The sequence below is a fragment of the Scomber japonicus genome, chromosome 5, assembly GCF_027409825.1.
Source record: "Scomber japonicus isolate fScoJap1 chromosome 5, fScoJap1.pri, whole genome shotgun sequence".
Classification (NCBI taxonomy): Eukaryota; Metazoa; Chordata; class Actinopteri; order Scombriformes; family Scombridae; genus Scomber; species Scomber japonicus.
The window spans coordinates 15,545,589-15,606,536 of NC_070582.1; the positions used below are offsets into that span (position 1 = coordinate 15,545,589).

General features: G+C 39.7%; 3 protein-coding genes across 4 annotated transcripts; 1 reads left to right on the plus strand and 2 right to left on the minus strand.

Annotated features, from left to right (window-relative positions):
* Window positions 1-9,809: 9,809 nt before the first annotated feature.
* fbln1 (fibulin 1) lies at window positions 9,810-41,032 on the minus strand. Its single transcript, XM_053319058.1, has 17 exons — window positions 40,805-41,032; window positions 37,300-37,408; window positions 35,409-35,538; window positions 32,873-33,032; window positions 31,712-31,774; window positions 31,509-31,595; window positions 31,253-31,390; window positions 31,002-31,139; window positions 28,237-28,380; window positions 28,018-28,143; window positions 27,337-27,462; window positions 26,280-26,399; window positions 25,949-26,080; window positions 25,702-25,825; window positions 21,108-21,253; window positions 19,695-19,835; window positions 9,810-10,389 (listed from the first exon to the last, which is right to left on the minus strand). Exons 1-17 carry the CDS (start codon window positions 40,857-40,859, stop codon window positions 10,250-10,252), a joined length of 2,079 nt encoding a protein of 692 aa, XP_053175033.1. The 5' UTR covers window positions 40,860-41,032; the 3' UTR covers window positions 9,810-10,249.
* A 2,812-nt stretch (window positions 41,033-43,844) lies between these two features.
* Window positions 43,845-55,658, minus strand: LOC128358700 (transcription intermediary factor 1-alpha-like). Of its 2 annotated transcripts, XM_053319056.1 has the most exons (17): window positions 54,603-55,658; window positions 54,285-54,432; window positions 53,432-53,564; window positions 51,956-52,072; window positions 51,729-51,843; window positions 51,395-51,541; window positions 51,100-51,214; window positions 49,681-50,057; window positions 48,484-48,621; window positions 48,258-48,363; window positions 48,105-48,162; window positions 47,714-47,843; window positions 47,196-47,548; window positions 46,874-47,009; window positions 45,519-45,593; window positions 44,925-45,080; window positions 43,845-44,821 (listed from the first exon to the last, which is right to left on the minus strand). In XM_053319056.1, exons 1-17 carry the CDS (start codon window positions 55,200-55,202, stop codon window positions 44,564-44,566), a joined length of 3,162 nt encoding a protein of 1,053 aa, XP_053175031.1. In that variant the 5' UTR covers window positions 55,203-55,658; the 3' UTR covers window positions 43,845-44,563. The 2 variants fall into 2 exon arrangements, with proteins under 2 accessions (XP_053175031.1, XP_053175032.1); XM_053319057.1 differs by lacking the exon at window positions 43,845-44,821 and having other exon boundaries at window positions 44,997-45,080; window positions 45,519-45,558.
* A 603-nt stretch (window positions 55,659-56,261) lies between these two features.
* Window positions 56,262-60,618, plus strand: LOC128359071 (aldo-keto reductase family 1 member D1-like). Its single transcript, XM_053319489.1, has 9 exons — window positions 56,262-56,458; window positions 56,682-56,849; window positions 57,057-57,173; window positions 57,779-57,856; window positions 58,430-58,552; window positions 59,308-59,417; window positions 59,675-59,840; window positions 59,964-60,046; window positions 60,236-60,618. The coding sequence occupies exons 1-9, from the start codon at window positions 56,366-56,368 to the stop codon at window positions 60,276-60,278; spliced, it is 981 nt and encodes a 326-aa protein (XP_053175464.1). The 5' UTR covers window positions 56,262-56,365; the 3' UTR covers window positions 60,279-60,618.
* Window positions 60,619-60,948: the final 330 nt, after the last annotated feature.

Here is a 60,948-nt window from a genome sequence, read left to right on the forward strand (position 1 = left end):
CCCTCTGAAGTTACAAAGGCAGAAAACTCCCTATTGAAAAACAACATGTGACATACTAATTGTTATTGGCAATGGCAGTTAAGCCACACAGAAAAGCCCCTTTTTAAAATTTGGTTGCAAATTGGTGGAGTTAGAGCCATCAGCCGAATTTCTTAGTACAGGCGCTAATGGATCCAAAAGTGTATCTTGTAAATTACCCCACTAATAATGCCTGGATTGTTATCAAACTTCTACAGTAGTACAAATAGGGTCTTTACTCATAAATTGATGCATTGGAAAGTTTGTAAGTACACCAGGAGTTTATTAAAATAAGCACTTACCTGATGGCTTTTACTCTGCTGCTACTGCTAAAGCCGCAAACATCGTCGAAATCTCTCTCTCTCTAATTGTCATTGGCAATGGGAGTTAAGCCACACAGAAAAGCTGCATGCCAGTGTAGAAGATTCAAAGGCCTTCCACTCATTAATATCACAGATGACCTTGTCCCATTGCGGTTCATGGAAGTTTAAATCAAGACATTGAACAGGCAGAGATGCCATGAAGTTAGGAAAGCAGGCAAGCGCATTGTAACTGTCACCAAATTAAAAATGTGCCTTTTGACACCTTTATACTTTTTCCTTTAAAGCGATGGTTCGGTGTATTTTTGACCTAGCATCATATTCACCATTACATCTATCTAAACACCCCCTCAACCCTTTTTTAAAATTTGGTCGCAAATTGGTGGAGTTACAGTAGAGCCATCAGCCGAATTGCTTAGTACGGGCGCTAATGGATCCAAAAGTGTATCTTGTAAATTACCCCACTTATAATGCCTGGATTAGACTACTTTGTACTACAGTAGTACAAAATAGGGTCTTTACTCATAAATTGATGCATTGGAAAGCTTGTAAGTACACCAGGAGTTTATTAAAATAACACTTACCTGATGGCTTTTACTCTGCTGCTACTGCTAAAGCCAAAATCTCTTTTGATTACTAACTTGCTCAGCTTGCTACCCATCGAGTTGTGTGTGTCATCATCTTACACAAACATTGGAGTCTGAGTGCTTAATTAAGGCAGCACATCTATGCCGGTGATTTGTTTTCTCAGAAATAATTTGAAAAATTTCAAATTTATAATGTTTTATGTTCTCTGAGAAAATACTCAGAGAACTCTCAAATATTATTATTTTGTGCTATCGGTATGAAAACTTTTTCTCTCAAATATTTTATTTCTCTCATAAAATGCTTTTTTGTTACAGTGTGATAACTTTTTCTCTCACATTTTTCCCCTCTCAGATTATTTTCTTGCATGTAATAAAGACACAAATCTAATTCCATACTTACAAGATCAAGAAGTTCAAAACCATTTACAAATCAAACAACTACAGTCTTATTTATAGGGCCTAATGAAACTGGCATAAAGACAACGGTGCAGATGAACTATGAACAAGTAGCTAATAATTATCACTATGAAGATTAAAACAGAATGCTTTAAATTATCCTAATTATCATTATCACCATCTTCAAAACTTTTGCTTGCTGGATGCTTTGGAAGCAAAGTTAGTAATGATGTCATTATAGGACTGCTGCTGGACAATCTTATAACTGACACTGACACTGAGCTTCAGCTGCAAAAAGATCCTTTCTGGTAATGTCACTGGGAGAGTACAAGAAATTCCCAGGGCAATCCACAGACTTAGGTACATTTCCTTCAGATGCTTTTACTGAATGAAAAGAGAAGCTCTATTGTTGTGATGTCATCTGAAGGGATGTTTGGCAAGGTTTTGATTTCAAGAGCCACTTTACCTCTATCGATGCCCATTTATTCTACAAAGGGTATTGTACTGCAGAGCTCTTTGGGTGGACAATGCTGCATCATCCATTTTTTAAAGTTTTTTTAAGTAAGCTAACCGTAATCCTAACCCTAACCCTAACCCAATGATTCAATGGTGGTGTCCACAACTACAACTACTGACCTCCAGCAGTGCATGTCTTATGTTTGAGGGCCTAGTACAGTTTCAATACTATTTACACAACTATGCAGCTGTGTTTCACTCCAGGACTTAAAGTCCGAGTAAAGTAAGAATAAATATGTTTTCTGAGTTTGACATTCCACAGAAAAGTGTGTTGTTAACCACTCTGACAAATTTGAATGATTAAAAAAAATCACCAAATATATGAAATTAGGCTTCAAAGTTGTGTAAAACTCAGTCTCTTTCTCTGCTCCCAAAAGCTGTGGAAGTGCCTCCCGAGTTCGCTGAAACCCTGCCCTCTACCAAATGTCACCTGTCAATCAAAATCACCACCTCTACCCGAAACGTGGACGCTACGTCTGAGAGCTTACTGCTGCTAACTCAGCTGCTAGCTCGGCTACTAGCTCGGCGGCTAAGTCGGCTAACTGGTTAACTGTAGACTGTAGTATTAGTAGTGTATGCTGAATGTATTTATACCTCTACAGCAGCAGGGGTGGGGTTATGCCAATCACCGTTGCGTTATTCTCAGACCCGCCCACTAAATCCTGAAGACAGAAATCTTGAAACACAGTTTGTGAAGCCTAGCTCCACAATTCAAATCTAAATGGTTGACATGCTTTTTACACCTTCTTTAGAAATACATTTATGGCCTATTTAATGTGTTTAGAAGAACATGTTTGAATTCACTTTGCACTGCATTTAAATGTAATTTTCACATGGGCCTTCAAGATTTCCTATTTCTATGGTGCTGCAGAGAAGAGTGTGTACAGTTTCTGTACATTTCCAAAGTAGCTAATGGAATCTGTGAATCCCCATACTGCATCAGCCACCACCAGATTTAGTATGTGTGCTCCTCATGGAACATTGAGTCCTTGAGGATTTTTCTCCATCAGCCTTGTTTGAACACCTATATTCCTTCCTTTCATGTTGATCACATTGTCTTGCGACTGTCCTCTGCAGTCATCAAAGAGAATATTCAGCACCTTAAGTCTTTTCAGAGTCAGTTCCAAGAAACCTAGGCCTGTTGTTTAGGAAGCCACAACTCAGCCCAGACAATGTCTTTCATTTGTGGAATTTCATCCATTGTATCAGTCCTGTGAAAATGGAGATGATTGACATCAGATAATTGGCATCTGCTCTTGGTGGCTTGAGTCATGACTACAATCCAAAATTATTGCACAATACTTTGATTTCAGTCACCATTGCATTGAAACAATCATCTTATTTTGGATAATTTCCCAAGAAATGTAGCTGGAATCACTGTTTTGCACCCGGTCAATGTGCTGCTTTATTACTGGATTAAATTTGGCAAGCAGCTCCACTTCATTTAAAAGTTTTCATTGTTTTGCTAATATAACTTATTACTGGACCCTCTAAATGAAAGGTTTTTCTCAGCCAGAGACTAAAGACTAAGCAAGTTAGGACATCTCACCAGTACTTCCTCTAAGCTTCCAAGAACAATATGTCTGCCTTGTGTATGGTCTGGACTACTTTCATGGCTTTTCAAAAGTCATTGAATTGCGGGACACACTGATCATCAACACTTCAAACACACAGCAGTGAGGGCAGTCACAGGGAGGTGTTTCCCTTTGTCTCCCGTACAGGAAGTGCAGACGTTCTATATTCATCCAGTTAGAAAGTCCATCTGTCATTACTTTAATTATTTTCTTTTTTGGAAAATAATTTACAGCAAAAGCAGTATATAGCATGGTTCTTTCTTTAGCAGATAAGCCAATTTTGCTTTCATTTACTAAAGTTCTGTACATATACAGTAGTTGTGATGGAAGCTTTTAACATCTTTTCTTTTGGGGAATGTGAAATCTGGAATGATCTGAAAGGGTCCTCTTAAGGGTCCTTTACAGTGTGTAGGATTTAGTGGCATTATGTTACTGTGGGCTACTGTAGAGACATAGTGGTAACATGGCTCCATGGAAGAGGGCCTGCTCATTCTAAGTTAATGAAAACAAAATTATACTTAATTTCAGGTATCATACACTAATTAAAACAAAATCACTGTATGAAAATCTGTTTCACTAGATGCCACTAAATTTTACACACTGCACCTTTAATACTAAAATACTACTGGGTCTGCAAGGAAGATCTCAGACCTGATATTTCCAGGTGAGCACAGGAGGCATGTTTCTGCTGTTTGTTGATCTGCAGAGGAAGATGATGGGTCTTGTGTCCCTTCGCAGGCTGGCCCTCCAAAGTTTTCAGGAGTGGTCCTGCAGAGACAAAGACTGACTGAACATATTGATCATAAACATTACTGCCAAAATCACCACTGCTTAAGGAGTTAAAAAGCGAACTGTTTGGATAATAACACACATGCCAAATTTACCAGAACACCCCATCAGTTCATAAAAAGTCTCAAGTAATACAGGATTTTTTGCACAAACAAACAGCCAGATTTTTGAATGAGCCTTTGGCTATCATTCTCCCTCAAGGTGCATTGACCATAAAGCTAGGTTGCAGAGGTGGTCAGATGAGGTTCAATGATACCATGGTACCATTGTAAATGTGTGTTATGGTTAACTAGCAAGTTAGATGTGCTCATAGTATAAATGGTAAAACCACTTAGCTAACGTTATTGTAGTTTTGGTAACTGTAAACTTTCTATAAAAAGTGAAATTAATATGCCTTACCTCTTAGCTTTTCATTTTTTTTTATTCCTGAAAGATGAGTCCTTTTGGAAATCAAGGCAGTGCATAAAAACTGTGAGACTTGATAGAATTGACTGACTCGGCCATCGATGTCACAATGTCAGTATGTCAAAATCTGTTGTCAATTATATAAAAGTGTCTAAAGTTTATTCAAGGAGAAAAAAAATGCATCCGTGCAACAGGGCCCTTGGCGGGTGCCGGGGCCCTACACACATGCAAAATGTCTCTGCCTTTGAAAAATTGGATAATTAATTCCCTGAATCTCTACTCTCAAAATTTGAGAGCATATGCAGAGACAGTGGTTTCGGAACAATGACATACAGATGTGTACTGGAAGATCAAGCTTATTTTGCCATTACAGTACAAACCCATAAATAGCAATTCTATCAAATAGACTTTTTATTTCCCCATGCAGCTCAGGCAAAAACAATTATAGATGTAACATTTTCTCATAGCAGTTCATTTATTTGTCATTTAATTCTTCAGAATGTTGTGTTGGATGTTATCCGACTCATTTTTATCTGGGCTCTCTCTATTCATTCATTCATAATCTGTACATAAATGTGGAAATTTCAAGTCCAGAAATTATCTTTAGTTGTTGTATGTAGGTATCTCTCTGCTAATAGGAACTCAGCAGTTAAAGCTTGGCTCGTTACACATTCTGTTGAGTGATTCAGTGATGAATTACTGGGTGTGATTTTGACCACTAAGTGATGACGGTAAATGTCAAACTCAAAGGGCAAGCACAAAGTAAGTTCGTGATGATTACATACTTGACACTACATATAAAAACATGCCAAAACCCTCTGACAACTCCCTGTGTTTACAGAGCAAATCTCCTTTCTCCTAATTGGGTCCCTATCCGGTCAGTGCTCCAAGACCTAAAGACATCTGAGACAGCACAAGGTGTCCACTGAGGGGTGACAGTTGGGTGTGTGTACTCAGCCACAGACAAAACAACACTTTGGCAGACACAGCAAACTTCTAGTTCTTTGTCATCTACAATGAAAGCTCAAACATTTGAGGTCTGAAGGCCAGTTATGTCACTGAAGCTTTTCACAGACGAGCTGTGAGATCATGGTAATAGTCAGAGTGTATAGCTAAGTCCCCAAGGGCCGAGGCTGACCACTGGACTAACTTTTCAAAGTGCAGACAGCTACTTCATGACGTAGGTTTGATATGGACCCTAATCCCTGTAAATGGTAAAACTAGAAGAAAAAAAAAGTCTTATCATGGCAATGAATTTTACTTTCTGAAAATATTAGAGTTATAAAGAGAAAGAAAATGTGTCTTAAGACAAGTTTAAAGATTGTATTTTCCAATCAACTGTGTGCTATTTGTCTGAGCTTTATTTCCCATTTTTGGATATTTAAATCTCACAGCTAGTGTGTCATGGAATAAGTATAGTTTCCTCAATAAACAATGTGCTTTTTATCCTTATGAAGAACACATTTGTTTTAAATGCCACAACAGGCAATAAAAGTTGACCAAATATGTAACAAATAAATGCCACATTAAAATGACCCATTTCATGCCGTAAGAAAGGATGACTTTACAGTCTAAGGTCACAGACTATTTTAGGTGACCATCACACCATGGTTACATGTGGTTGGATTTGTTTCCCTTCCTTCCCCATGATATGCATCCACTTAAACGCTTTAGACGTCACAGTGTGTTTTGAGCTGCTGTAACAACAAAGAGACTACACACTGAATTTTCATGAGTACAGCTTAGTCCTATATTCCCAAATGTGATTGATCCACTGTATACTCTGGCAACAAGTTGAGTTCAGTAGTGCTTGTAAATGGTTACGTTTAAAATCTGTAAGTTATGGAAGGGCACACTTGTGTGCTTTGCACTTTTTGGAGCCCCTTTGTAATTGGTGGACTGTCTATCAACCTAAACCTCAAAAGACTTAATTGATTTAAAGGGAGGCTATAATATGAGTACCCCATATCACAAAGATTATAGATTTTTCATGAAATATAGTGTTGAGGAGCTGATCATTTATGATCCTATTTTGGGTAATCATCCCAGTAGACCTTTTCGTGACATTCACATCAGACTCCCACATTGTTTTTTTGTGCAATTCTACACTTTCTTAGGCTTAAGTCGGAAATTTATAGGAGTTCAATGTTGTATTATTTAGGTCCCAGTGGACTGTATGTAATTTGAAATGATGGGCATACATTTCAGTGAGTTCAGATTGTATTGCAAATTCTGCCCTGTTTCTTCTTTTTTTCTAAATGTTTTAAAAAAAAACATTGATCTTTGGTCGGCTGTTTCTGCCATAATGTAAGGTGGTGACAGTTGACCAGGGAAATACATTGTTAAATCTCTCTGGCTGTGCAGCCTTGTGTTGTATATGTCTGCCATCTATTGGACTTCTACGAAACACCACTTTGCAAACTCTTTTAAAAGCATAAGAGAGAGAAGAGAACACGTTTTTTTGACACAGGTGAAACATTTTTTGCTTATCAGTGGAGATACCCATTAGCAATGTGTATTTTGTTTATTCAGATGAGCCAGATTTGCAGGAAATGAGAATATATGCAAAACATCTTACCTTTTCACATTTAGAAAGATAAATGAGCCCATTATCTTTGTGAACATTAAAGGTACTGGGAATCTCGTGGAGAGGAGAGCAAAACCACAGCAAGTTGGTAGTACCCATCTAAAAGAAAGATTTTTGTGTTTATGGTAATGAGGAACAGTGGTTTGTAAAATAGAGGAAAAAAATAAATACCCCCAAATTTATTAAAAGAACTCACTTATATCCTATAACATGTGTTGCGGTAGAAGCTGGGGTAGGACGCCAGGAAAAAGAGGGAGTGGGTGAGTGCAAGAGTCAGCCGAGCACGTGCCTCCTGAGGTCCTCTGGTCTCTGTCTGGGATCAGCCTGCTTCACCAACCAATGGGCTAGTCTCCCATCAGCCCCATACCCTGTCTACTCTGGGCCAGACACCACCATTACCACTTGTATTGAGAGGCCTAACCACCATTGTGCCACAGTAGAGTACACAAACAAACAGTGCAGACACACACCGGTCTGCTCCCCTGCCATTACGTCGACTCATCAAGCCCACTTGGCTTAGTCATATCATAGGCTTCCAGTGCAAGCAGCTCCCTCTTGGCCTCGGATGGAGAGTCTGGCAGAAGATATTTGCTCATTTGTCCCCACACATGTATGTGGTTTGGTAATGCTGAAAGGGACTGCTGCCCCAGCCTTTCTTACTGTCCAGATTCAGAGCCAGCCAGGCCTTTCCTGTGTAATGTCCTCCCACACAGTCTGGCTATATGGCATTTTGATGCTCATATTCAGCAGCTTACGTTCTTACAATGTGTTTTCTGGGGCTTTTGGTATGCAGTATCGTCAAGCCAAATACACAGGCATGTTGCAATCTATACTCAGTAACAATGTGATGTGTTTTTTCAGCATTTCCAACTATTTTGGACATCATCGTTGTTTTGACACATTTCTTAAATGCACTTGATATGTGTTAAAGAGCAAAGACAATAAATACTGATTTTTCTTGTTAAACTTTTACATATGAAGTGGTCGTAATGCTGCTATGTCTTTAAAGCCCTTTTTAGAAATAATATTTGCTTTTCCTTCCTCAAAAAATGATCAATATAATTATGTACCAAATACCAAATGCTATTAAGAGAAAAGGTTTCCCACCCATTTTCCAAACCACGCCACTAGGGATTATAATTGCATGGTTATATATACTTAGCATAAAGTTATTAAATTATGTCAGTCACTTGTCAAGCACTGGAAAACATATACCATAACAAATATTGGCTGAAAGAGTGGTTTTAGGGTTCTGGTGCTAATGCGCACGCACACACACACACACACACACACACACACACACACACACACACACACACACACACACACACACACACACACACACACACACACACACACACACACACACACACACACACACACACACTGCATTTCTTCTCTCTTTTCATGTTGACCACAAGGCTGACCTGCTGGCCTCTATTTCCTCTGAAGAGGATATCCCTCTTCAGTAGAACCTTAAAATCTATCACAGCAGACGACATGAGATCCTGATGTATGCGTCTCCCCCTCTATTGTCTTTGAAGCGTCCGGAGACTAGCTGGGCTTGGCCACAGTGATGATTACAGTCTTGTAGTTAGGCCGTTACTGACATCTGTTCAGCTCCCTCTCTATCTGATGCCCCCCCCCCCCCCCCCCCACTCCCATGTTTGATGTAAAGAGGAGTTCTGGTTCACTGAAAAATGTAATTAGGAATGTGGTTGCTAGTACCCATGCCCACGGTCTTTAATGACTGGTGCCACCTTGCCCCCCCCCCTCCCCCCTTTAAGTCACTCTCCACAAAAGAGGATTTTCTGGAAATCCAACATCCTCCATCCCCCCAGAACGACAAAAATACCAATGCCTGAAACCCACAGTGAACCTGTTTACATGCATGCAGAGTATCTTGAATAGAAGCGTATGTACATCCCTACTGAGGGCATTCTGAGGACAAGCTGTCAATATATGTCTTTACTGCCCCTCAACAGATATCACTGGGTGCGAAAACAAACAATGTTGTAAATGGCACCATGGAAACTGACGTTCCACAGACCGCTGTGAACAAAAGTAAACTGCCTAAGATAGTATTATTTGCATGTCTCTGTTTGTTGGCAAATATTGACATGTTTGAATGATCATAACCATGTTTCCTGTCATCCTGTTCTGACTTTATTCAGAGTATTGCACAAGTCATAATGTTTTCAAGTGTTAACTCATTCCTAGGGTACACCAAATATAGTTATACCAAATTCTTAATGAGATGAAAATACATTTTACATGTTAACATTTAAAGGCCAGTTTTTATCTTGTAGGCTTAAATGTTAAACATAATAAGTCATGAAGAAGTAACCTGCCCATTTTTTTCCCTCCTTTTTGGTAGCTTCAATTAAATGTGAGAATTTGGACACAGAGGTCAGTTTGTTTGGTTTCTCCTTTGTTAAACTGTACAACAATAAACAACAACAACGATAATTGTGTTGTCAGGGGAACTTGTGGTGAACAGGACATCTGTGGTGAATAAATTGTGGTAGCTAATGTCAGCTACTTCACATTAGCGAGTGTTAGTCAAATTAAACATTTTGTTTTTTACAAAGACAAAATACAAATACTGTAACTAAAATAGTGTTTATTCCATAGAAAAAATACCTCATCCGAAGGAAAAGTGAATGTTACAAAAACAAGGCGTATAATGTCATGTGAAGAATATTGTTGCATTCAACCATATTCTTTAACGGCCTTTCTAAATACATGCACTTTCAGTTAAAAATTCTGGATGTCTCATTTCTGAAGATATTTTTATAGTGTAAAATTTCTTCATCTTAAGCTCAATTTTGTCAGCTGCAACACAGGAGTGCATTTCAAGCTGAGCTTGTCACCAAAACAAAGCACAGTGCTCTGATTAGAAGCAGCTAGTAGCCTTTCATCCCAGAAACTGTCAAAAGCAATTGAACATTACATTAAAACCCAGACACTGATCTATGCATTGGTATAACATAACCAATGTGTACAGTGTTGACAATGGATGAATTAATACATGTAGTAATATTAGGTGTCCACGTCTTAGAACCAGAACTCGGAGACAAAAACATGAACGTTGATGATGTTCTGGCCGGAGTCACCCTGGGTTGTCAGGTTCCTCATAGACAGTTTCAGGACTGTGCTCATTGGACCAATCAGAGACTTCACCTGGCGGACAACACCTAGCGGAAAGAAAAGACAACAGTACTGTATAATAGGCTGTCTGTGGTACAATACTTGCTAATTAACTACTATCTGGTTTCATTATACAAGATAATATTTTCAACCACAAAACTATTTTTTGGTTACTACACCTTGTCCTTATGGGGGAAATGTAAAGTAAGCAACAAAATATCAGCAACATGCAACAATGGTTGAACCAGTGAAACCTATTAGTAATTTCATGAGTTCTTCAGAAACATAATAGTCATTTAAGTAAAAGTGCAGTAGTCTTGCAGCTTTTATTAAAGAACAGAATGTACTTGTGTATGTTCTTTTTTTTAATGTTTTGATTTCTGTATAACTATTTGGTTTAAGGGGTCAACCAAAATCTTTTTTTTTCACTGACCCATAGTGGTATCTAGCCATGCAGATAGTTTTGGTTTTATGTGCTGAGATTTTGAGCTATCGGCCTTTGAAATTCTGCAGCCTCCCAAATACAATTGAGAAGAGTGGAATTTTGTCTGTGGTGCTCAGGACATCTAAAAGCATCTGTCTCATGCACTTCTGACACTTGAGCATGCAGCTGCAACACAAAGTGTGTTTGTATGTATTAAGTGCATTTTCTTCCGACTACACTGATTGTGTTTTGGGTTTTGGGCAAAAAGCTCCTGAGTGCACAGCAGTAATTTGGTTCAACATGTCTAGTTTAGACACTGACAAAAGGAAGGAATGAAGCTGCTTCATTACTACGCGGCTGGTGAGAAAGAAATGTTGTGTTGCATACAATAAGACATCATTGTCAGTAATTTTTTAGGGGGGCGAAATCCACTGACTCTGTAATTTAATTTAAATTCAGTTGGACTGAAATGAAATTGCACAATTTCTTCAGCAACAGTACACATTTCTGATAGGTAAATCAAGGGTATTTTCCATTGACTTCCACCCAAAAGGATCTTTGCATTCATTTGTCTGAATGCCAAACTTCTGTCCATACAGCCAGTCAAATGACACCGGAGCCACAGACAATCCACATCAATGCACAGTGAATAAGTGATTCTGACTAATTAGCAGTTCAGTTGCAGAAGATTAAACAGTATAAATGTACAAATATCACTTTAGTCAATTTAGATGCTGGTGTGGATTATATTCTTCAGTGCTGTTGCTAACAACACACTTTCTGCCCATGGCTCATAAGCTAAAGTGCAAGGTTGTTTACTTTAACTCTCATTCTCTTCCCGGGCCTCAACCTGCCAGCTGCTGTCAATCAAACACAGACACCAACACGCCCCTCCAGCTACTGAGACGAAAAGGAGTATTGAGTATTCAAATGAAGTGCGGTGTTGATGAATTAAAAAAACAGTCTGGTGATGTGCTTAGTAGCTCATGTAGAAACATGTCAGTATTATCCATGACAATCAGCATTTTATTTTTCTCTACCACCTTCCACATTCATTTCATGGACAAGAGACAACCTCTGTCATGGTGAAACAGATGGGAGAATAAACACACTGCAAGACAGCATTATTGAATGCCCGTGGAATTCATTGGGTGCTCTCTTTAAGTGAACATGCGATTACAGGGGGAAAAAAATGCCAGTGTTTATACAGGCTGTCAGCAGGCCTTTTCTCTGCACAGCGTGGGTGACATTTCAGCTCTGGCCTGTTTGAACAGCAATCAGCTCAGTGCAGTCAGGCAGCACAATCACCACACTGTCCTCCTATCACACCTTCAACCATCCTGTTTCTTTGTCTCATTTTCTCCTCTTGTATTTCTCTTATTCATAACTGTGTCAGTACAGAGTTCAAGCTTTTAGTATGATGACTCAATCCAACTCCTCATCCAACATGGATCAAAATGATGACAGATCACTGCCTCTATTGGTCTGATTTATGACGCTCCTTGCTGTGGTAATTGTAATAAAACAGTAAAACCCATTTGGTTGTTGTTCACCACTAGGCAAATGGTGGTCCATTATTCGCTGCGTCCTTTGGGACACTGGCATTGTATGATGGCAGATCCCCCCACCCACTAATTCTCTTCCCTCTCTTCCTCCCCTCTCTTCCCTTCCTGAGGGGGCCTGGTGTTTGTGGCACCATCACTGTGGCCCACAAGGGTAAATGAGTCCCATGTGTTTGATGGAGGGGAGCAGTCATAGTCACGCGATATAGCCATGGAGGCATTCCTCCAGGAATCCATCTTTAATTCGAGGAGGGGCAAGTTATAGGAGCTTGAACTGCTGTCTCTCTCACACTCTGTCACTTTCTTTGGCTTTCTCGTCCTTTTCTGAGTCGACTCTGTGGGCACACAACAGATTCCAGAAGATTCCGGTGATAAGCACTTGGAAGAGTGTGGAATGGGGCCCATTTCTACCAGGGTTGCCCCCATGTTTTGGTGTTTTGAGACTCTGTTGCGTAGTGACACTAGACAGAGTGGAGCAGGACTGAGATTTTATTGTTTCCAAAGCGTCACTGCCATCAGAAAAAGCTAACCTTTGCCTAAACCTAACAACAGCCACAACATTAAAAAAACTGACATGGAAAAACAGATTTGAATTTTGAGTCTGAAAATTATTTTCAGACTTAAGTCAATCAAGATGGCCCGCAACTCTGAGTTGACCAATGCAAACTCATAAGTTCAGAAGGTTCATGGTTTGTCTGTGTGCTTAGATCAAACAAAATCAGTTCCAAAGGTTCTGTCCAGCGTTGAGCAAGCACACAATGAAGATGAGTAAGATATCATTATAAGTACATTATGGACCACAGCAAAAATAGATTGGTTTCAGTCTACATTAAGCTTTTTTAATGACAACAGTATACACTAAGTGTGGCCTAATTTAATGGAGACTAAACACTCGATAATCAGGGTCAATTGGGGGTACGTTTTGCACTGAAAATAATGAAGGTTGTTTCTGTGACAAAATCTTAACAATCTTACCACATAAATAAATAACACAAACACAGATAAAGTTCATGTTTAAACTGAAAATGTATTAAGGATATCTAAATACTTCAATATGTGGAATGTGTCTGAGGCCTTTTTTGTAAATTTGTTTGTGGTCTAATTAGTGCATTTGGAGCAGCTATGCATTTAGGAACAGCAATTCTGTTAAAGTGCCCAATACCACCTCCAAATCCCCAAATGTCCAAATGTTGTTGTTTATTTTAACTTGACAGTCTTCATTTTAGTTTCCTTAACAGATTGATGTATCACTGTTACTGTAGTGATCTCTGGTGTTGTAAGAAACACCTTATTTGTTGAAACATGTTTTATTCAACTTCCAAGCTTTGTTCTACTTACATTCTACACAGCCTTGAGGGTGAGAAATGCATAATTATGCTATAACATGATCTGTTCTGTACAAAGAAGGCAGATTTTTTAAGTCAATGCTTGTGACCTCTAGGAAGCCTCTGTGGAATCCTAACATAATGACTGTGTTTCCGTAAGCTTCCCATCACAAGCACAGTGTTATCCTCAATGAGGGGAAAGCATCAGCTAACAGCTGGGCCTCAACATACTCACAGTGAACCTGAGGTGCAACCACAACCGCATTCTCATCTTTAACATTTCATCCAGACCGTAAGTTTAAAAAAAAGCCAACAGCCACATAACAGGTTGAATTTGATTGGCTACCATACCACCTGAGATTTATATAAATAAACACGGGGAGGTTTGGAGAGGCCTACAACTGAATTTGCCCTTTGACTGGGCTGAAAGGTCATGTTATCTGAGGCCTAAAGTACCCGAGCAGGAGTCAGGGTTCTAGTGCTGGGAAGGATTGTGGTATCTTTCCATCTCATTGAGGTATCTGCCACAGGGTGCAAAGGTGACCCTGCTGGCTTGAACAGCCCCCATCAAACAAACAGCTGTACAATCTGTCCGCTCTCCAAAACATTCCGCCACACCATAAAGTAGCCCCTTAAGTAGAAAATAGCCTTAAATAAATGCATGCTAGTAGCACAGACACTGCCACAAAACAAAGTGAAGCAAATGCCAGGAGGCATTTGTCATCCTTCATGGCCACGAGGGCTGCAATATTGAAGGGTTACATGTAAACAGTACAATTTCGGGGTTTTCTGGTTTCTACAACTCAGCGAGGAAGTGTATGACAAAATCCAAAATGAACGGGTTTAACACCAGAGACAAATGAAAAGTATGCATTGGCTTCACCACAGTATTGTATAATGACACACTGGTTGTGGCGCTATGCATGCTCACTGCAGTGAAACCATTGGATAGTATCCAGGTGGTGTACAAAGTTCCAGTATACAAAGAGGGTACTGGAGGGCATTCCTTAGTCTCATTATGGCTATGACTATGATATGTTTTGTATCTAAACATATCACTGATGCACAGCTGAGTGCCGTTGGCATAAACATCAACAAAGCAAACAGTGGTTTCTTATTCAATTATTATTTGACTCAGTCATTACCAGAATAAGTACTGCATGAAACTCTTCGTCCAAAAAGTGCATTAGAGCTAAAATTTATGCCAAAAAAATTGCTAACTAGCTCCCTTGTTACCCCATTAGTAAAGCAGCTAATTTAATTTTTGATAACCTGTCAGCATGGCTGAAATATAATTCCTTCAAATTGCTTGGCATAACTACATAACCCACTGCATAAAGTACTGAAGTGTACAGGCCCCTCTGGGACCGGATCTTGTGTTTACGATCTTGTCACTGGTACATGGATGGCCAGTCAAGTCAGGCTGTCCAAGCATGACTCTGACCACTCCAAAGCACGGGCAGGATCCGCGAGTGCACCCATGTTCTGAAAGGCCAGCACATGTGGCTTGATATTTTAAGGTCAATTAACAATGACTCATAGTTACAGATCGCTCAAATGGCCCATGGGTCATTGTTGGACAGTGTCACTCATTGGGTAGTGACATCATTGAAAAGTAGCTGTGGGGAATTGGTTGGTTCTTTTCTTGGATTTTCTGTTTTAGCAGTTGTGGGCCAGAGCAGCTGAGATGACATAACATGCACCATTATCTTTACCACAACCTTTGCACTACATTACAAGTGACCTTTCAAAGTTAAGACCCATAACTAAGGAACAAAAAATAGACTTGACAATGTAGATTAAATGGCAAAGATATGGAAATGGAAACTGGCTTTGTTTGCACTTTAAATCTGGATTTTATATTATGCTCTACTTCTACAGTACATGCTAAGTAGCCTACTTCATAAATGGAAAGAAGTATGGTAAATGTGTGAACTGAATGAACCAAAATACAACTACATTTTCTTAAAATCACAGTGCCAGATGAATATAATAAATACATTACTAAACCAAGGGAGATATGTGTATCTGGTGAGTTATTAAGACTGTTTTATTGTATGCATGTACACTGTATGTGTACATATTTGAGTCTTTTGGACTGTCTACATAATATGTCTCTGCGAGCGTTGACATATCTGCATCACTATCTATATCTTCATCAGTACGTTGATAGTAGAGGACCACCCGAGGGAGGCATTGCGTGTTTGACTGTGGGGTTACTGGGTGGAGAAGACCCTGTTTTGATTAGCCGTACTAATCTCTTGTGGGGCAGACAAGGAATCCTTATGGACCTGGTGCGCTCTGGTGGGTCTGCTGCTGCTATGTCATGATTCATCCCAATGACAGCCGCTCAACTTGAGAAGTTTGTTGTCTGCTTATCTCCACTGCTGTCCTCAACTCCTCACCAGCACAGCCACAAGCCAGAGCCACAAGTTCCACTGGCTCTGAAGTAGTCATGTCTCACACAGTAGGCTCACATTCCACCAGCCACTGTGGACGGCTGCACTGACAGCCATGACTACCTGCATAGAGACAAACAGCCCACTTCCTGTTTCATTCATCTCACTGTGTGCTTAACTGACTGCCAGCACTGTGCCAAACAATATTTATTCCCTACACAGGGTATAAACCGCAGAGGCATATTTCCACCTGCATTTCAAAAATGACTGGAATTTAGCTGTGGCGTCTTAGGACTTAGAATTTCTCCAGAGGATGTGTATGATTCATGGAGGACAGATACTGTATTATCTGTTGCTGTGTGAAAGACAAAGTTTTCAAAATAGACAGGAGTGATTAATGGTACAGTGAAATCCTTCCGTGACAAATAATTACTCACGAAGAGGAGTCATTTGGACTCATTCAAGGAATGACTAAACATCTGCTGACTGTTTGATTCCACAGTTGCAAACTAATCATATGAATATGTTCAAGATGTATAGTTAGTGGTGCGCATATTGCTTTTGTTAAATTAATATTTTGTAAGATGAACAGGAAGAATTAGGAATGATTAGTTGTCACGTTTTCCTCACTTAAATGGCCCTGAGTAACGACAAATTGATGGCCAACGCCAAGCTGAAATAATCCAGCCATGCTCAGCAAGCCTCCTTTTATACATAAATGTAAAAAAAAAAAAAAAACAAGACTAAGCTACGATACGTTCATTTACGTTCTTCACCATGATGGAAGACACTAGGGGCTAATCAAGCAAGGGAACCACCAGAATTGTATCTGAGGTGAGAGACCACCTGCAGAATGTCACATGTTGCAGGAAATCCCCCATGGGTTCAGCAAAGACCACAGAGCCAGTGTTTTCAAAGGGTGGACTCATCCATCCACTTGCTGACTGCCAAAACCAACCATCCCATTATCAACCCTGTTCAAACAACATGTTCCTAATCAAAGGTGAATGACAGTAGTGAGTAATGTATTCCTACACTGTTTGTGTTTCCAAATATTTGTATGATGTGCCATAATCTAATGTCTTAGTTGTGAGGATATACTGTATCACTTTGTATCACTTTGGTGGATCTGCATTGTGTCTACCTGAAGAGATTTTGTGTGGTCGCCGAAGAGCTACTGTGGTCGTCATGGGAATCTGTAAGTGTTTCATTGGTTCTGATCATGTTTTCCAAGTGATGAGGGACGGTTGTGTTTGCACAGATGCGTAAGGCTGTCAGGGTTGTCATCCAGATGTGACGGTGCTGGGAAAGCCAGTGATGGATGACCAGGAACTAGGAAAGAGTGGTGTGGCTCTTACAGTATCTGCTGTGCTGTCAGCCAATATGCGTATGTGTGCATGTGTGTATATGTGCATATGTCTATGCATACACTGCATGCCTGTGTGTGCAGCTGACTGGTTTTAAGTAAGTGAGCAGAACGGAAAAGACCATCAGCCAATGAAATTTTTTAAGAATCCCTTTTTTCAAGTTAGCAACGGATTCTGAGGATTCCTAATTGCCTCTTTTGTCCCTTTTAAAAACACTAAAAGTGGCCAAAAATAATGGCCAAAGTTAGTTTGAGTTCACGCACTTGTTCATTAGTGGAGCCTCAATGTCTGCTACTCTTCACATCCCACCAAACTGTAATACCACTGTTGGAGACACTGGAGATACTGGAAACTAAGCTTCCTTAAGTGACACGTCAGCGAGCCTCATACAATGGTTACGCAACAGCAGCATCTGTGGGCCAAAGCACCAGCAGCACAACCCACTAAATAAAACCAAGAGGGCCTTCATCGCACCATGGACGCCACACTTCACAGTGAGCAGTCAGTGACCAAAGGCTCCAGTGCACAGGGCCTCAATTTGGATATGTGATGGGCAACTGGTGTTAACATGCAAGAGCTGTATCCAATAAGCATCCAATGGGTTTGGGAGAGAAGTGGCTCCTCACAAACAGGCCTTTCATGTGGTCGTCAGTTTAAGTGCTCTAATGCTCGGCGAGACACTGAGGCCTAGCGTGGGGAAATGGAACAATACATTTAACCACATGAAGCAAAGCGCCCAGGATTACTTCTGCACATATTTTCTCTCTCTCTCTTCCCTCTTTCACTGAATAACATTCTGACTTTATCTCTCCCTCTCTGCAATTTTATTCTCACTCTCTCTCTCTCACACACACACACACACACACACACACACACACACACACTCACATGTACAGTACTTGCTCCTGAAAATGAGCACAACTATAAACAGGGAATTTCTTCTAAATCCTCTTTACACACACGCACACAGACACACACAGTAGACAACACACTATAAAATAAGGCTTATCACTCATGCGGAATTATACCATTGCACATTCCAACGAAAACATACCATTATAAAACAGTACAATATAATTATAACTGCTTTTACAGTGAATTATGTGAATTATTGCTGGTAATAAACTTTTTTTGGGTGTGTTTGATAAGCACACATCTGTTTTTGCACAAGTGTACAAGAGATGAACACTTGCATGAGTCCACAGTCCAAACTGAACCAGTGACAGTCACACATTCATTTCTCCACCCCCTCTTTCCCTTTCATTCTGTAAAGACAGATGTGCATACTGACAGGCCATTCCTCCATCTGTCAGGGAGAGTAGAAGAAGACGACACTGTCCTTCCACTACCCTGCCTGCATCTCAGCACACAACCAAAACAAAAATACCTAGATGGGCCCAACAATGTGTCATTCTCGGGCTCACAACACCCTCATCCTCCCAGGGCCATGGCTCAGTTCAGCTCTCCCACAGGCGTGCAGCAGCCTTGGGTCATCACCAAACTAAAGGATGGGAATGGCTTCTACCCAAACATGTGTTGTTGTTACACATCACTGGAGATGGTATCTGCTGCTCCTACTTGAACTAGTGCAGGGCTCTTCTTGTATGCTGGCGGGTAGCTGAACAGGTAGTTATGATGAAGTGCTTGTCAACTGCAATTACTCGTGTATATGTGTATGTGAATACACAAGTGTTGTACACACTTTATTCCTGTACATAGTGACATTGTGGAAAGTAATGATCTGCTTTGGATAAGCATAACCGTGGATAAGTGAATTAAATGGTACTTTGTTAAACCGCAAGGCTGTGAAAATTGATGCCAAATATTTGGTGAGACAGAAACAGGCCTTCGTCTGTCTCAAAGAGCCACTCAGAGGACAACTCTCCAAAGACTCACACACCAAGAGCCCCCATGAAGATGATGATAGCTACATGATGCCACCACATTGCAAGGACCATAACAGGCTGTGTCAGATGTACTTATGTCAGGGGGTCCAGACATTCCTTATGGGAGATTTCTGTGCATTTGTCCTTTTCCCAATGTGCACATGTGACTTTGATTTGTAAAAAATACATATACACACTTCAAAATGAGAAATTAGGTCAGAAAACCACCTCTTTTGTCAAAGAGAAAATGTAATTTCCAGTCACAGAGGCTGTCAGATGGTGCAGGCTGCATATTAAAGCAGCTATTGTCAAATTTTTGCAGTTGGTTGGTTCATCCAGACTACCCAGACTTCACAAATTGCAAAGCAAAGCAAAATCCCTGTACTCACCCACATACATTCCATTCTCTACCCGCTTGATGATGTCGAAGGCATTCTCCACGTTGCCCTCCAGGATGTCAAACTTGACGTCGTAACTGCCTAAGTGATAGGTCCCGTAGACCGGCACCGTGGTTCTCAGGAAAACAATCTCTGGTGGAAGATAACAATTAGACACAAAAAACTTTTGAAAGCCTAAACACTCAAGCTGGGGTTGAGCCACCAAGCATGTGCCAACTTTTGCGTTCCTTTTTTTTTTTTCTTTCCAAGAGAAAGACAATAAAATGGGAGATGGAAAGGTCTGTGTTTATTGTAGACTGAGAGGGTCACAGGAAGGTTGAGGCTTTTCAATACTGATGTTCAGCTAAAGGGCCTCGAGTCCTTTACACCCCAATTTGGAGCTTATGAGACATGACAAGAGCTTTACTCCTCGTGACGTTGAGCATGAGTGTGTCTGAAACATGCACTGCATGCTGGCCAATAGATGCTTGTCAGCAGTCACTGTCTGTGAGTGATTACCACGGTTACTCATATCCAACCAGCATGGCACTTACTTTCTGGTGTGGGCCAGCCAAGGCCAAGACAGCATTGAGAACATCATGGAATAGCAAATTTAGGGGTCAGAGGTAATCATATGGATTCTGACAACCACAGGGAAATGCATTTGATTGGATCGCAGAGATTAACTAAGATTAAGTCAAACGAAAGAAAAACAACAACGAAAAACCAATGAGGACCTAACTGAAAACCACAAATTCTTTGGAAACAATGAATTTGAAGACAGCGCGATGTCTTCAACTTTATTGCTTCCAAGAAGTTCAACAGAATATTCTGTCACAAAATTAAGCCTCAAATATTGGTCTTTGTGGGTAAGTGAAAATATAGAGGGATACACAGAGGACATTTTAGGGGAGCTTAGATGATTGCATTGTAAAGTCAACAGTGAAATGTAAAGGAGCAGTTTGACATTTTTGGAAATACATTTATTAACTTTCTTGCCAAGCTTTTGAGGATCGATACCACTCACGGCTAGTAAATATGTTGCAGCCACAGGCAAAGTTGACAAAGTACATTCAACCTGCAACTCTAAAGCTCCCTAATTAAAAACATATGTAAGTAGTCACTTTTACACATTTTTTGTACAGGTTAAACAAACAACTATTTTGTTACCTTTAGACATAGCCAGGTTTCTGTTTCGCTCTGTATTCAGTCCCTATGCTAAGCTAAGTTACTCGGCCGCTGACTTCAACTTTACCCTAAAAAAATGAGTGTGGCATCGATCCTTTAATCTAATTCTTGGCAACAACAAAAAAAAAGCAAATAAGCATAAATTCACAAAAAATCATATTCATTGGGACATAATTGTATTTTTGGCCACGTATTTTTATGTTTCAGTATTTGAAGAAAGGCTGGAGCTGCACCTACCTTCTGGCTTTGTGAACTCTCTGAAGGTTGGCAGCGAGATAAAGGTGTGTGACAGAGAGTGCATGGGGTCCAGAACACAGGCCACATCATTAGGCTGACAGGATTTAATGCAGCGAATGGTGTCAGAGCGTTGCAGTCTTGCCACTCTAGAGGAGAGGACAAATATACACACCCAAAAAAAAGACAAACACAAACACACAAATGGCCTCTGACCATTAAATAAAGTCTATATAAAGACTTCAGAGTAAACCGCCTTTGATTTCTAATGTTCACAATAACAGGGCATCCGTAGGAACAGCCCACTGCGTAATCAAGCACTCAGTGGGACAACTCCAATGACTGCTACACAAACAATATTAGAACAAGACAGCAGGGATACGGGATACAGCAGTCAACATCAAAAACTACAAAATTCTACATGGTTTGGAAGAATAATAAATTAAAACGGTCAAAAAGCACATGCCGAAGCCATACTTTGTAGCTTGTGGAGACTCGTGCTGTCATTGATGCACTATTTCAAGCTGTGTGGGAAATTAATTACTACACTCACAGAGAATGATCCACAACCTGCTCAGGAAAATATTTGGATTTGCTGAGCATCCCCGGCTTCACATCAGATAATCTCTTAAGGAGGAGGATTTATGGGGCAAGGGAGTGTTCTAAGAGACTCCTAAATTGTGAGCAACATGACTAGACAACTCCCCAGCCTCTCCCCAGGGCTGCTCTCATCCTATTATTTAGGGCTTTGTTTATTCCACAGCCTAATCAGTGACAGGTTGGAGGGAATGGAGGGCCTCTGCTGGCTCCTAAAGCTAACGCCACCTGAAGTATCGCTGTTCACTACCTGTCTACTACATAAGACTTTGTGAGAGGTTTCGAAGGCATTAACAAGATCACAAATTAAGAGTTTGACTTTGAAACAATGAGGAACTTGTGATCAAGAGAGCGCTATTGTAACAAAATAAAAGCCTTGACTTTGACATCCGAGATGTTAAATTCAAAGTTGGTCTTCACAAAGGAGACAAGTCAGTACACGGTTATATTGGGTTATGAAAACAGCCAAGTTGCCATGTATAAGTCCAGTTAATGTGCATGGCAGCCATATAGCCACATAGTGAGTCATGGGCTGTGGATCTCTGGCGTTCCTCAGGGGACCTATAGGCTGTAGCTCAAAGCCCAGGCCCAGCTTGGGTTGCAGGGCTCCTTTCATGGAGAGCGAGGAGAGAAGCCCCTGACAAAAAGTCAAGCCACCACTGGGTAGGGGCTTGTAATTAGCAATTAGCGGGTGGGTCCAAGTTTTGCTTTGGCCCAGGCCAAACCCACAAAATGTTCTCCTAGTTTATAATACCACGGCCTGAGCTGCAGAAGGACCCAAGCTGGGCTCTAGAGGACGAGGTGAAAGCCCTGTTGGGGTAGAGAGTAAATTTACGAGAAGATAATGACCCAGGATGAACTGCCCCTTTACACACAGACGGTTACGTTAAAGTAGGGGCAGCAAGTGGAGCTAATTGCAATATGTTTGTGTGTGATTGTTAATGCATGTGTACATATGCACATATGTTTGCATATGTTCATGTGTGCATTTGTGCATGCAACCATGCATGTGTGTGTGCGCGCACACACATGCATGCATATACTGTATGCACGTCTTCTTCATCTCCCCATGCCTCACGTGGCCCAGCCCAGGATAAAAACCCCAATACTTTCAGACCAGAAAGAAAAACAGACTTTTTGGATGAAAGTCCTCTGGTCAAGCATAGGGCCTTTTATTTTTTTGGTAATTATTATTTATAGTCGGCACATTGATAACGCCCCAACACAAACACTGCAGGGCATCATTCATTCTGTGCGCGGTGATGTTGCTGTACCACAAATTGTTCAGACCACCGGCCAGAGCCCAGAGCCCCATAACTCAATGTCAAAAGGGAGGAAAAAACCTCCTGCGCGCCACTATGTTCTTATTTTAAGGATATCCCCACTAGGGACCAAGTGCATCCTTACTGGCCTGACAGCTTAGGACAGGAGGAACCTAGGACATCTGAATTTACAGTTATTATAAGCCACAGCCCCAGTAAGCAGCCTCACAGCATGTCAAACTATTTATACTCTATCCTGCTGGTGCACATTTCCCTCTCCTTTGCCACTGCATCCCATCATGTGTCACTTACTCAGCCTTCATTTGGATTATCTGTCTGCTTTGGGGTTTACACCCGCAGTATGCAGTGGAAATCTGTGCATTTCACATTAAGCCTAAAATGTAATGGGAGTTAAGGGCATGTGCATGAATATAACTGCCAAAGAAAGATGTATTTGCGGTGCAAGGTAACTGACGTTTGGGAAATGGGAGTAACAATACATTAAAAGACTCAATTTGGCTCATTTTGACTGGAATTTGGAGGTATGGAATTACTGGAATTATAAATACTGAAATGTGAGGTATATCCGCATGCAGTATATAAGTGAAGGATTTGACTTCTGAATGAAATATCCAAAATGTGTGTAATTCTCAAGTGATTTAAAATACAGGCTTGGTTTTGAACCACATCAGTAACTAATACTAACATTATTAATGAATTTAGTTGTTAATGTTGGTAAGTGAATTAAAAGACTTTGTGTTTAGAGTTTTAGAGATTTGCATATGTAGTTGGATTTCTCCTTCAGTGAAGCTGTTGAATTAACAGTAATATTAAAGAATGTGAGGAAGTCATCATGCCTCCATCTGTGATTTGGCCTCACATACCAACTGTTCACTTTGCTGTATTTGATTAAACCCCACAATGTGCCATTATCAAGAACTGGATTTGACTTGAACATGTGTTATTTCTATTCCAATTTTAATAGAAAACTGTTCATCCAACACATAAACCATAAAATACTGCAAAACGTCAGACTTTATCATGCAACGATCATCAAATTACACTCAGTTGTAGGCAGACTTAAGTCATTACCATTTTATGATTTACCCTGACCTAGAACGCCACCTAGCGGTTACCATGTTGCCTTAACTCCAAGAAAATACATTCAGTTGGACCTAATTTTTACTGCTAGTGATCATTATATCTATAGTTAAGATTATGTAATTTGCTATAAATCTAAAATATGTGCTTCTTTCTTTTGATTCTGTGTTTGTTTTGCTCATATTAACTCTTAAAAATTATGTATTATCTTTAACATATGTGTCTATTGTGGGACAGAGATATACAGTAACTGTGTTAGATTTTAAACACACCTACTGTATCTAAATACAGTTTATCCACTTTTTTAGGCATAAATAAGACATGTCAATGATTACTAGTCATGAAGGTGAATATTGTTTTTTGATGATCACTAATTGGATATCCTTATTTATATTAACACTCACTTACCAGTTTATTAGGATGAATACAGCAGCCCTGAAATAAATATTCTCAAAGGTTATAATTTCCTGTTTTCATTCAATCTGTTTTAGAGAAATGTTGGTTTATTTTGTGGTAATTTTAGAGGCTGTAGTTTGTACTACTGCTGTTACACTTAGAAGTGTTTTGATATTTTGTCCATCTCATTTAATCTGTGTCCTCCAGTAGACAATGTATTTAAGATTACACATCATTTTTAGTGTAGTAATTTAAGTAACAGCACATAAGCTTTGTGTTTATTCTAATACGGGATTGTACGGTACTCTGGGCTCGTCCTGGGTAACAAACACCAGCACTTTAGCAAGGTACGTGGTGAGTGTGTTGTAGCGACGCAGTCTTAACTCCAGAGACAGCTCAAAGTCCTGTGGCTTGTCGAGAAGTTTTGCCACTGACATCACACCACCAGTGGTCATCCGTTCCGTCTTGAAGAAACCACCCTCGTTGCCAGAGGTTATAGCGATCTGGATGTCATCACCAGGCACGTTGTGGGAGGGGCCCATGCGGAAGATGTTGGTGAAGACGGGGATGTTGGTGGGGAAGGTGAGGTAGTAGTAGGTTATTCTCAGGGGCATGGCCAGGCACTCGACAGACTCATTGCAAAGCAAGCGTTCACATCGACTGTGAAGAGAGATAGGTGGGAGGGCAGGGGCAGGACAGGACAGGACAAGACAGAACAAAACAAGCACAGAGAGGGAGAGAGAGAGAGAGAGAGACCAGGTGTAAATTTAATTTGCCGTGCATGGCATGCAGTGGAGGGAACATCAAACTCAGCAGCCTTGCACCTGACAGGCAGGAGTCACTGTGCCATCTGTGGGATCATGCAAGAAGTTTTGTCACTGCCTCCATAACAGAGTGGCCATACACAGCCTTCACTAATTTGAGCTAATAACAAAAAGTAGGCATGTCATCATTCTACAACAAAACATGCTTCTTCTTTTCTCAAGTCATTCTAGCATTGAGCGTACTGGACATGCAGAGCCTTGATCCACACACACAAGTGTTGGTTTTAAAAGCCTGACATTGTTTACTGTTGCACTCAGAGCTCTTGGTAGGATCATACAGACTTGACTGAGGTTGAATGATCATCTTATTAATGACATCTATCCACTATTTCTCATTTTGGTGTTTGCACAAATTACACATTTAAAAGTGTGTGACTGTGTTGATGTTTGCTTGTGAATATGTGTCCAGATACTCACGTCTCTCCAACACGGCGGTAGTTGTTTGGACACTCAAAGGAAAGGCATCTGAATCCTCCCTGTACATTAAAGCAGCTCTGATTCTCTAAGCATGTGTGTGTGCCCGTCAGGCATTCATCAACGTCTGACAGTGAAAAGACAAAAAGAGGGGGAAAAAAATGTGATTCCAAATATTCACAAAAATAACCTGTATCACAAAATTGACATTAACCTGGAGATATGATGTGTAACATTAAGGACATCTTACCCTGGCAGCTGCGCCCATTGGATGACAAGGTGTAACCAGTGATGGGACAGGAACAGTGGAAGCTGCCAGGGGTGTTGTGACAGCGATAGGAGCAAATATGACCTCCAGTGGGCAGGGCACATTCATCAATATCTAGAAAATTCAAGGAGAGAGAAAATGCCACTTCAAACCGACACATTTAAAGACATATAACTTGAGTGCACACTGTGTCTGCATCTGAGAAGTACTGTAGCACTCGGAACTTACAGAAAGTTGCACGGAAGCAAGCTGACAGATTTGTCAATACATGTATATACTCCCTTATGTATCTGATAGAATAGATGCATTTTACCTTCACAAGTCATTCCATCGATGTCACTGAGCTGGTAGCCGCGGCGACAATAACACTGGTAGGAGCCATATACGTTGGCACACTCTTGACTGCATGGGTTGCTCTCACACTCATTCAAATCTATACAGAGAATACATGATAAAAAAAACATTATGAACTTAATCCTGTTTGTTAACTAAGTACATTTCAGTGACTAGAGCAATAAAAACCCTGCTGCTCTAGAGGAGCTGTGTCCACACTATACATTTGCAAGCAGTGGGGCTTTAATTTGAAGTCATAGCAGAGTGGATTTTAAAAAGTGAATGGTAGGAGGATGAAGAATATATATATGATATATCTGATATATTTCATTTTATAAGCAACATTAGAATGTCGTCAGTGATCCAAACCAAACATAAAAAGCCTGATACCACAGCAGATAGCAGAACAGACGTGTCAGCTGTTGACAAATGTGGTACAACTCTGGATTGAACAGGGTTCAGTATTATTCACTGAGAATACACAGATGGGCGACAAATTCAATTGAAACCAACATAAAGTGTCTTAGTAAGGTGTTGGGCCACCATGTGCCACCAGAACAACTTTAATACACTACACTCAATACAATATGGTGGTGGAGAGTGCTGTCTAACATGATGGTCCAAAATCCCATAAGTGATTAGTTGGGTTGAGATCTGGTGGCTGTGAAGACCATAGCATATAATTCACATTATTTTCATACTCATCAAACCATTCAGTGAACCCTTGTCCCTATAGATGGGGGCACTGCTACCCTGGAAAAGACCACTCCCATCAGAATAGATATTTTTCACCATAGGACTCAGACCAACTTTATATAGATTTGCAGTGAGCCTTCCCTAAATGGGGACAAGTGCACCCAAACCATGCCAACAAAATTCCCCTCACATTACAACAAAGCCACCAGATCCCATCACTGTAGGAGTCAAGCATTCAGACCTGTACCAGTTTACCTTTAATGTGTGTAAAATCCACAGTATACACAGCATATACACTATATAAAGAATTGCAATTCTCTTGATTTGATTATATGCCTTACCATCACAATTCCTGCCGTCCCCGGCTAGCTTGAAGCCAGTCGTGCAGCTACATTTGTAGGATCCCAGGGTGTTCTCACACTTGTGAGCACACAGGCGGCCAGGGTAGTGCCTGCATTCATTAATATCTAAAACACAAGGTCAAAATATGGCAAAATTAAATGATCCAATTATGACACAGTTCTCATATGCATTTTTGATCAGTAGTTTATTATTAGTAGACAATGTCTCATTTACATTTACACTTAGATAAGTGAAGCTCATTCAGAAAAGTTTCAGAAGCAGGACCACATCACAACTGCTTCACCTCCGGCCATTCTTATAAATACCACCTAGCCCTCTCCTCCCCTTCCACTCTGGCGTTCTGCGCCCTTTCCCCCACCCTATTTCACTTTCACTTTTTCTTCCTCTCCTACATCGCATATTGATACAATCCCCCGGAATCTGGAGCGAGTGAGCAAGAGTGCATGCTCGAGAGTGACTGTGTGTGTGTATGTGTTTGTGTTACTATCAATGCAGCAGGTGCAAGAGCAAGTGTCCTAATTGCTAATTGCTCTTAGTTGCTGTTCAGTAGACCAATCCCCCCCCCCCCCAAATGACTTTTTTTGCAGGTTGAGATGTCTGACATCTTGTTGGTTTAGTCCTTGCTAGTGAAAAGCATAAAATGAAATCTCTCTGCTTACCTTCACAAATCCGACTGATACTGTTGAAGATGTAGCCGTTCTCACACTCACAGCGATAAGAGCCCACCAGGTTGATACAACCATGACCTGTACAGACCTTCTCAGGGCCCTTACATTCATCAATATCTGGGGATAGAAGCAGAAAACACCATGATATATACTGCTGGTCGGTCAGTAAAATGCTGTGTATGTACAGTAGGAACAGTGAGTCAGACATACCAACACAGCGTGTGCCCTCTTCATTGAGGTGATACCCTCGACCGCAGTTAACTGAGTTCCTCTGGCAGATGAAGGAACCAACTGTGTTGATACAGACCTGTCCATGACTGCATGGAGCTGTCTGCGTAAGACATTCATTGATATCTAAAACACACACATAGATGATATTAAAGCTTGAATATGTAGAATATTTATTAAAGCTATATTTTTTTTTAAATAATACAGCCACGGGGCGTTTTGAGGGGTACAGAATGAAAGTATTGCTTTTCCATAAAAAAAAATATTTAGTCTGAATTAATATTTTTAAAATTTTTTGACGGGTTCGACAATGAAGTTCTGACACGTTCTGTGTACATTGTACCAGCCAATTAACGGCGGAATTGCAGGTTGCCAGGGTTGTCTGTTGTTCCGGCGCAGCTACTGTAGGCTGGCACTGGGTGAAATGGAGTTGTAAACAAACACGGCCGTGTTGGACTCACTAAAACCAGCGTTTTTTGCTCTCAAGTACAACTTTTCATCACAAAACTTCGAAGGTAAGACAGAATATCTGTTAGTCACTGTAAATAAGTGGTTGTTTACCTTTGTATGCTGCTGGTTCACTGAGTTTTTAGCGCAATAATAGTGGTACTGTTGAACTCGCCAGGGTCTTAGCTTTCATATGAGATGCTATTTGTTTGTGTACCATGAAGTATCAAAACGGTAGCAATGGAAATGTGGAGAGTGGGTTGACTTTCTGACGCTATTCGGATTTTGATATTTGATCATTAACCTCTTAACGCACGCTGTTCCGTTCACGGGACGGGACGGATGTTAGGAGGTAGCCACACGGTCTTCTGAATGTTTTAAACACCAACCCTTAAACATATATACTCATGCCGTACATTGTTGGAAAGCTTAGATTGTTCTGATTCATTCAAGACCACTCACGACTTATATGGTTGCTCACAGCCGTAATAGTATTACCGATTAGCTCGGCTAGCCACTCAGCTAAGTGAGAAAAGCTATAATGCCTACATACCTTCAAAGTCTTCCCTTTATCCACAACGATCATCTTATGACTCAGGACTTTCTGTACAGCTCGCCAAGTATCCATTCTTGTGAAATATGAAATCTGTTTTCATAAAACCGGAATATTTTCCTCAATATGTCCATGTATTTAGTCCAACACGTAACGTAATAACACAAATAACAAACCATATACGGTCCGTTTACGTCATTTCCTGACCTGCGCGTCCATCTCAGACTACACGTGACTAGATGTTTACGACCGTGAGCCTTTTCTGCTTCTGACGACACCACACACAAACCAATCGGTGTTTAGGATTAGGCAGTACATGCAGAGACATTGCTGCTACTCCCACTGGCGTTACAATGTAATGTACCTCGGTGGTTTCAAGCAGAGAAGGACTTTGTTTCAAGTCAGTTACAGCGAGGGTATGTTCGCTTCCTGTTTTCAAAATAAAAGCACCAACTCTATCGTTATGGTTTTCTTAATAATAAAAGGTAACGGGTGTTTTATTTTGTGAAAATGACCGGAAGTGCGTTACTCGCTACGGCTAACTTGAGTGGCTCCGAATTCGCAGGAACAAAACTTTAAGCAGATGTTATTTGGACAAATTAGCGTCACATTGTGGATCTAAAGGGCTACTTTCTCGCCTAAAAAGGTTAGACATGTGGATAAAGTGGTATATTTACAGAGTTAGAGCTAAAATAAAATCCGGCACCGGACCTGGCAACCCGACTGCTGGAATTACTTTTTGGTTGTTGCGACTACGATCTCGAGACATTAGATGGCGTTGTTCTGCTCATTCTATTCTACCTTTCATTAAATAAGTATGTAAGTAATATTATGATTTAACCGTATTTGTAATTCTGTAATTATGATTTAAATTAGTCTATCCCATTCCAATATTAGATGTACAGGTCCATTACAGAATATGCTAAACAGGTCATAAGGCAATAACTGCAGGTGTAACTTTGCTTAAGTGTATCTTATTTTGGAGTTAAACCATATCTACTAAGACAAGCTCATGACAAAGTGCTTTTTCCTGTTGTTGGGAGCTACCTGATAATGAAAATCAATGACTCAAGATGACAAGATTCAATTACTGATGCCCTTCTAGCAGCCTGTATGAGTGTTCATATATATCACACAATATGATTGTAATGTACAAATCAATCACAGTGTTTCTCTTCTCAGGGTCTTAGAGTGATTTTAAATATGTAAAGGATTTTCTGAAGGCAGGGAAAGAGATATTTTGGCCTGTTGGTGGCACAAGAAAGGTCATGACGCATCTGAAATGAAATGGGTCCATCGTTTTGAGCTCAATAAACACGATTCAAAATCTTCCAATTAGATTGTAATATTCCTTGTGTATTAAATTTCATGGTGTCACTAAAACATTTGGAGTTATCCCCTGGGAAATGTTGAAATTTGGCCATTAGTTTTCAATATCTTGTACTGTATACACAGCTGATAATCAGAGTTGCAGTTATCGTATTAGATTTCCTGTGCATCAGGGAAAAGTTTGACCTGAAGTTGGTGCAAGACAGAAGAGAAAGAGGTCAAAGGAGGTTCTCTCATGACCACCATACCAAATGTAATTGCTGTGGGCAGACCAACAGACAAATGGACTGGAAGATTATCTGAACTTAGAATCATATAAGTATACACCTAAAATATGTTCCTCCTGTTCTAGTCAAAGAAAACATTTCACTATTCAGATGTCACAAAAGAGCATGATGAATTATAAGGATTTGCTCACCAATGCAGTTTCCCAGCGCATCCTGGATAAAGCCGGGCCCACACTTGACTTTGGGAATACAGCGGAATGACCCCTGGGTGTTTTGGCACTCAAATTCTGGGCCACAATTATGGATACCAGCCTCACACTCATTAATATCTAGAGGCAAAACATCATAGCAGTGTCGTCATTGAACACACTCCTGTCAATATGTACACAAACATGAATCACATACAAGAACCCACAGGCAATCTGAGGCCAATGCGACTGACCTTTGCAGTTGTTGTTGTCAGTTAGTTCATAGCCAGTGCCACAGCTGACCTCTCTCTGGCAACGGAATGAGCCCTCTGTATTGATACAACGCTCCCCTCCCCGACAGTTGCTGGCTCCCAGCAAACACTCGTTGATATCTAGGAGAAGAGATGACCCATTATTTTCCATCACAGCTTCAAATCAAAATGCTGAGTCTTAAAATAAAACTATAACATTTCAAATTATAAGATGTGGATGAGTGCAAAGGTCGCTTACCATCACAGCTCTTTCCATCTGGTTTCAATTTGTAGCCTTTGGAGCAGGCACACGTGTCATTACCCACACAGAGATGAGCACATTTCCCTAAGAAAAACAAAACAATAAACAAACAAAAACATAAACATGGTCACAATTGATCACTGTGTTTACAATATTAAGCGTGAAGTTAAAAACTTGTTTATTAAAGTATCATACAATACCATTGCACTGATCGGTTAATACTGAATTATCTCCATTTTCTGTGGTTTCATCCTTGTTTGGTACTGTGAAAGAGAAAAAAAAGCCATGCTTACATTTTAAGGTTACCTTGTGAGGTAGCTAGATTTGCAAGGTCACAAGATCACACAAGTATCCATCTTTTCAGGCTTCAAGTTTTGCGCTTGTGCCTGAATCACCAGTGGTTCATATCAACATCGCAAATCCAGCTGTCCTGCAAGGTAAGATGATGATAGATAGTGATAGACAGGTTTTTCATCCAATCACTTTCCAACTATTTTTTAAAAGTGCTTCCCCTTTTCCAAACAGTTTCCCTGGACACCTTCTCAGATTGCTCTGTGCAACAAACCATCTGGCAACATCAGGTTAATCTTAAGGAGCACACACACACACAATATTTTTTTTATACATCAATCAATTGTTTTCCCATGAAAGAGAAAACATTTAGGTCCTTGGTAAGGAAAAGTACTGTTGTCAGTGTGTAAAATATTAGAAGTAGAAATATGAATATTGCAGGAAAACACCTGTCAGTGATATATCATACAGCATGTTATAACTTTTAATACTACATTAACATTCAAATGTAATTTTAAAGAATCTTCATTTGTAAAATAATTAGTTGGACAAATGCAGTGAAGTAAAAGCAAATTTTCCTTTGAAATGTATCAGATTAGATTAACTTAATTACATTTCACAACTCTTGCTAAAACTTTAAAACTATGTCAGACATAGTGACAAAGACAAGGGTTTTATATTCAGGGGCTTATTAACAAGGCCCTAATATGTTTAATAGCTGTATAAAATATTGAAAATTGACCAAAGTTAGCAAAGTCAGCTTCAGTTCTGAAGCTGTTTTCTGACAATTAAACAATCTGCTGTTGATCTGAAGCTGAACCAGACCTGCTTGTAAGATTAAATTCTCCTTCAAGTGTAGTCTCTTTTGACCTCCAATGAAAATGTAAATGTAATGACAACATATATCCACTAGGTGGCAGTGTGTGCTTATGTTTGACAGCACCAGCGCCACTTTATTTTCTCTACTTAATTATTCTCCTCAACCTTTAATATTTTGAGAAATTGAATGTCAATTACTTGATATGTTTCAAGCAAACTTGAAGAAAAATGGAAATATTTTTTTCACCTACATTCTGGTTTTCCTATGGGTATGGTCTGGTTCTCTAGGGCTCCATCTACGCAGCATGCCCGGGACACCAGGCTGCACTGGTAACCCACTGACAAGTTGTGGTCACAGGGTAGTCCCTGTTCCTGATTTGCCTTCCCCAGAAGACAACAGTCACAGCACATCTACAGAACACAGAATAAAATACAATACAATAACCACTGGTGCACATTTCATAATACATAAGAGTGAGAGGCACAGCAGCATATGCAAATAAATCTTCAAATTTTACAAAAAAAGGAACGAAAAGAATGCATCAGGACTTAATGTACCAAGAAGAGGATCAACAAAAATGTAGGCAGGGGAGAGGAGATAATGTAGGCTGGTAAAAAAATACTGTAGGTAGATCAGACAGTCTTTTAGACTGACAAATGAGGAAGAGGTGATGCAGACAGACAGACAGGAATGGAGGCTGTGAAGGGATGCCATGTGGCAGACAGACAGACAGACATGACTAGGAGGTAGTAAGCCAATAAAGAAGATGGACAGACAGACAGTGATGAGATGACATCATCCCCTCTGGCTGCAGCACACTCAATCAATCAGAATGGCAACCTGGTAATGTCAGATGGTGTGGGGAATGAAAGGTGCAGATGGGTGTGTTTGTGTTGTAGTTTGGGGGTGGACACACACACACACACACACACACACACACATATATATGTATATATGTATATATGTATATATATGAAAAATGACATTGTGTGATGTACTATGTGTGTAGTAATGCCGATTGCACGACTGTGTTTGTCTGTTTGTGTGTGGGTGCGTGCCTGTGTGGCCTTGAGACAGCTGTTGAAAACCTTCAGTAAGAAAAACTTTGTGAGGACAGTGAAAGTGTGACATAATCTCAGGCAAGGCATGTTCAAAGTTCTGCAAACACTGCCTGTGCCAGCACATACGACCTCGTCTTACCTTGAAAATAATGATTAGTGATAGATTTAAGCATCAAATCACCAAAATTAACAAAAACAGAGCAGGTCAGATGCTGTTGGATAGTTCTCAGTTTCAGAAAAGTAAGAGAATTGTAAAACATTGAAACAATGGAAAAAATTTGCATCTAATAAAACTTGCATTTTAAGACGCACTGACCCAAGTCTCATTGTTGAAATAATATTTTGATATTTCGGGGAAAATGCTGTTTTGCTTTCTAACTTGAGATAAATGAGAAGATTGATACTACTGTCATGTCTGTATGGTAATGAAGCTATGACAACATCTGTTTTGCTTAGTTTGGCACGAAGACTAGAAACAGCTAGCTTGTCTCTATACAAACACCTCTAAAGTTCAATAATTAACACATTATATCTTGTGTGTTTATTCCAAACCTTGCTGTGGTGTTACAGGCTAGTTATGTAGGGGGACTATTTATTGATTACCTGGAATCTGAAATATGTTAATTAGTGAGCTTTTGAGATGCTGGAATCAGGCTAACTGTGTATCCAGTCCTTATGCTAAGCTAAGCTAGCCACTTCCTAGCTGTGGCTTCAGTTCTACATATGAATACAAGAGTGGTATTGATTTCTCATCTAACTCAGCAAGAAAGGGATTGCATTTCCAAAAACTGTTAAATTAAATGTTACAGATTAAACTATGATTTTTTAATGTGCATTTCACTTGTGATTCTCTTTTGGTTTCCAAAAACAGCTTGCCACTGTTGGCATTATTCCACCACAATGGTTTTTTAATCACATTTTTGTGGGCTTTTTTCCTTGATGTCACTGAGGGTTTACAGTTCTGTGAATTGGTTTTCATCCTTTGTTTAATAATGTGATGAAGCCCTTTACTGTAAAAGTAGTGGAGCTTCTTGACTTGACCATTATTTTATCCAGATCAAACAAGGGAGATCATCTCCTATTCATCTATAGAAATACTTTACCTGGGCACATTTATTTATGAGCTACCACCTGAACTTTGCAGTCAATCTAGTAAAGACAAGCTGTCCCACTGACAACTATCTGATCCTGTCATGAAATTGCAACCTGTACACCCTCCACATTTTGCCTAGAATGTATCTTTCTGACATGTTGATGTGCAATGTGTTGTGAAAACAAAAGGGCACACAGACAGTTGGGTTTAGAGGAAATAAAAACGTAGATGGGCTGAAAAGTGCTTGGACGTGAGTCTGCAGAAGATTCTGAGTCAGAGCTGAATTATAATCTATCTGACAGCAACAAGCTTCATTCCTCCCTGGAGTGACATGCCTCATCCTGCTCATGACGTGTGCGGCTGTGCGCACACACACACACACACACACACACACACACACACACACACAAACACACACAACATAAAACACACACCATTGCTCTGATCAATCATTGTCCTCCAAAATCGCTGTCCAGCAGAATAATGTGCAGTACATTGATTAAGGAGAGGGACATTTGTGATACAAACAGTGATTTAATTCTCTCTCTCTTTTGTCTGTATTTACAGAATTTGGAGTTGGTTAGGTACACATACAGAAACACACATATGTGCACACACAGGTGAAAACACACCTTTGTGGTCTTGGTCTCGCAGGTGTTGGTGAATAAAGAATCGCAGGCTCCTTGGTCTTTGGCCATGTTGATACCGGAGGTGCACAAGTTATCCTCAAGCACTGTTACACAGCACTGCTCCTGCACTATCCTGTCAGCAGGAGAAACCACATAACACGGGTGATGCATTTATTCCAAACTCTATCAATAATCTCCTCAGTATAATAAAATGCTGCAAGAAAGTGTAGCCCATTAAAATCTGCCTGAAGCAAGCCTGATGGGGATCTCAGAGTTGTCACACTAAAAATGCATGGATGAGTAAGCTGAGTAAGTCCTGTGTGAATTCATGGGTGGGCACTGGAAGTTTATTCTGTTTTGCAACACTGACATCACTTGAGCAGCACTCCATGCAGCCTTTGTTCTGTTGTTTAGACCCAAGCTAAACCAGCACTTCAGTCCCAAGATGAGTATTTGTCCACCTCCACACATCCTTACTCATGGTGGGATGGCTTTTTTTCTTCAGCATTATTTTTATAATAATGTAACTAAAACAAACCACTCCCTGAATATAAGCATGCTGTGTCCTGTAAGAACGGAGAATAGCTGGCCACTAATTGAGTGCCTAAGAGTTTCCAGCAGTTACCTAGTCACTAGACCACAATCATCCTAGTTTTTTCTTAGAAATGAGTGATTGCATGTTACATTCATGATTTAAAATATTGTTATAAGCATAAAGTTACATGTTACAGGAGGTTTCTCAGATAAATTTGACCTCTGTGCTGCCTAGGAAAGGAGGATCATAAAGAATAGCCTATCTCTGCAAGGGATCAATAAAATAGTGCATATTACCATGAAAGCAGTTTAAATGCCAAAAGCAATATCTGGAAAGATCCACAGCCCCTCGCATGAGATCATTATTATCAAACTATCAGTTCTTTCATGTCTTGGTTTCATCAGATTTCATTGTATTGTCTAACATTTGCTGTCTATTAGTGCAGTCCAATCAGTTAAGAGTGGTTTCTGTCTGGTCTGGATCTCTGTCCCACTGCGATTTTACAAGTAAGAAAGCATAAAACGCCACCCCCACACCTCTCCTCTCTCATTTCCAACAAGCCTCTTTATCAACTCTTACCAGAAATCTCTTTCCACATAAACTACTGTCGATCTCAAATTCACGTCAAGGCATACACCTCCTCAGCAGAACCTTTTATGGGCACAGTCACGCTTCTGTTTTTCTTTTCTCTTCTCTCCTCTCCTCTCCTCTCTCTTTTTTTCCCTTTGGTGTCTGAAGTAATCGTTCAGATTTCCTGTTATTGCCTCTCTCCATCCTCCCTCGATGTCGCGTTTCACCTCTAAGGTATTTCCTGGGTTTCGAAATAGCCCCTCTTCTGACCCCCCTCACCCTTTTCCACCCCCCAAATCTCTGCTCCCCCACAAACCTCTGCCCTTTTCCTCTCTTCCACTCACACTATAATTTAGACAAATTTGCGATCACTTAGGGTGGCTATGGTAAATGTGTTTGCCATCAGCAGCAGATCTCTCTGGCTTTTGGGCACTGAACCTATGGCAGCACACCTTCTAGGGTTACCAACAGACCTGTCATTATCCCATCACTATTAGTGCTTCCTGCTCTCACGTGAAGTGAATAATGTGACTGGAGATTTATAGGAGTAAGGTAAAGCAATCTCATATTAAGGGCCAACAGTCATTTCCACCATACATGGTGCAGGCCAAATCCCTTGAGGCCAATACTGCAGGAGCTTCTGTGGTGAAGACAGAAGATTGTGACAAAATGGTGCAGCAGTTAATGACTTGTAAATCTGAATAAGCACCAGGCAAGTCATCTAAGTGGCCCTTATGGTGTACAGATTTGTAGTCAGAGAGAGTAAAGCAGCAGATAACCCTGACTTACCTGCATGTGGTTGACTCAGAAATGAGACGCAGCGATGCACAGTCTTCGTTATCACTGGCATGCTTCTGGCCATCCTTACAGCAGTCATCGATTGAGATTTTCTCTGCTCCTACAGACATCAAAAACAGCATAGGGTATGATTTTACATGTGTGATCAGTGAAATGGTGGTGAGTGTAAATCAACATTCACTGTACACTGTCAGATGATTTTGATATCTAGTATTGTTTGCTTTGCCACGAAAGAGGGGACCCCCTTCTCTTGTTCATGACAAAGCAAAATAAATGTAATATTTATCTTAAGAAACATAAAACATGCTTATTGACACATTGGTTTTACTAATTAAGTAGGTCACGCTTTTAAATTTGGATATCTAACTTAAACAACAAAGGATGTTGTAATTGTGCTTGAAGGCAAGTTGCTTAATGTTCTCTGAGAGATGGAAAAACAAAATTGGAAATCTGTCTGGCAATTTTAATGGCCTTTAGGCATTTTTTGCCAAAGACAATGAATGATGGATATGTTGTTGCAGACACAAGAGAGGCTTTTTGATTGGAGCACAACCAACTCTGTGGTGATCTGGCTGTTTATTCATGTGGATTAGAGAGCGTGGAATGCCTCAACTCTGTAAACAATCAGCCGTCGCAATCACATCAAGTACATTCATTTGCCTGTGGTTTGTGTGATCTGCCAAACGTGAAATAGCTTTGGCAGATGGGCTCCATGGACTTTTTTTTTTGCCTTCGGCCCAAACCATGATCGTTGCTTCAAATTGTTATTAACAATGATGTCCCCTGAGAGAAAAAAAGAGAAAACAAACTCACTAACTAAATTTTGTTGCTCCTTTGTAACAGAATACGAGAAGTTGCTGGTTAGTCACTGCATGCTCTGAATTATTGTGAATAGTGATTGTGAAATGCACTGAACAAAGCCATCTGTGTGAGACACAGCGTCTGCTGTGAGAAGCCTGGCAAGAGTCAGCAACTTTAGATAATAAGTTAGATTAGGTGGGGAGGACAAGTGTCTGGAATAGCAGTCCTCAGTTTTATAGATTTGCTGCTTTCTCCCAAGGGGGTAGGAGGAATTTTATTATGACCATTAAATCAAAATAGTCAAGATGAGGCAATAGCAGGAATAGTCATCATCTTAAACAAGTTTCTGCATTGATAAACTTCCTAAGAACAAAATGTAAACACTACAATAAAATTCTCAATCTCTGACAATAGTTTGTGAGTTTCTATAAATCTGGTTCTGCAGCTCAGAACAAATATGGGCAAGATATGACATGAGTTTATTGAAATTGAAAATGTGTCATATTTACAAAGAAAGTGAGTCATTTTTAAATGTAGTCTACAAGGAAACAAAGCATATAATTAAAACAATGTGACCAATGCTGTTACACAAGGGATTATTAACCTGGCAGAAATGATTGAATATGGATAGAGGATTTATTAGTAGGCAGCCATATTAGCTGACAACTGACTTCTGGAAGTCTGGCACGTTCCAGCATCCTCAGGCCAATAAACCTTGTAGCAGCTGGATGAAATGAGATGGCATTTTAAAAAGCTTTCACATGGGTCTACTAAGTAGGTCCTCCCAAAGTCTCTCTCTCTCTCTCTCCCTCTCTCTCTGAATGTTGGAAACCTCTTTCTGTTTTAGAATTGACATTAGGATGCTTTTATGGAACTTTAACAAAATATTTTGCTTACAATGATATGAATATAAACTTGCACTGCATGCTATTAATGTTTCTGTCTGATAAAGATGCTAATGGTCTACAGTCAGTTATCCATGAAGCAGTTCTCCCTTTTTTTCATGACAATTGCTAGTAATTGGCATGTGCTTGCCAAAACACCAGAGAACCCTGATGCTGACGATGCACAAGATATTTCCCTCCCGGGACACAATATATTTTCAATGACAATCGTTGATCATAGACTATAACTGCTCCCACTGATCTGCTCTAGATAGTACTCATCACAGTAGCACTGTGCTGATAAGTAACTCTAACTGACTGAGCATCACTGGCTCATTCCAATGCCACCACTGTCTACTGCTATCCAAACCTAAATCGAAGGACCAGAAGTGCCTTAAAACTTTGTGGGGCTGTTTTATCAAAAAGAGGCAAACCAGACCCAGACATGCTCCAGTCTACATGCCTCGGTTCTCTGTCTCTGTGATGCATTGTCTGTCTGGAGAGAGCTGATTTCCATCTTGGATGACTGTGCTGGTTTTGAGGGCCATTCTGTCTTGGCAGAGCAGCACATGGATTGCCTGCGTCTAGACGCCTCATGTAAACAAGGCTTAATGAGCCCACTGGTGGAGCTCCGCCCAGACAGAGTAGCTGGTCTTAGCCAGACATCGCAACAGCAGCGGTGTGCATCTATTTCACAGGCTGCACTCAAGGCTTTTATTGGGGTTTTCTGTCACTCTTACTGATATGAAAATGCTGTTACACAACAGATATATGTTTTTCACTCTATCTATCTATCTATCTATCTATCTATCTATCACATTAAAATATCACTGTCATTTCTCTTCTTCAAACAGGTCATTACATGACATGCATGGATAAGTAAGTACATGTGGGCGTTTTGGTCATGCTAGTCCAGGTGATAGCTTAATTTTACTCCTAAATGAACCATGACTCGACCCAGCTGAGAGAAAATTGGCCCTGATGACTGTGGAAATGGTCCCATGTGTGACCAGAGGACCATGAGCTTTTGGATATGGCTCATCCTACGCCTTGGTGACCCTGCTGTGGGTGCTCAAGTATAAATCACGTGTCTGTCTCTACCATCCTGTCCTGGAGAGGTCATTCTGACTCAGGCATCACAGCATACCAAGGCACTTGGCCTTTGACTTCCAGGCAGCAACCAAAGAAGTGAGACCTCTCACTTTACAGATTATTATGTCCACCTATAGTATAACACTCTTTAACATCTCCCTTTATCACTGCAGACATCAAGTTGAATCTAAAATGTAATGAATGAGAGGGAGTAAAAGACATACTTTTCAATATGACATCTTCAAATTAAGAACACTGTATGGATTTTATCCTACACAATAGATGCACATAAGTTAGAGCTGCTAGAAATGAACAGTATCTTCACTATAGATTGGTAGGGAAAACAAAATGAACCAAACCAAATTAAATGAATTGACATCTTAGTAACGCATATGTTTGATGAAACATGTGTCAAAACTATGAGAAAATTCCGCTAATTCTTCAATTGCAGAATGGCAACACTTTGAAGCACCCTGTAAACTGAACCGACATCACATGCCTCAACTCGTCCTATGACAAATCATGTACCGGTCTCACTCTTTGTCTATCATCTGTTCTACTGTAAGCCACCACGGCAAATTTCATTGTGATGCCACCCAATATTCTACTAGATCGTTATATTCACTTGATGGGCACACTTTGGCATGTCCTTACCTATGTTAAGTAGAATCGTTTAGGCAGTAGATATCTGTATAGTTTCTTACAGAAAGGTAACTTACCTTGGCCAAGCAGAACTCCGAACAGAGAGCAGAGTAGTACAACCCGCGGACCCATTGAATGAATACAGACTAAACAGAAAACTGGGGGGAAAAAAGTGTGTCCGATAAGTTTGAGCTTGCAGATGCTGGTTGTTCCGCAGAATGTGTGGATACACAGCGATGCCCCTCCAAAAGAGAAAGACCGAATCCGCGGAAAAGAAGTGGAAGTGATGGAGTTGAGTGAGTCGCAGTTGCAGCGTGACTGGAGGAATGAACGTCTAATTATGGAAGGCTACTGAGGGGCGGGCTAGGGCCACGGACACTAACTTATTTCTAATCAAAACTTTTTTCGCCCCATAAAGCCATTCATCTCCACCTCATTTACATTATATTAAAATGAGTGAGTGTAACTTGGCTATGACATAGGCAGGCTATCAATCAAGATGTTTTACGTGTTTAAGTGTGAGTTTATACTATTGTTTGGCTTCTGTATTCTAACAGAGATCTAACAGTTCATATAATATAATAAATGCTTTGATACAAATGCGTACTGGAACGTATAAGACCTGAAAAGCTGGCTTGGGAAATGTTGGCTGCCATGGTTTTTATTGCATGCAGGAGGAATCGCAAGTGTCTACAGCTACTGTACTGTAAAATATGCAGGCACACATGGAAATTGTCTTCCCATCAATGGCATAGTAGACTTTTTTCTGTCTGTGACTCATGATTGTACTGATTACTGAACATCTGGAGCTAGTTTGGGGGGTATTTTAAAAATCTGTGGAGCCTATGTCCAGACTGTAAGCCTTGAAACCTTGTGAAATATCTCAGAGGAAATAGGGAGAATCAAAAATAAATATTTTCACCACCATTGTGTGGGAATAACTTTAGTATTTCACTGCTACATTTGAGTTTGTTGTGCCATAAACAACATGGAACCTGACTGTGATCCCCAATCCTACCTTATATTGTACAGCTATTTTTAATCCTCACTGATATCTGCACAATGGGATCACAGGTCCCATTTGGCGCTACTACTGAGCTTATATTTCTCTTTAGTCACTAAAGTTCACAGCTGTATCCAAGTAAATTAGGTATTTGCCCTAAAATGTAATGAATTAAAGCTTTTGTAACTGTGCCATGCCACAGCTGTGGGCTCACCGTCAGCCAAAGTGATCATGAACTGTGAGGAGCTGTGTATAAACAAGCCACACACCACACACACACATACACACACACACACACACACACATGTGCCAAGTCTACCAGAATTGGCAGGAAGGGGAGAAATAATTGCTAGACTGCATTATAAACATTTTGTACCAACTAAGGCCCTCTGCAAATTCAATCAGTCTACTGGCTCTGGGCATGGTGACAGAGAGGTTAAATGATCTTCTAATCAGAGCCATGTGTCTCCACCACCAGTCTAGCCAGTCTAGAAACATCACCAAGGGTTTGATATCGGGACACCGCAGGCATACAAGGAAGCCTGCAAGTATATGACAGTTATAAATGAGTAACTGCACTGTTAAAGCGTAGTGTGTGACAAATCCTGTCTCAATCTCTGTGCTCTACAGTGCATCACTGTCTTTTTTTTGGTACATTTGTTGACAATCTTCCTATCAGAATGCATTTCACTGGATCACACCAGTGTTTTACATGTGACCGCCCATGAACCAAATATCACATATACTGCCAACAGCATAAATGCATTAAGGCTTTTTGTACCTTGTCTTCATTCATTTCACTATTGCACAATAAATGCCAGTGTTATTTTCAACATCAAAATCCTGACTGTGTTTTCCCCAATGACACTTGTTTGAAAAACCTCTCAAGAGAACTTGCTTGAGTAGGTAATTCATCATAGTGCACAGCATGTCTGCTCTTATTTTTGTTATTTCTGTTTACAACTCAGTGATAAAGCAGAACAGATTTTTCAAATAAATCTGTATGTACATGATAATATGTAGCTCTGAAAACAACAAAAGCAGATGTGCTGTTTATTGTAATGTTTACCTAACTCAAGCAGGTTTCTACAAATTTGCCATTTACCATGGCAAAACAAAATGAAAACTAGTGCATGGAAGATAGAAAGACACAAAAAGAAACATTATAACATAAACTGAATGTTGTGAGTTGTCAGGAGTAAAACATCCCAACACAAAATATCCTGGTATGGCATTTAAACATACTAAAGCTATGCAATAGGACCTTGGTTAGATGGTTACTGTCAACACAGTTCCTGTGGTCAAGCATTTGGCAATCCCCCTTTAATGTAACAGCTATCACAACAACAAAGAGCACCCCTTTAGTGGTGCCATGCCCTTAATCTTATCTGTGTGTAATGTGGAGAGATTTTAGAGATATAATACCTTAAAAGCCATATAAGGCTTAAATTAGAGCCCAAAATCAGAGCCAGACCAATGCCAGGCTTCAACCCAGCTGGTAGGAGCACAGGAAAACATCTGAGGGCAGCTTCTCATGCCTGCTAGCCTTCCTGAAACTCTTCCTCATTCCTTCTCTCCACCTCCAATCTACATTTGGGCTTTAACAAGAAACAGTAGAGTGATCTGACCTCCTGGCTCAAGGGTGGAGGAAATTGGAGTGGCCGAGGTCGCATTCAAACAGTGTTAATCTTGTTGGTGGGGGTGCGGTACTATTCCTTTGAAGCTCAACAAAGCTTGTCTTGCCACGTCTGTGTCAATCCACAGAGGGCCACTGACACAGTCAGGCATTCTGAGGGCTGCCCTCTGATGTCCAAAGGACTTGTTCACTGTCACTCAGCCCAACTATAGGAATATGTTAAAGTGTTTTAAGTAGGACATTAATCAATACCATTAACATGCAAGTATAGGACGCAGGATGAATAAAACATTCTGTAAAATTCTCATTGACTCAACAATAAAGACTCATTATCCTGAATTAATCTATCACATTTTATTGGACCCTGTAAACACCTGTAAGTAAACTTGCATCCAAGTATGCTTATGGCTAAATGTTTTGGTTCTTGGAGATTATAGGAAATGGTGATTATTAGCTCATTAAGGGGGGGGGGGGTTCACATATTAAAACATATGCACTGTGCTTAGTTATTTATCATCATTTTTTATGAAACATAAATAAATAAATACATTTAAAAAAGAAAGAAAGACATTTTTCACAAAACATTTACATTTACAACACTAAATCTGTTATTTTGTGGTATCTTAAGGTTCAAGATCCTGACAAATCAGACCAAGAAGAAAAAATGTGTAATAATGTGTGACAATGAAATATCTTAAACAGTCTGTGCCCTTATCAGACTGCTTTGATAAATTTGATGTTCTCATTTAACTGGCACCTGGGGGGCCCTAACACATCTTATTCTATGTATGATAGACCACAACCATCAAAGATGATGAGCTTAACAGGGAGAACACACCAGACCTGGCTACAACAACTATTAGCTCAATGTTGATTAATTAATGTCCATCTCTCCTCTAATATGACTTGCAATGTGGCTGGAAGAAAAAGAGAACAGTGACAAAAACCAGTTGCCTGCTATAAATCCCTATCTGATTAGCAGGAGATACAAGGTCTTTCTTCAGATTGAGAGTATATCCAACAGCTGCAGTGCAGATAAGTCCACTGAACACAAATCTAATTTGGTGCCCTGTATCATAGCTTTTTTATGCTTGCAAAATAATCTAATAATAAGCATCTAAAAAACATTTGTTGATCTGAATTTGTATAATAAATCTTTGCAATGAAAGCTGGCAGTGTTGTCCAATACCAAAATGATTAAGGGAAGTTGTGCTTTTGTACTACTCTCCCCTCTCCTTCGGAAAAGCTTGTTGTATCTTGGGAGTCTGAGCATGTGCACTGGCGTTTTACAGGCTGGCATATATTATCAAGACATGACAGCTGAGAGTCAGGAGGAGCAGTAGGTACCATCTCCATTTTGATTTCTGGGAATGTCTGGTCAGGATAGATAATCTTCAGGTGCTCTTCAAACAGCTCCTTCAGCTTTTTGCCTGCCATGGTGACATTAGTGTCAGCCTGTAATACAGATAAAAGCAAGAAAGATCAAAACAATTGATCAAGTGTCAAAACTAAATGATTTTAGAGCTGATACACAAAAAGTGCATTTTGCAAATAGTACCTCACTGAAGACTGCCGAGTTCCCAAAGATGAGTCTGATGTCTGATACAAACTCTGCAGTGCTCTGGTAGCACATGGTCTGCTTAGCCTCCAAACGTTTTTTCACAGTGGAAAGATTTGCTGGCCCCTTCATAATCAGGCTGTTACTAGCACATACCTACAGTATTTAGAAAGAGGGAGATAATAAAACAATAAAACTTCATGGGCAGATGGTGAAGTAAAATTATGATTAATAGCTCATACTCATAAAATATTACATGTCAGCACTGTGCACTAAAGGTTATGGATTTTTTCTTTTCCTTTTTTGTGTGTGTGTTGTGTGATAAGCATTTTAAGGCTCCACAAAAATATGTAGTACATACACATTGCATACAGTATGTAATCTATTGTCCATTGTTCATTCCTTGTAATAACTTATTCAAGATGTGTCTGTGACAGCAAGATCAATCTTTGTATATTCACAGTACATGATTTAAAAAAAAAACAAAAGAAAAAACTTGAAATTTCGTATCATTAAAATTACAGTTACAGTAACTCCATGTGACATTAATCCTGTAAACTTTTCTTCTGTCAGGAGCCATGCTTTCACACTCACCGAGGGGGATGCAGGCTCTCGTAAGTATGAACTCAGGTCACTGCAAAACAAGTGCAGCAACAGCCTCTCACACTTCTGTAGCATTAGAAAAAGACATCTGACTTACTACACATAAGCTGCTAAACAAAGTAACCAACAAACTACCTACACTCATCACTTTGTGGTCATAGTTTTGAATCTACAGTTGATGGTATCTGCTTAGTTAGGAACATACAGTACGTCTATCCAGTGTGGGTCAATCAGTATTTACAATTCCATGCTGTTAGGTTTGGATCTCATAACTTATTTGAGCCTGATCTGATTTTTATTAGCCTCAACACTGATTCTTAGTAGTTCTTAAATCACTGCAAAGCACGACATCTAGTGATGTATTGCTTTTAAGATATTTTGATTAACATATCATTGTAATACAAAAAGAAAATATGTCAGAAAATCTAGTATTTTCTTACTTAATGCTATTATTAACTACTTATTCAGCTAAACAGTATATTTGCTGGACAACAGTAAAAGCAATATGGTTGCTAGGCTCACAGTTATTAAAGGTAATTTAAAGTGACACAACACCCAGAGTCTACTGTATTTACACATATTAAGCCCCTATTTGTGAAAGGAGGCAGTTCAAAGTTTATTGTTTTTTCCTTCATGTAGCATGCTCAAAGTCATCAGTAAGTTTTAATGAATTATAACAGTACTCAGTTTTCACAGTGGGGAAAAAGTTATCACATTATCCACAGAAAACTCTAAAACCACCTAATTACTGTCTGTCCATATGCTAATCCTCACCTCCTTCTCATTAGAGGTGTTAATGTATGAACATTGAATCTTTTTATCTTTTAGCTGTGGGGCTCTTCTCACTGGCGACTGAAAGCACTGACGTCAGCTAAGCTGTGATATACCATAATGATGTCATTACTGTAGCAAATAGACTGCTGCAGAGCTACCTTATAAATATGGCTTGTATAGACCTGGTTTTATATTGAACTGAACAAGGAACAGACTGAACTACTACAGGATTGACAGAATCAGTTCTGAATGTCTCAGCACTAGATATTGATATATGGTATGATGTTCAAATTATAGATTTTTGGTGGAGTGTCACATAAATACCAATAACACTTCAACATAATGATGTGTGTGTGTGTCTGTGCTCTGCTATGCATATTTTTAATGTCCCTGCTTGTTTTTCAAGACATGTTTTTCAAGTCAATCAGCATAACTAAAACTGTACGTAACATTAAATGCCTAACTTTAACTGATATAAGGTTATCTCAATGTGACAATCCAACCATTTCTTATCATATCTTTATTGTAACAAAATCATTATAATTAATATAATTTTAAAAAGGAGTACTGACTCGTTTGTCCACAGGGGGGAATCCTCCTTCAGAATCTGGCTCCTTTTTCACTGTTTTGGCTCCAGGTTTGTTTTCACAGTCAGACTCCATCTCAGGCACAAACAGGTCACAGCAGAGAGAGCAAAGCCATTCCCCGCTAAAAAAAAGACAATACAAAACCCAATAAGCATGGAAAAACAAAACGTATTGTTAAGTTTAAGGGTAATCTTCTTTTTTCAGATGATCACAATTTCTTGGTTCTAGTACAAACATGAAAAAAACATAAGTAATAAAGTTTTCATCTCAAACCAATGAAAAGTAAATTTCATTTGACAAAGCTTGCCTGGGAGAGTTGAGGAGAGCTGGAATGTGGCACGTAAGGTGAAAAACTCTGGAACACTTATTACAGCACAGCAGCTCTACACCAGTGTGACACACAGCACACAAGACTTCATTAGGGTCTTCCAGCCGAGCTTGATGCTGGTCTACCTGCTGTTCGCCTCCTACTGAACGGATGTGATTTGGAACATTAGTATGACGTTGGTCCTGTGGGCTACTGGGAGGCTGTGAAGGGCTTTGGGGGTTGTTATCTATGCTTTGAGGTGGAGTTGGGACTTTGTACCCCTCAACTTGGACACCGATTTGGTGTTGGTCACCTGTGCTGTCAGGAAGGCTGGCTTTTTGGTTGGCTTGTACCTGAAATTCACAACAAACAATGACAATTATTTGGCTGAATTTGTAGATGTATACTCAATGTGTGTCTGAAGAATAGAAAACATTTTGGATAAAAGCATCTATCAAAGGCCAAATCTATATATGGAACACTCAGTGGACTGTAATAAAAGTGTATTGTCTTCTTACATAGCTGTTGTCATCATCCGGCTCATCTTTGATGACAATGATGGGCCCTGGTGATGACCTTCGTCTTTTCTTGACAGCTGAGCCCACGACTCCATTAGTTTGTGTTTCTGGAGGTTTCCAGGCAACAGTCCTTGGGAGCAAAACAACAACCAATTGGAATAAAGTAAAATTCTCTCGAGACACCAACGGCACAATGGGACTGAAGTCATATTAGGGTAATACTGTTTGAAATAACACAACATTTGGAGACTGAGAGAAAACCTAAGCTAAGCTTTTGGTGTGTGTGTGTGTGTGTGTGTGTGTGTGTGTGTGTGTGTGTGTGTGTGTGTGTGTGTGTGTGTGTGTGTGTGCATGTGTGCGTGCGTGCATTCATGCACAGCTGTCTCCTTACCCTGGTTTCTCCTCCTGGGATACAGCAGCATACCCTGATGAATACTGTTGTCCTTGTACTTGAGAGGAATTAAAATCAGTGTGTGTTACTTTACCAAGAATACAACAATACATATAGTCAAAGGTACAAATGACATTGATCACAATGACATACCATTTCTGTGTGGTAACAAAGGCTGTAAGCTCTGAGCATAGTTTTGTTTGAGCGCATATATTGGAGCACTTGAATCATTCCTTCTGTTCAGATATGTGGTCTCCATCTAAACACAGCATTGCATGTAATTTATTACACAGAAAATAAAATGTGTAACAATATATTTCAGAAAGAGAAGCATTTGTGTTATTGGTGTACTGCACAATGAATGAATGGAGTCACTTGCCATCTGTCGTGGTTGAGATGAGCTGACGCTGGCACCATTGATGGGGAGCGGTGTTATGTAGGTGTACAAAGGTGAAGGGGAAAATACATCCATAGGTTTGGGCTGGTAGCTGGAGCTACTTGCCATACCCCTCAGAGGCTTCGAATGAATGAAGGATAACCAGGAAGATGAAGAGAAATGCTGCATTAATTCTACATTCCTGTCAAGCATGTGACAACGGAGGTGGAGATGAAAGGTGCACAAATACTTCTGTGTGGGTTGATGCCCCTTGGCAACAACCAGAACAGACAGGACTCAACTGTAAACAAAACACATAGATGTTTCAAGCAGATCTGCCTGAAACTTATTTTTAGCCTATATAATCTTACAGGTGTACTTAACCTTTCTCTACCTACAGAATGTATGAAGACAAATAGCATTTCTATATAATAATTACATCTATATTTACCCCATTACATTATACTTACTATATTACTGTTATTATATCACAGATTTTAACAGTAAAAATAGCATGAATCAACAGTGATTCAATAGGTATCTTATCAATGTAGCTTTTCCTTATGCAAAAGTTGATTCATGATACATGATTCCTTCCTATTCCCATACAAAATCATCAGATCATGGTGAAATGAAAGGAAAACAACAGCTACCTGGAATACACACTAAAAACCTACTCAGCAGCACTGTTTCGAAACATGATTTGTAGTAAACATGTATGATGCAAGAACACGGGCATATTTCTCTACTATGGGGAATATCCCAGAGTTCATTATGCAGCTATAACAGCTTGTTCACATCAGTATGATGCAACTTATGTGTGCACTTCACACACCAGTCCTGGCCGGTGAATAAGCCTATACTTCAGAGTTGGAACCAAAACACCCAGTGAACTAGACTAAACAACTTGGATGATGAGATGCTATCAACCACCTCTTGTGGAGTCTTAGGGCTGTCCTGTGTCACATGTTGGCTGCTATTGCACTGCAGATTTAGATGTTTTATGATTTTGAGTCATAAGCTAGTCCAAGACTCAAATCTATCTTGACAAGGAAAGACATAAATTGCCCAGTATGTGAAGGCTGTCAGCTTTATTTAGGACAATGCCATCAGCTGTCTACTCGTTAAGAGGGCTTGTCAGCCAAACAGACACATGCACATGCGCACTCTTATCACTAATACACAAAAATGCACACTAACCTGGGGTGAAAACCCAGGGCTTGGTAGGCTGCTAGTTGGACTGACATGGTTAGAGGGAGGCACCATAAACCTGCGGCCTTGTTGAGGAGGCATACAGTGGGAGGGAGAACTTCCTTGTAGGGTTGCTGGGATGGTTCGCTGGAGTCGGACACTCTGGTACCACGTCCAGGGTGGAGGAGGTGGCTGGGGCTGCCAGTGGGTCTGAGGGTTCAGTTTGTCCACCTGCATCTGGAGTTGAGCCAGAGTATTATGGGGGGCTCCTAAGGCAAAGCTATGGGGTGAGCCTGAGGGGCCCTGGCCAGGGTGGGAGAGCTGGTGTGGGATACCCTGAAAACCTCCCAGCTGGTGTCCTGGTATACTCTCCACTACTAAAGAGCCTGAGGGGACATACACACAGAGACAGGATGAGCATAACAAGTACGGATGAATAAATACAATACAGGCAAAACCTTTCCAGAGAAGTGTGGTGAAGAGAGTTTCGGCAGTAATACAGTTAAAGGTTTGGGAATCATTTAGGGGGTATTAGGGGAAAAAAACAGGTTTAGAAGGACTACAACTGAAGATCATTTTATCAATTTAATTTATTCATTGAAGTATAGATTGTTTTTTAGTGTATAGAATGTGGAAACGTTCCCAGAGCCAAAGTTGACATCTTGAAATTGCTTGTTTTGACATTCTAAAACCCTAAGATACTGAATTTACTATGATAAAAAGCAAAAATGCATATTATGAAGGCACAACGCACGCAACATTTGGTATTTAACTATGCTTGAATAAATCCATCAAGAAATTGTCAATATTTCTTACAATTAATTTTCTGACTAAGTAATCTTTTCAGCCCCAGACAGCACAAATGAGTTGTAACTGCAACAATCTGGCAACAGTTTGGGACTGTCGAGCTCTGTGTCCATTGAATTCTTTTGAGCTTGCCTTCCAATTCAACATCCCTCATCAAATGCCAAAGAAGAACCAGCAAATCTCTATGAAGTAGTGTGATTTGCATGAACAAAGTGTCAGCAAGTGGTAGAAATACTTACAATTTATTTCATTTTAGAATCAATTATGGACTCACCATTGCTAGAATGAGCTGAGAGGTCCCAACTCCTATACACAAGCAACAATAAAATGTGTTTGGTGTGTGGTGGAAAACTTCTTCTGGTGCCATGTCAAATTAAATAGCATGTGCACAACTCACTATTCTATTTAGATGTTGTTTAAGGAATATAACTGTTTCTTTTGTGTGATTTGACTTTTGAGGAACAGATACAATAAGGACTCATCAGTAACTTTTTGTGGATTCTGCAGGTTTTACAGTACAAATATAGCCTTCTTACATCATGTGAACATACCATGAACAGTTACTTCTGATGTGCACAGTGATAGATTAGCTGTTACATACAACAAATACATATGTCTTACCCAGATCAACATTTGAGGCCCAATAAGAGGATCGACACTGGAACCGTACAGTGCTCTGTGGTATAAACGAGGTACTGCATTTTGCCCGCAGGAGGTTTCCAATCTGAAACAGAATCTACAACAGAAGGGGTGTTATTAATAATTTTCAGAGGAGTGCACTTGTGTGTTACAAAAGACATATGTTTCCACTTCATCCAGCCCAAAATAGATCAGGCTCCTAACAGGAGTTTCACATTAAGAAAAGAAGACTGTGATGAGATAATGTGGAGTGGATAAATGATCAGACAAGACTTACCAAACGTTTACAGTACAAGAGGGCTGTTCCCCCATTCCTGGCGGTGGCCCATTTGGTGAAGCTGATGACATGATCCAGGTGTCTGGATAGATAGCCAATGTCCTCGTGTTGTTTTTGCAAGACACTTTCATGGTCCTTTGTTACAGCCTGGAAAACATGAATAAGTGAACATCTGCATTGTTCAAACAGTTTAAGGTGATGTATTCTGGGCCTCAGGATAAGGCAGTCAACTGAGCTTGCAAGCAAGTACTTTTTTTCTTGTGGAAACAACACTAAAGTAAACCACAGGTATATGGCATGCAACTAATATGGTAAATAACATTACTTGTCATACCTCAAGTTGATTGACAAGCATCTTGCCCTTCTTGTTAATCTCAAGGATTAAACTGCAGATGGACTTCTTTATTTCATTGTGAATAGATGTACGGTTCTGATCAACTTGAAGTAGTCTGCAAATATGAAGAACATATGGCTTTCCAACACTGCTACAAACTCTGAGTGCCTATAGCTTTAGTTCACAGTTTCAGTACTTGCCATATGTGTGTATGTGGAAATACATACCCATTGTTTATGGAATTGGACACTTCTTCAATTACTTTCTTTTTTTCCTGCAGCTGTTGGGTCATGCTCTCCATGTGCTGTTTGTGGTTTTTATAAGCATCTTCCAAGAACTGGTAACTATTCCAGAAAGATTGTTTAAGAATAAGGCTGATCTTTTTCTATATTTTTCTTATTCATGAGCAGAGCCAAACCAGCAATGTTCTGATCCGATTTTACAAATATTACGTCAATATCCAAAGTCTAATATGTCTTATTCCACTGTGCCATAGACCTCTGTTGTTGTCCAAAACTATTAAAAACACATCAGTTACCCCTTTTCCACCAAAGCAGTTCTAGTGCTGGTGCTGGGCTGGTGCTAGTGCTGGTTCAGTGAGAACCAATTTGCTTTTCCACAGGCTCGAGGTGGTTGGGGAGCCATGTCATTATGTCACCGTATACGTCAGTTACGTCGCTGCTTTCCCATAAAGACTCGCGCCAACTTCGAAGCAACAATAATACAAAGAAGAAGAAGCAGCAACAACAACGATGGCAGACTACGCGTTTGTACAGCTGTTGCTCCTGGCTGTATGAGGCTTCATTGGCATCCAAACACGGCAGATACAACGTATTTGTGTTGATTGATTATGTTAGCCTTTGTTGTAAGCTAATGTTAGCCGGCAGAGCACAGCTAACTCACAAAGCAAATGTGTATGATTTTCACTATTAGTCAAATGCCTTTTCCAATGTGTGTGGACCACAACTGCTACTTTAAGTAGCTAGCTATAAAATAACTTGGAACAAAAATAAAGTGCTTCTGGTCACATTAGTTTGTATAGAAACAGTTCCAGAGACTGATAACAGAGATCACATTTTCAGTCTCTGGAGAGTAGTACTGTGTAAGGTAGGCATTATTGTACATGTGTGGGAATGTGGTTATGTTTACAGAGCTTAGCTAGTTTGTAGTGCTACATATCACAACCTCTTGACTTTGTATTAAACTGTAAATTTCTCAAACAACTTCAGTACGAAATCAAAGGTCTGGACAACTACAGAGGTCTACAACACGGAATAATATGATATATTAGGCTTTGGGTGTGCACAAAATACTTGTAAGTAGGATCAACTTATTGATGATTTGGCTCTGCACATAAGTTTTATTGACAATAAGACAAATATAGAAAATCACAAGCGATATCCTTTAAGTCAATGGACACAAGATAAAAATATACAGAAATTATGTGCAATAATAATAGTAATGTATTTTTAAGTTTTTGGCCCTATGATCACCATGATACATTTAGAATATCAAAATGTATATTCATGCATGGCTTATTTGTTTTTTTTGTTGTTTTTTAAAAAAAACCCACTGATGCTACCTTAAGGCACATCACATTGCACGCCATGGTTTTGTTAAGTTGTTAATATCACACACAATTGAAATATCTACACAAGTAATCAAGCAATTGAATAGTATTCTATTATAAACTGTGACTTTACTTGTGATCCTTGTGCTTGGCCAGTTGGCAGTCGCGACAGGTCAGCAGGTCACAGGTCTCACAGAACAGCTTCAATGGCTCTTGTTTGTGGATGTCACAGAAAACTGGCCTCTGAGTCGGCACATCATGCACCTCTGGAAAACAACAGAGGGCTCATCATTTGAATCTTCATTTGGAAGTATTTGATATTATTTGTTATGTCCATTGCCTAGGAACTCTCACTTACAGTAGACCACACATCTCAAGCTAATGCTTAAGGTAATGCTTACAGTAACAATCATTGGGTGTAAGAAAGAAGATTTAAATGCAACATAATTAAGAACACAAGTAACAACATAAAGTAAATGTTTAAATATTGTTAGGCAATGAGTTTATTCTGTCAATATACACAATAATTGTATAGTAGTAATCACGGTCTTAAATGAACACCAGATGATGTGTGAACAGATAAGGGCAACAATTAATTTCAATTGAAATCTGCCCTTAATGAGCAATTCCAGACACGTCACACTATGTCACTGCCTGAGCAGATTTAATTTAGCAAACGTTACCACAAAATTGCATTTAAGATTATGTAAATGTTAAATGTATGATGTTAAAATAAACTGTATGTTTAGTACTTTGCAAATTAAAACTGGTAGTTGAGCTTAAAGGTTATTTCAAACACTAGCTGTAGTGATTTCATTTCTGACATGTTTAATTTTGATGCATCTGTTAAACATGATATTGGATTTAAATTGAACCAAAGGCAAACAGTGTTGTGTTGATCTCACAATATCTCTCTCCTTTGTCATGGAAACAGTGAACGTATTGCTTTCCAGGAAAAATGGAGTTAAGGACACCAGTCCCAATACCTTGTGATACTTCTGTCTTCTGTCTAATGGTGTGGTCTTTGGTAAATTTGACTCTTTGGTGTGCCTCCACACAGGTGGCACACAGGTATTCAACACAGTCCACACAAAACCCGGTAGCTTCAGTGTTGTCATCACAGGTCATGCAGATCTATGGACAGGTTAGACAAGGCATTTAAAGGTTGATACATTCGCTGCAAATTAAATTCAGTCTTATCTGCAAGAACGGTTTCAGAGTGGGAAGTTTTTCTCTCAGACCATTTTAAAATGTCATGATAATTAGCCCAAAAAAGTGCCATGTGGTATGGTGTTGTTCCTAACCTGGACTGTCCTCTCCACAGTGCTGCTGGGAGCTTCAACGGAGTCCTTCACAAAGACGTTTTCCATCACATCTACCTCCATACACTCCTGCCTGCATACCGGACAGCGGATCACGTTGACTGGAATACAACAGGATGGAACACACATTTGGTCTAAATCAAATTCATTGCAAGCAGTCCACATATTTGTGTAACATTTATGTCTCAACACACAACAGTCTTGCAGAACCACAAGGAATTTTCCCTCTGTTGCATAAAAAGAAGAAGGTGATACCTTGTATCCAACTATGGTCATTGTTTGTAAACAAAGTGACTCACGTGGTTTGGTGGCGCTGTCAACCTGGGAGTTTGGCAGCTCTGTACTGGCCAAATTCCTCGAGGGTGAAGGCAAACATTTCTTGCAAAAAGAGTGCAAACACGGTAGAAGTTTGGGTTCTCGGCTGTGAAAGTTTAGGTGACAAACGGGACAAGTGTCCAGGTAATTTTGTCCGGTTGCTCCAGACTTCTCCTCTTGCACTGGCATGCTTTCAGCTTCGTTCTCAACGATGAAGACAGCAGCATCCAACGAGTCTGTGCGTCCCTCCATTTGCTGTACTTTCATCCAAATCCTATCCACCTCTGGCCAGATGTGCGTGCAAGGAGTGTACACACACAGGCGAGCAAACCAGGCTTGAGAGTCATTTTCCTCCTGCCCTTACCGTGGAAAGCATCTTCTCACACCTGCTCATCCTCCTCACTCTCAGCCAGTTCAGTCTGTTTTAAACACAGCGCAGTTAAAGAATGAATAAGTCTGCTCACATTACCTTTTCATAAAATGCTAATGTATCGACCGGAGCGTAGCAAAAAAAAAAAGGGTGTCGCACGTTCGGGTGCTGCAGATGTTGCTCAAATTGCATCGCACGAGCTCGTAGCTGCAAAAGAGGGGTGGGGTTTAGCGCGCGCGCTGTGATAGGAGGAACATTTAGCTGAATGATGGACGACAAACCTTACAGAGCATAGGCTGATCTTTGATAGGCTATTGTTACTAACCACTCATGGTTGTTAATTAACACATTATATATATATATATATATATATATATATATATATATATATATATATATGAATACATATATATTACTGTCAATTAACAACCATTACTACTTTGCCTTTCATTAAATTTGAAATGTGTCCATTGAAACTTGAGGTGGTCATGGAAGCCTGATCACACCCAAAGATTGTCAGTGCATGTTCACAAAAAATACAAATAAACGATTTAAACCCTTTCCTCTATATCAGCGTCATGACCACTATTTAAATAAACCGAGGCAGAGAAATAAGCACGTTATGTAATTGCACCTGTGCCCAATATACAGGATAACGCTATCACTTTGCTGCTCAGTATTCTCTTTTACTGGATACAACACAGTATGTTGAAAAGCTGTAATAATGACATAGTATGTCAGTATGAAGGCCAGGAGGCAGGGAGATTGAGTAGCTGACTGCTGGAATTAACCCTTTGATTTCACCCTTTTCACAATTCAAAAATGCACTTTAAAACCTTCCAAACAGCACAATGTGCCACTATGTGCACCACAGAAGTTCTGTAAGTTCATTATTGCCATGTCTGCCTCTTTGGATGTGACTTTGCCTGCCACTCAAATGCTGTCATTAAGAACTACAAATTGAAGTTTAAGGGTCAAGGTGCAATGTTCAGAGTCATACAATAAATTACCTATTAAGCAGGCTAGTTCAGCACTTCTGGTCATCTACATTGGCATAAACATGAATCTGACTGCAGAAAACCATACTATTAATCTCAGGGATGGAAACCGTATTCCATTGCTGGGATTGGGCACTTATGGGGACCCTCTAAAGGTGAGAAGGATTTAACATTTGTACATGAACAGGGCTTGTTAATGAATGCTTAACCAGGAGTTTCTGTGTCGATTGCTTGCAGTGATTTTGCAATGTCCTCGTAAAATTGATTTATCTTCAGAACAAGAAAGCACATTTGCACCAAACCAGGTAAAATATTGCAATATACAATATAATATAAAATAATAATATAATGTGTCAATTTTCTGTGGATTTCCAATAGACACCAAGAGGCACAGCACTTGATTGTGTAAAGCTGGCCATAGATGTGGGTTACAGGCACTTTGATGGGGCATTGGTGTATTTCAATGAGCACGAAGTGGGCCAAGCAATTAGGGAAAAAATTGCTGATGGAACCGTTAGAAGAGAGGACATCTTTTACTGTGGAAAGGTAATAAGTTCATATGTCAAGTGTTACATACTACTTGAATGAAGTGGAACGCTATTTAGTTTGAATTCATCATATTATTCCTAATTCCTATGTTTTGGCATTTGAACATTAATCTATAAACCATTTCCCAAAAGCTGAAGAGTGTGCTGTTGTCCACATTGAATTAACTTGAATGTTTTCTGAGCAGATCTCTGTTATCTTCCTCAGCTCTGGAACACCTTTCACCCACCAGAGTTGGTGAGACCGACCTTGGAGAGAACACTGAAAGCCTTGAAGCTAGACTATGTGGATCTTTATATCATTGAGCTTCCCATGGCCTTCAAGGTTTCTGGCACACACATACACACTTAGATGGCAGTTAACTTATCAGTCATTTGTTTAGTGTCCGGACATAGTCTTTACTTACAGTGATAGTGGTAATGTTTAGTTTAGATAATGTTGTTGTAATTTCCCTTGTCCAAGGGAGTGGTCCGAACTAAGAAGAAACGTTGCTCTGAAAATGAAGAACTATTGAAATAAAACAAAAATTCTACCATGAAACAAAACATCATTATCAATGATAACATTCAACATACAATTTTGGACAAAAGAATACAAATGTTTGTCATATTTGTGTTTGATATTGCCTGAAAACGGCACTCTTAAGTCATATGTTTATGCATAGTAGCTGTACTGTAGCATATGTGTGGCATGTGGCTCATGCTTGGGTTAAGTTTTGCGATATAATTAGTCAGCCAGGGTTATCATTGGGCAACTAAACTAGTTTGGCTAGTTTAATACACAATTGATAATAAGCTTGATGTTTGTTAATTGTCTCTATGCCTTCACTTATGTAACCATAACCAGATTAACCATGACCAGATTATACCCATAATCTATAAGAAAGCAAAAGTGTTAATGGAAATGATTCATTTGTGCTTAAATTTAAGCCTGGAAATGACTTCTATCCTAAAGATCAGAATGGAAAATACATCTACCACCACACAGACCTCTGTGCAACATGGGAGGTGAGTTTTCAACAGTCTTGTTTTTTTTTGCATGATGTTTTTTCATATAATCCTGCTCATCTCCTCCTTGTTTTCTGTGTAAATGTTTTTAATAATATATTAGTGTTTGTAGAATATGAATTTATTAGTGGTTTATCTTCCTTAACATATGAAGCACATCAAAAACAGCTATTATGTGTGTAAAATGTAATTTGATCGGGGGTGCTACTTAAAATTGGCTGTCCTTTCCCTCTCTTAAAGGATCTACAGTTATGTACTGTACATTCAGAGGTGCTTTGAATATACTGTATGTTATTAATGTCATCAAAGAAAATAATAACATTAAAGCAATGAATCAGCCTCTTTGAAATTGCCATGTGATATTCTTCCATACTTCAGTACCGAAGCTGGAACAATAACTGTTGCAGCATCTGTCAAGGTCATGCCATAAATAGTTAACCTGTATTCAAAGATCTACTTTATTCTCTTCAGTGCACACTGGTTTATGTTTTTCTACACCATCACAGTGTGTCTGTAAAGACAATCACTCTAAGTTTTTGAGAGGATATACTATATATCTTTTCTTCTCAACAGGCTTTAGAGGCTTGCGTAGACGTGGGGCTGGTTAAGTCTCTGGGCGTCTCCAACTTCAACCGCAGACAGCTGGAACTGCTGATGAACAAACCTGGCCTCAAGCACAAGCCTGTATCCAACCAGGTGGCCGATCTATGTCTCTTTAGCCTGTCCCTTTTCTTGGGAGGACAGCCTGCCCCCATTGACATTTGAGATACAGTGGCATATAGTATAGTAGGCTACATTATTTGTGCAATGCTCTGCTTTTCATTCAGAAAATGCAAAATAAATACAAAATACAGGCAACATACACTAAATACCCATACTTGAATAAAGGATTTTCCATTATTAGTGAAATTACGTGTTCTTATAGTTTATGTAGATATCTATTATTTATTCTACATGTATGTGAACATTCCAGTGTGTAGAATTTAGCAGAATGGACTTGGCAGAAATGGATATATGTGTATTTTCATTAGTATATAATCACACGTGTTTTCATTAGCTTAGAATGAGCTCTATACATCTAAACAGAGAGCGGGTCCTCTGCCTGCCATGTTGCACTGCAATGTTTCTACAGTAGTACAAATGGACAAACCAAACACTGGCTCTAGATAGGGCCTTTTGCCTTTTTTGTAGGTTCTCCTACATGCTTGAAAGGAGAGGGGGAGGGGTATTCATGTAGTTGCAATTGGCAACCTCACTGTTAGATGCCACTAAATCCTACACACTGGTCTTTTAATGAAACAGTCAAAAACTATAACACAATCTATCCCCCTTTAGTTTAAGTTGTATTAACAAGTGTGAGTCTTTTTCTAAAAAGTGTTTTTTGGATAGTAAGAGCAAAACATGTACATTGAATAACTATTAGAATATCTGTGTATCTTCTTCTTACTTAGGTTGAATGCCATCCGTACTTCACACAACCCAAGCTTCTGGAGTACTGTCGTCAGAATGACATTGTGATTGTTGGCTACTGCCCAATTGGCTCCTCCAGAGATGCATCATGGTATGAAGATTTAAGGAGACATTAATTTTTCATGGCTGGTCTGATATTTTTAAACATAAGTTGCTGACTGATGATTTTTTTTTAGTGTTTCCGCTGGAATTGCATTCACAGAAAAACCTCTGAAACAGCATTTTTAGACAAGCACATAACACTAAAATTCTCTGCAGCACTTATTTAAGGGAAGGAGAAACATGGATATTTTGATACTGCTTTTTCAGCCTTAACACTTAAATTGGCTCTTCTTGTCTTTGGCTTAGGGTGAATTTAAAAAGTCCTCCCATGCTGGAGGATGAGGTGCTTGTATCCATTGGGAAAAAGTACAACAAGAGCAGCGCCCAGGTAGCTCTGCGCTTCAATGTCCAAAGAGGAGTCGTAGTGATCCCCAAGAGCTTCAGTCCTGAGAGAATCAAACACAACTTTCAGGTTTACTTAAGTACTTTTTTTTATCGTACCGCACATATGGATTAATATACGTGAATGTCCTTTTTATACAGTATTCATAAATTAATTTAAATGATTTTCACAGAGGCTACGTTTTTCTTACAGATATTTGATTTTTCACTCACTGATGAAGAAATGAAAGCAATTGAAGCACTGAACAAAAATATTCGTTTTGTGGAGCTGCTAATGTGAGTATACACTTTAGAACATCTATGGGAAAGGTTGAACTGCACCAAATACTGAACCTAATCTGTCAACACTGTCTTTTTTTATTGTGGTGTAGTGCTTTGTGCAGTATATCAGTTTTCCAAAATACAATATGTATATGTGTCTTCCTCATCCTTATGCTCAAACAATAACACTTTTTTTTAACACAGGTGGAGTGACCATCCAGAGTACCCATTTCATGATGAATATTAGAACTTTTCATTATTTCTTATGTGCATAATTTCTTGTTATACAGCTGATTAGAACAAAACATAAACTCGTAGTCTTGTTGGTATCATCGACAACCTTAATTCACCAATTAACTATTCAATCAAGTATTTTATGGTACATTTTCATACTAAACACTAGAGGGCTCTAGTTCACAGCGAATGAAGAGGACACACTTGCTTTCAAGGAAAACGTACAGTTCTAATGTGTACTGATGTAGCAGTTTATTTGTTGTGTGAGTCTCACATAAGGCACATGTAATTAAAAAATATTTTAAATGAATTTATACAACAGCTGTCATAAATAAAGTCTGGTTTGAAAATAATACCAATGGAATTCAATGTGGCAAAATAAATCATATTTACATCACTACATGTGGACTATGGCTTCTGCCATTACATTTTTTTTCCCATTTACATCATAATGGCCAAGTGATCTCTATATTTCAGTTTGAAGAGTACAGTAAGAAAAGTAGAGTAGTATCTGATTCTTTCTCAGGCACTGCTGCTTGTAATGTTGATGATGTTTAAAGGAAAGAATGACAACCTTTGTTTTTATAGTGAGTGTGTCACTCCTGGTCTTCACATAAGTTAGCATAAGTTGTTTTTAAAACAGTAAAAGCTGACTCAAATCCTGTTCCAGGAAATGTTTTTAA

Bases quoted from the DNA above. Each gene is read 5' to 3' on its own strand.
- LOC128359071 (XM_053319489.1), top strand. From the start codon at position 56,366: ATGAATCTGACTGCAGAAAACCATACTATTAATCTCAGGGATGGAAAC. The intron at 58,553-59,307 runs GTGGCCGATCTA...CTTCTTACTTAG, and splicing joins ACAAGCCTGTATCCAACCAG to GTTGAATGCCATCCGTACTT. The intron at 59,418-59,674 runs GTATGAAGATTT...TCTTTGGCTTAG, and splicing joins TCCTCCAGAGATGCATCATG to GGTGAATTTAAAAAGTCCTC.
- LOC128358700 (XM_053319056.1), bottom strand. From the start codon at position 55,202: ATGAAAGTACAGCAAATGGAGGGACGCACAGACTCGTTGGATGCTGCT. The intron at 52,073-53,431 runs GTAAAGTCACAG...TTTCTGGAATAG, and splicing joins GCCAAGCACAAGGATCACAA to TTACCAGTTCTTGGAAGATG. The intron at 51,542-51,728 runs GTATGACAAGTA...CATGTTTTCCAG, and splicing joins TGCTTGTCAATCAACTTGAG to GCTGTAACAAAGGACCATGA.
- fbln1 (XM_053319058.1), bottom strand. From the start codon at position 40,859: ATGGGTCCGCGGGTTGTACTACTCTGCTCTCTGTTCGGAGTTCTGCTT. The intron at 31,391-31,508 runs GTAAGCGACCTT...CTCTTCTCCTAG, and splicing joins AGATGGAAAGAGCTGTGATG to ATATCAACGAGTGTTTGCTG. The intron at 10,390-19,694 runs GTGAGTACAGGG...TCTTTCCGCTAG, and splicing joins AGAGAATGGAATGTATGTGG to GTGTTGTCCGCCAGGTGAAG.